General features: G+C 42.2%; 2 protein-coding genes across 3 annotated transcripts; both read left to right on the forward strand.

Annotated features, from left to right (window-relative positions):
- The first annotated feature begins 3,930 nt into the window (after positions 1–3,930).
- On the forward strand, positions 3,931–18,060 carry cav2 (caveolin 2). Its single transcript, XM_073059503.1, has 3 exons — positions 3,931–4,204; positions 4,480–4,667; positions 13,851–18,060. Exons 1-3 carry the CDS (start codon positions 4,049–4,051, stop codon positions 13,999–14,001), a joined length of 495 nt encoding a protein of 164 aa, XP_072915604.1. The 5' UTR covers positions 3,931–4,048; the 3' UTR covers positions 14,002–18,060.
- A 6,374-nt stretch (positions 18,061–24,434) lies between these two features.
- Positions 24,435–59,990, forward strand: LOC140734870 (caveolin-1-like). Of its 2 annotated transcripts, none has more exons than XM_073059504.1 (4): positions 24,435–24,559; positions 25,392–25,453; positions 26,766–26,930; positions 58,075–59,990. In XM_073059504.1, exons 2-4 carry the CDS (start codon positions 25,424–25,426, stop codon positions 58,414–58,416), a joined length of 537 nt encoding a protein of 178 aa, XP_072915605.1. In that variant the 5' UTR covers positions 24,435–24,559; positions 25,392–25,423; the 3' UTR covers positions 58,417–59,990. The 2 variants fall into 2 exon arrangements, with proteins under 2 accessions (XP_072915605.1, XP_072915607.1); XM_073059506.1 differs by lacking the exon at positions 24,435–24,559 and adding an exon at positions 24,863–24,881.
- Positions 59,991–60,948: the final 958 nt, after the last annotated feature.

Genomic DNA, 60,948 nt, shown 5'->3' on the forward strand with positions numbered 1-60,948 from the left:
ATCTGTTTCAATGCAGCCACATAAGCTGAAATGGACTTCCCTTCCTTTTGATTCCACTTATGAAATGAAAAACATTCTGCAATTAACAGTGGTTTTAGTTCTATATGTTGCTGCAATACTTCCACGATATCGGCAAAACTTTGGCTGGTTTCTTTGGGGCAAACATTTAAGCAAACTGTATGCTTTACCAGCTATTACACCAGTCACTCACTTTTCATTGGCAATTTCATTTGTTTCGAAATTCTGTTCAGTTCATTCAGTGTACATCATCCAGTTATCTGTTGTGCAATTGAATGTGTTTATCTTCCTGAGAGAGCCAGACTTTTCAGCTTTCTTTATTTATTTATTATTATTATTACCACACAGGACTCACTGTTTATGAACCTACAAATGTTATCCATTTTTTAACTGGACCTCTTGCAAAGAAAAATGCGCTGCACTTCAACAGGAAATTAGGCATCTTGGGTTCATTTTAAAACTTACTCATTGTCACTGTTATATTTTGTAAGTTAAGAAACTAGTCAAAAGCAGAACAGGGAGCCCAGAATATCTGTGTACTTAATTTCTTTATTTTAGTGAGACGCGTACTTATGGCATTGCAGCGTAATTATTCAATGTCTGCAGTGAGATGCTGAAGATGTTCTATAGGTCAGTTGTTGAGAGCGCCCTCTTCTTTGTGGTGGCGTGTTGGGGAGGAAGCATTAAGAAGAAGGACGCCTCACGTCTTAATAAGCTGGTAAGGAAGGCGGGCTCTGTTGTGGGCAAAGTACTGGAGAGTATAACATCGGTAGCTGAGCGAAGGGTGCTGAGTAGGCTACGGTCAATTATGGAAAACCTGAACATCCTCTACATAGCACCATCCAGAGACAGAGAAGCAGTTTCAGCGACAGGTTACTGTCGATGCAATGCTCCTCAGACAGGATGAAGAGGTCAATACTCCCCAATGCCATTAGGCTTTACAATTCAACTGCCAGGACTTAAGAACTTTTTTTAAAGCTATTATTAATGCTTTTTGAGTTAGTGATTTAGATGCATATCATATTATTACTGAGTTAAGTATTGTATGTAATGAGTTTTTGCTACAACAAGTGTATGGGACATTGGAAAAAATGCTGAATTTCCCCATGGGGATGAATAAAGTATCTATCTATCTATCTATCTATCTATATACCATTCACGTACTTAGTAAAAATTATGTAAACAACAAAGAATGCTTAATCAAACAATATATTCACAACATTACTTAATTATCACTAAATACTGTGGCGGGCATTTGGTCCATGATGACTAACAAGAGAAGCTCGTTTAGCTCAACTGCCCGTTTAGTTGCAAAGAGCGCAAAACAGACCGAGCTTTACGACCCGGGGAGAGAACCGCTCATTCTCTTACAGACAGGCTACATCCCCGGTCACGCACCCCGGTTACAGTCAGAGTGACCCACAAACACACAAGTGAGTGACTGTATAACCTAAGCTAAAATGTGACAATAAACGAACTTGAATATCTCCCACCATAATTCCACGAATTTTAAACAAGAACAAGAAATAGCGCTGGCCACCAGGGATGCTGGTGTGAGCTGTCGATCACGTCCGCTCCCCCGGGTACCACAATACCATACACTTTCCATCTCTCTGTGCGAGTTTCTCGTTAGCAAATTTGGAAATTTTAGTGCTTTGATCTTTTAACTGATACAGTCATATATCAATTCAGTTAAAGGAGTTGGGAAAGGATTTAATTCAATAATAATTCTGAAAGGAACACCAATATCAATGTCAATTTTAATTGGGAATTAACTCCATCTATTCCCTTGCATCAAATTTCAGCAGAAAATAGGAGAGATGTGCATTTCCTTTAAATAGCGAACGCTATTTGGATTTAGAACCAGGAATGGCCATCAAGTGGAAAATAAATTTATTCACATGAACTTCATGCGAATCCATTTGTTCGGCTTCGCAATTAAAGCACATAATTGAATCTGCGACTGGCAGGAATACAGCAGACTCTGGATGCTGCCAATAATTTTCTGTAAATTTAAACAAAGCGTTTCTGCCCGTGCGTCCACCTTAATCTCCTGGGTGTGTGAACAGCTCTTTGAATGTATGTGCATCATTGTGCGTGACTGCGTACAGTGTGTGTGTGTGTGTGTGTGTGTGTGTGTGTGTGTGTGTGTGTGTGTGTGTGTGTGTGTGTGTGTGTGTGTGTGTGTGTGTGTGTGTGTGTGTGTCTGTCTGTCTGTGCATCAGTATGTGTGTCTCGGTTCATGAGCATGTATCTGTGTTATATCTATCCATGTATGTGCGTGTTTCAATGTGTGAGTGTGTGCATGTGACTGTGATTACCTATGTGTTCGAGTGTGTCCGTGTGTATGGGATCTGTGTTCACGGATATCTGTATTTTTCTGTTAAGGACACATCAATGTCTGGAAGCCAAATATATTATCCTGCCCTGTCCACCCGTACTGCCCGTGATAATCAATATCCAAATTAAGTATTGGATAATACTCTCAGCGTCGACACCCATGGCAAAAATCACCAGCACCTCCACAGCATTAGGCTGAGCATTCAATAACCAAGACCTTGAAGCCACAATGATTCCCACCCACCAGTATGTTGTGGAGACATGGACAATCTCAACTAGATGCCTCAAAGCCATGGAGAAATACCACCAGTGCTGCCTTAACAGAAGCCTTCAAATCCACTGACTGGTCAGGGGAACCGAAGCCGGGTCAGCATCACCAGCACTGAGCCAATAATTGTGTCCACTAGGAGGCCACGTCATCCCTATGCCAGACGTTGACTCCCAGAATGAGGACTCCACCCCAAACTCTGCCACGGCAAGGAATTTCCAATACAAAGAATGTTCAAGGGTTACCGGGAGCCTCGATGGTTTCCATTTTACCTGGAAAACAATTTACATAGTTTTTCATTGTCCCCGTATGACAATACAACCTCCTTGTGGATCATGGGAATCCCTGGCCCATGGTCGTATAAAATGGAGAAGGGGTAGCCTGGGTCTTTAAATGAAGAAACTGTACACAAACAAAGCTCAACATCTCAAAAAAAAATCAACTACCCCTTCGGGCACCGACTGCCCCAAATGTGGCAATGTCTGCAGCTTCCAGTAATTTCAGAACTGGAGTACAAAGAGGTCATCTTCCACTCTCACCAAATGGGCCAATTCTACTCCTGTATCTTATAATGTTCCTTGCTGCATTACTTCATATCAATGAGGTCCATAGGTTAGTTAGCATAATTTGTTGACAATGTCAGAGCAGATTGGGAGCAAGGTTTATAAACGTATACAAAGACCTAGATATTATAAGTAGAGGCATAGAGTACAGGAATGAAGATGTTAGTTAAGGTGAACTTCCATAAAAATCCGGTTCGGCCATAAATGGAATGACGTGTCCGCTTCTGAGCACCATAAACTGGCAAATACAGAAAGGCTTTAGAGAAGTGCAAAAGAGACTTATTAAAATGACTCAAGAGAACAGGGCGGAAGGTTAGTTATATAGAAAGATTGCAAAGCTGGGGTTGTTTTCTTTGAAACAGAGCAAGATTATAATAGGCTCAGACTGTAGGTAGAGAGAAACTGTTCCGTTGGTTGATCAAGAGTAGAGGACGGAGAATGAAGATCACCGGTGGAAGTGCATTGAGGAAGAGTTTCTTGACATAGGTGATTAGGGACAGGAAAGCACTGCCAAGGAGTAGTGGAAACAGTTTCAACTGTGTCGTTCAAAGAGGACCTGGACAAACGTGTGTGTTTGTGCCACTTGTATGTGTCCCTTTATGGACGTGTGTGCATGCATGTTTGGGTCACTGGTATGTGTCCCTCTGCGTACGTGTGAGCGGGTGTCGCTGTGTCTGTGTCCAGGCCCTTGCCCGGCGAGCTGACTCGCACCCGCAGCGCTCCGATTCTCTCCGAGTGACTGCACCCAGCGGGCGTGGCTCCGACCTCGAGCCGGCGCGCTCGCCAACCGCGGGCAGACAGCAGGAAGAGTGCGAACAACGGGAGGAAATCCCAGCTGCACGGGAGGTGGTGGGAAATCATGGGCAAGGAGACGGGTCCGGCGGAACGCGGGGTGCAGTTTGAGAGCGACGAGTTTTTAAAATCGACCAAATTGCTAGACGGCCGCGAGGAGGAGCAGCCCGAGGAGAGGGAACACCACAGGCGGGATCCCGGGGGAATCAACACCCATATCAAGGTGAGGCGCTCACCCTCTGTTGCTGGGAATGCCCTGGGAGAGGGGGTATGACTCTTTAGCTGCCCTTGTATAGGACAGCGCAAAGGGTCGAGAGTTAAAGGACGGGCTAAGTGAACTGCGCGTCGTAGAGGGCATCATTTGGCAGAGTCGGGAAAGTTGTCCGGACAACGGTAGCATCGGAATTTGTCTAGGGTTGTCTGCAAATAACCAGCTGACAATACATCTTAATTTTTTTAATTAACGTGCTTGTTTATTCTCTCCTTGTCTCGCCTCAGGTTTCATTTGAAGACGTGATCGCAGAACCTGTTGCGACGCAAAGTTTCGACGGAATCTGGATTTGCAGCCATGCATCGTTTGAAATCAGCAAATTCGTGCTGTACAAAGTGCTCACTCTGTTCCTAGCCATCCCCCTGGCCTTCATTATAGGGATTCTCTTTGCCGTAATAAGTTACATCCACATTTGGTAAGCGGCTGTACCTCAACTCGGATTATCAGGTCTTTCTTTTAAATTCCCTTCCTCGCCTGCTCCGATTGATAACATATCACAAAGTTTATGCAGTGGATAAAACAACATTTTGTTAATCTCAGAGGTAAATCGGATCGTAAGAATGCAGAAAGTCCTTTCCTGTTCAAACAGAAAGGATCCAGTTTGTCAACAAACAAGAAATCAAATTGCCGGCGTTGTTAGAGGGGAAGCATTAACCATGAATTTCCTGCATGGGCACCGCGCCCACACCCATTCTTCCAATCTCAATATTCCTGTTGCTCTAATAAGAATGGGTTGTAATTGTCAATGAGCATGGATGTCTTGCGTCTAACTGAGCAGGCACCACGATGCGTTTACACTGAGTTCCCTCCCAGGCTTTTTCCTTACTTCCACTGAAATTTGTTTACCTCAGTAATAACCAGAAGTACAGGCAGCAAAGAGGGGTCGATGACGGAATGCATGGCAGGCTGAATGTGTCACCTTCTCAAATCACAGTGGTTCATTGAAAAAGAAAGGGAATGACAGGAAAGGCAAGAGGAATTGGAGTCAAATTAACATGGAAAGATAATGGTTCACGGAAGGAAAGTTTGGAATAAAGGTCAAAGGTTCAAAGCAGAGAATAACAGAGAGCAAGGAATAGTCATATATAAAATAACAACGGAAAGTGGACTAGGCCACATGTGGGAAAGGAAACAGAGGTACATGAATCGGAAAGATTCAGAGGAATACTGGGAAAATGAAGGACTAGCTTGGATGAGAATTTTGGTCGGAATAAACAAGTTGGGCTGAAGTGCCTTTTTCAATGCTGTAAGATTCTATGGATCACAGTGAGAAGGAAAACAAAAGTTAAGATTTCACCCAAAAAGAGTGGTCGTTCCCAAAATGCAGCCTGTCTGGCTGCGAATGTCCAGCATTGTGTGTGTTTTGTTTTAGATTTCTGGCATCTCAATTGTTTGCATATTTTTAAAATAATTATGTGTATTTATTTTTAGTTTTAAAATCTCTGCTGCTGGCTTGTTCACAGTAGGAAGGAAGCTCTGCAGTTTAACATTCCCTATTTGGGCTAAAGAGATGGTTGGAATTGCAGGAATATAAATCTTGTTAAAAAGATATGTTGTTACATTTTCTTTCTGCCACATTTGCCACATTTGTCTGTCTACAAATGGAAGCAATGCCATAATGCTCAACACATAGCTGAGGGTTATATGCCATTTCCATGGGGTTATAGCAGATACAAAGTTAAAAAGAACAGGACAAAAGTTGAAAAGGAATTACTTCACCCAAAAAAAATGAATATTTAGAATTCTGTACTTAAGAGGACTATGGCGGCTCAATATATTCCAGTCTGATGGATATTAAGAAATCAAGAATATGTGATTTGTGAAGTGATGTTGTGGTTTCACCTCTCACCCTCCAACTTGTATTTCTTCTTCTCCCCCCCCCCCCCCCATCTTCCTACTCTCGCTTCTTCCCCTTCCTGTCCAGTCCTAATGACCCTAAGTGTCAATTGTTTATTCCTGGAGTTCCCAATTTAATGCTATCCATATGAAAATGATTGGGAACCTGTGGTTTATTCCCTTCCGTAGATGCTGCCTGATCTGCTGAGTTCCTCCAGCATTCTCTGTGTGTTGCTCTGGATTTCCAGCAATTGCAGAATTTTTTTTTGTGTTGTGAGGTAAAAGGTGATCTTATTAAATGATGGAAAAGAGACATGGGCTTCACTGACCTAACACTTCTTTTCTTATAGTCCTGCATCTTCCTTGCTGCAAATTAGTCAACAGATTGTAGACCTGGAGCTGGAGAGCCCATTCCTATTTTTATGGAATTTTATTTTCCATTCCCCCGCTTCTTTGTTTTCCCTTATTCCTCTGACACCCCTTATCCTTCCTCTTTGCCCTCCCCACACTCACAACCTGCCCATTGCTTACACCTTCCTCCCTTTGATTCCCCACCTTCTTCCCTTTATTCCATGGTTGACTGCTGTCTTCTATCGGATTTCTTCTTCACTGCTTTGCCTCCTCCTTCTGTCATTCCCAGCTTCTCATAGTATTCCCTTTTTCTAACCCCCTCCCCTCTCACCTGAATTCACCCACCAGATTTTGCTCCTCCCCTCCCTCACTCTTTTCTTCTGGACTCTGCCCTCTTGCTTTCCAGTCTGATGAATGGTCACGTCCCAAAATATCAACTGTTAAGTCTCCCCCCCCCCCCGCCCCCACAAGATACTCCCTGAACTGCCAAGTTACAGTTCTTCCCATTGTTATGGTCTTGTATTTCTGAGTTAACCTAGAGGCTAACTGAGGTAGGACTGCATTTTAAAATATAGAGAGGGGCACTCCAGATATAGAGGAATGGATTCATGTTCCACCACATCCCATCACCTGACATATGGTCCACTGCCTCCCCTTTCAGTCTTCAAAGAGATTGCACTCCTTGCAATTTCATGCTTCTCCTGGTTCTTCCTCATGTAACCACAGTAGATGCAGCATCTGCCTTTTTACCTCTTCCTTTCATCTAGGAACCCAAATTGGCCTTCTGGGTAAAGCCTTTGAAGAAACCAAACATCTATTCGTTAACACCATTGGTGAACACCTTTGCAGGAACTTCCAACAATGGAAGTTCACACTTTGACCTCCCTCCCTGTGTTCCAATAATGCCCAACATAAGATTGAGGGAATATCATCTCATCTTTTGTCTGAGCATGTTACAGGTCCTGCACAACATAGAATTCAAAAGTTTCAGTAACTTTCTCTCAATCTATAGATGCTGCTGGGTATTTTAGTTTCAGTTGACTATTTCCTTCTTCAGAATTTAAGCTAACTGTTGACTTTACAACTTTGCTCTGGACCCAATCACAAACATTCCTTCCATTTTCTCCATTCCTCCCCCTTTCTGTAGCTTTAAGCATGTTTGTTTTCTCCTTTTTCCAGGGTCACTCACCTGAAGTGCTGACTCTTTTTCTCTCTTCTTATTCTTGTGGATGTCTTTCTTTTTGTAATGTGACTTATGCTCAAGCAATAAAAAAGCAATAAAACAAGATCTTAAAAAAAAGCTCAATGAGAATATGAAAAAATAGCAATGAAGTACCAGCTTTTGACAACAGTATTGCTTTTGACAACAGATTACTTTTAACTTTAAAAGTCTTTCTTTTTAACCTCCAGTTAAGATGGCACTGCCAAGCATGTGTGACAGCTATCTGTTAGTCAAAAAGCTAAGAAATCCCACTAAAAACATCATCAAAAATTCTTTTTCTGGGGTAAATTGCATTAAATTTTCTGTGCAAACAGTGAAGGGGCGAAGTGAGTTCAGGGTTGAGCCAAGATGGTGTGTTGCATTTGGAGTTCTGATACCCATACAGCTGGCCCGAGTGCAAGGTTGGATCACTCTGGGCGACAAAAGGAGAAGTCGGGGCCCGGGCAGTGGAGATTCAGTGCAGGTACAACTGGCCCGGGTATTAGGTTGAATCGCTCTGGGTGTTGAGCTAATTTGAAGAGCTTGAGAGTAGCTGCAGGCTGCATGACAAAATCTGAGCCTGGGGCAAGTCACTAGATGGTGTGATCTAGGCCCAGAACCTTGCGCAGCAGCGGTACCCGGGTCCTAGTGCGAGGTATGATACGATGTTTAGATACTTTAAATGCTGGCACGGATTGGAAGCAAGAACCAATTTCACTTGTCCTCTGTGATCTTCACTCCTCTATCCTGGGTGCAGGAGCCTTTTGCCAGCCTAGATAGTCTGAAAAGGTCATAGGTCAGTATGAGAGGCAATTTCACTTATTCTTCACGATGAGTCATCTCCATGGTGCTGAGGCTATGAAGACTGCCCCAGCTGTTGTGTTGTGCTCCATGCCGGTTAATATGATGAACTGATAAGTGAGGCTTTAGGCCTACTCCAGGGGTCAGATCCGAAGACTCAATTTTGTTTCAGAATGCTGATGATCACTTCAGTTGTTTGCATAATTTGTATTGTTTTTCTTTCTCTTGCGCATTGAGTGTTGGTCTTTTATTTTATTTTTTTAATTGGATTCTTTCAGCTTTCTCAAGGTTGTATAATTTATATATTCATTGATAATAAATGTACAGTACTTGAATATTGAATCTTTCTGAAATGGTACAATTCCAGGAAACACATGTATGAGAGCTGGCTGGTGGCATAGTGGCATCAGCTCTGGACTTTGGAGTGAAGGCTCCCAAATTCAAATCCAGCTGGGTCCCTTGTACACTTTCCATCCGTGCTGGGTTGAGTGTTGAGCTAGCAACTTGGTCTCATAAAAATAAAAAAGCCTGCTAAAAAATGCTGTCAGATAAGAGCTTTCTTCTTCTTCTTCTTCTTCTTCTTCTTCTTCTTCTTCTTCTTCTTCTTCTTCTTCTTCTTCTTCTTCTTCTTCTTCTTCTTCTTCTTCTTCTTCTTCTTCTTCTTCTCTTTAGAATTTAAAGCTCATCTAGTTTTGTAGGGAGAGGTTTGTTTTGGGGTCAAATTAATAACTTTAAAAAAAATCAAGAGGCATTTAGATTTCTTTGTGAGTTATCTATTAACATGATAGAATCCTCAATCCTGTGTATTTAAGTTGTTTCTGAGCTGCAATTATGCAGAAAATGTGATGATAGGTAAAAGTTGTACAAGCATGAATAATTAGGGGCAAATTCTAAATTCTTAAATCTTCTAAAATTTTTTTATCTTATGGATGTTTGCTATACATCCAAATACATTGTCTGTATATTAGGATATTTTCTTAGTGAAAATAAAGGACTTGCATTCAATCGTAGGAATATTTAAGAAATGTATAAATTTGAGTCAGTACTGTAGCACTATAACTTCATCAGTTCTGAAAGGATCATGCTTTGGGTGTCATTCCTCATCAAGGAAATGAAGAGGAAGGATTGGCTGACCAAAAAATAGAAGAGAAAAGAAATAACTCAAGAGCAGTAACTCTCAGAGTCATAGAAAAGCACAGCTCAGAAACAGGCCCTTCTGCCCATCTAGTTCATGCCAAACCATTTGCACTGCCTACTTCCATTGACTTGCATCAGGACCATAGCCCTCCATACACCTACTATCCATGTACTTTTCCAAACTTCTCTTAAACATTGAAATTGAGCTCACATGCACCACTTATGCTGGCAGCTTATTCCACACTCTCACAACCCTGTGAGTAAAGAAGTTTCCTCTCATGTTCCCCTCAAACTTTTTGCCTTTCGCCCTTAACCCATGACCTGTAGTTGCAGAATCATCCAATCTCAGTGGAAAGAGTGCTTGCATTCACCCTATCTATACCCCTCATAATTTTGAATGCCTCTCTCAAATCTCTCCTCAATCTTCTACATTCCAGGAAATAAAGTCCTAACTTATTGAAGCTTTCCCTATAACTCAGGTTCTCATGTCCTGGCAATATCCTTGTAAATTTTCTCTAAACCCTTTCAGCCTTATTTACATCTTTCCTGTTGGTAGGTGACCAAAACTGCACATAATACTCCAAATCAGGTCTCACCAATTCTTACATAACTTCAGCATAACATTCCATCTCCTGTACTCAATACTTAGACTATGGAAGTCAATATGCCAAATGCTTTCCTTACAACCCTATCAACAGTGTCTATAAAAAGTATTCACCTCCCGCCTCCACCTTGGAAGTTTACATGTTTTATTGTTTTACAACATTGAATCACAGTGGATTTAATATAACTTTTTTGTCACTGATCAACAGAAAAAGACTCAAGTCAAAGTGAAAACAGATCTCTACAAAGTGATCTAAATTAACTACATAATAGAAACACAAAATAATTTATTGCATAATTATTTACCCCCATCAAGTCAGTATTTAGTAGATGCACCTTCAGCAGCAATTACAGCCTTGCGTCTGTGTGGATAGGTCTCTATCAGCTTTGCACAGCTGGACCCTGAAATTTTTTCCCCATTCTTCTTCACAAAATTACCCAAGCTCTGTCAGATTGCATGGGGATCATGAGTGAACAGCCCTTTTCAAGTCCAGTCACAAATCCTCAATTGGATTGTGGTCTGGACTTGGACTTGGCCACTCCAGGGCATTAACTTTGCTGTTCTTAAGCCATTCTTGTGTAGCTTTGGCTTTATGCTTGGGGACATTTTCATGCTGGAAAACAAATCTTCTCCCAAGTCACAGTTCTCTTGCTGACTGCATCAAGTTTTCCTCCAGGATTTCACCGTATTTTGCTGCATTCATTTTATCCTCTACCTTCACAAGCCTTCCAGGGCCTGCTGCAGTGAAGCATCCCCACAGCATGATGCACCGCCACCATGCTTTACGGTAGGAATGGTGTGTTTTTGATGATGTGTGTTGTTTGGTTTGCACCAAACATGGTGTTTGTTCTGATGGCCAGAAAGCTCAATTTTGGTTTCATCAGACCATTGAACCTCCTTCCAGCTGACTTCAGGGTCTCCCACATGCCTTCTGGCAAACTCTAGCCAAGATTTCATGTGAGTTTTTTTCAACAGTGGCTTTCTCTTTGCCACTATCCCATAAGCTGCAACTGGTAAAGCACCCGGGCAACAGTTGTTGTCTGTGCAGTCTCTCCCACCTCAGCCACTGAGGCTTGTAACTCCTCATGGTGGTCTCACTCACTCATCCCTTTCTTGCACAGTCATTCAGTTTTCGAGGACGGCCTGCTCTAGGCAGATTTACAGCTGTGATATATTTCTCGATGACTGACTTAACTGCACTCCAGGAGATATTCAGTGTCTTGGAAATTTTCTTGTATCCATCTCCTGACTTGTGCTTTTCAATAAAATTTTCGCAGAGTTGCTTGGAGTGTTCTTTTGTCTGCTTAGTGTAGTTTTTGCCAGGATACTGACTCACCAACAGTTGGATTTTCCTGATAAAGATGTGTTTTTTACTACAATCAATTGATGCACCTTGAAAGCACACAGGTCTCCAAAAGCAGATCTCCATTTAATTAATTATATGACTTCTAAAACCAATTGGCTGCACCAGTGATGATTTGGTGTGTCATATTAAAGGCTTTTGCAATCAATTATTTTCTGTTTTATATTTGAAATTAATTTAGATCACTTTGTAGAGATCTGCTTTCACTTTGACATGAAGGAAACTTTTTCTGTTGATCAGTGTCAAAAGACAAATTAAATCCACTGTGATTCAATATTGTAAAACAATAAAACATGCAACTTCCAAGGGGCGAATACTTTCTATAGGCATTGTACCTGTTTTGCCACTTTCAATGAATTATAAACCTGTCTTCCCAGATCCCTTTGTTCTACAGCATTCCTCAGTGCCCTACCATTCACTGAGTAGGATCTACCTTGACTCGTCCTACCAAACTGCAGCACCTCACACTTGTCTGCATTGAATTCCATCTTCTGTTTATCAGCCCATTTTTCGAGCTGGTCCAGATCCCGCCACTAACCTTGATAGTCTTCCTCACTGTTCACTACACCCCAGATCTTGGTGTCATCTGAAAATCTGCTGATCCAATTTACTACATTATCATCCAGATCACTGAATTGAATTGAACTGAATTGACCATGTTTCTTACAACCTTCACATACATGAGGAGTAAAAATCTTTACATTACTTCTCTGTCTAAATGTACAATGTGCAATCATAGTGATTTATAATAAATAGAACAGTCAATGTAGCATAGAATACACTCAGATCAGCATGAGTTCATCAGCCTGATGGCCTGGTGGAAGTAGCTGTACCGGAGACTGGTGGTCCTGGCTTTTATGCTGTGGTATGGTTTCCCAGATGGTAGCAGCTGGAATAGATTGTGGTTGGGGTGACTCAGGTCCACAATGATCCAACAGGCCCTTTTTACACACCTGTCTTTGTAAATGTCTTGAATCATGGGAAGTTCACAACCACAGATGTGCTAGGCTGTCTGCACCACTCTCTGCAGAGTCCTGCGATTAAGGGAGGTACAGTTCCCATACCAGGCACTGATGTAGCCAGTCAGGATGCTCTCAATTGTGCCCCTGCAGAAAGTTCTTAGGATTTGGGTGCCCATACCAAACCTCCTCAACTGTCTGAGGTGAAAGAAGCACTGTTGTGCCTTTTTTACCACACAGCTGGTGTGTACAGAGCACATGAGGTCCTCGGTGATGTAGATGCCAAGGAACTTAAAGCTGTTCACCCTCTCAGCCCCAGATCCATTGATGTCAATAGGGGTTAACCCGTCTCCATTCCTCCTGTAATCCACAAGCAACTCCTTTGTTTTTGCAACATTGAGGGAGAGGTTATTGATATAGATGACAAACAACAATGGACCCAATCCCCACAGCACTCGACAAGTTACAGGCCTCCAGTCAGAGAGGCAACCATTTACTATCACTCTCTGGTTTCTTCCGCAAAACCAATGTCTAATTCAATTTACTACCCCATCTTGAATGCCGAATGACTGAAGCTTCTTGACCAATCTCCCATCCGGGACCTTGTGTAATGCCTTGCTACATCCCATGTGGGCAGTGCTTTGCCTTCACCAACTTTCCTGGTAACTTCCTCGATAAACTCTATAAGATTTGTTGGGCACTCCCTACCATGCCGATTATGCTTAATTATTCCGTGTTTATCCAAATACTCATATATCCAGTCCCTCAGAATACACTCCAATAACTTTCACACTATTGATGTCAGGCTCACTGGCCTATAATTTCTTGGTTTATATTTAGAGCCTTTCTTAAACAGCAGAACAACAATGGCTATGCATGAATCCTCCGTACCTCACCTGTGGCTAAGTTTGATTTAAATATCTCTGCTAGGGCACTGGCAATTTCTGCACTATCCTCCCACGGGGTCCAAGGGAACACCTTGTCAGGCCCTGGGGATTTATCCACTCCAATTCAGATTGGGTTTTTTTGTTATGAGTGTTGGACAGGTTAAATTGCAATGCAATGGACAACACTTTATGGGAAATCTGCTCAGTTCATTCTGTTCTTTACTAGTTTTATGCATATCTATGTCACTCAGAAAATAAAAATAAGTATAAATAATGCAATTGTTCCCACTTTGTTGCATATCTTAAATAGTAGGGAATTTTTCTGAGCTAGAAAACTGTCGTATTCTTTAGTGAGTGGAAAAGGCATAGCTTGCAACTCTGAGTTTTTCGTTTATTGTCTTTTATCGTTATGAATCTGTGAGATATTTGTGATTAATTAAATCTATATTTTAACTTCAGGTTTCTTATGCCCATTGTGAAGACCTTCATGTTGATTCTACCCTCCATCAAGACAATCTGGAAAAGTGCTATGGACGCGTTTGTTTCTCCTTTGTTTGAGAGTATGGGCCGCTGCTTGTCTGCATTCACTATCCGCTTTGCTCGAGATTAAAGAAGCAAGTAAAAAGAGAGAAGAATCGGGACTCACAAAAAATATTTCCAGACTTGATGAAATAAGTAGCATTGTCTATGCTTAAACTTTTCATTCCAAATGCACTTTCAGAATGTATCTGACATCTTTTTTTAAGTATATACACATTTTGCATAAACTTCATTTAGAAATAGATATATCTATAATTGATATTTTTTTATTATAAGCCAGTATGCATTCTGGTAATAATTAAGGAAGTTTACTCAAAAATGTTGCCATGCAATAATTACATCCTGATTTGTATTTCAACAATTTCATATTAATTAATGCGCAAAGTTGTAAAATTCTGTGGCACAGAATGAGACCATTTGGTCCATCAGGTCTCTGCTACCACTTTGCTGTGCAATTGATCAGCCATATTCCTGCTCGTCTTTCCCTTTGTGTTTTCAAAAGTTCTGATTTCTCTTTTGAATACACTCATTGGTCCTATTTCCACCAATTTGACTGACAGTGGATTCCATATCATAACTTCCTAAGTACAAAAGAAGTCTGTCTTCAAATTCCTTTGTATATTTTGCCCAAAATTTGAAATCTGTCCCTCGCTTCTAGAAACAGTTTTTAACAGGAACAGCTTTTTAAAAAATCCTTTCTGAAGATATTATGAACTTTTCATGTTGTTTGTCACCTCTGGGACTAATCTAGAAAGGTTTATCTGCATCGTGTTGGGCCTTTAGATACTTCCTTAAACTCTAGTGCGGGTTGGAAACAATACTTCAGTTCTGGGGCCAAACCGTTTTTATTATTGAGTTCTCCTTTTGCACTTGCATGTCACCTTATGAATCCCAGTATCCCACATATTCTACCTACTCTTCTACTTTTAAGGAATAATGTCCTTTGACCCCTTCCTGAGTCACTTAATTTATATTGTTTCATTTTGTTCTTTCTGGAAAAGTTGATCACCACCTTTCTCTCTCGAAAGAAAAATCATGTGCTGTGTAACTGCCCATTCAGCCAACTTCTCCGTGGCTTAATTTGCCATCTTCCTCACCGTTGAACATATTTCCAAGCTTTACACCTTCCACAAGTTCAACAATGTTACCCTGCAAGCCCATGTTTAAGCCATTAACGCGTGTAAAATTCCCTTGACCTCAGTACTGACCTCTCTACCATCTTCTAGTTTGAGAAGATTGCATTTAACTACCAGTTCCCTGTTTTTAACCTTTAAGCAAATTTCCTATCCAAGTTGCTTGTGGCCCTTCAGCTGCACAAGGCTTCAGTTTTAATAACCAGCCTTCTGTATGGTATTTTAGCAAATGCCTGCTGGAAATCACTGCATCCCCTTCATTAATCATCTCCATTAGCTCAGCAGGAAAAAAAATTGTTGGGTTAGTTCTCGTTTATCATCTCTAAGTTCTCCATGTGCCTATTTTCTCAGAGACTCAGAGATTAAACTGGCTGATAGTTGCACGGGATGTCCTTATCCTTTTTTTTTAATACAAGGATGTTACATTTGCCATTTTGCAGTTCTCTACCAGGTCCCCATTATCTAGAGAGGGTTGAAAGATTATGACAAACTCTTTTGAAGCCCTTAAACCCCTCCCCATCTCCCTTAATATTATCGGATGCATCCCATCCAGACCTGGTTAATATGTTATCCAGTTTATAGTGGGCTCTTCTAAGACCACATCTGGACTATTATCCAGACATCAGGTCCATCTGGCTATCGAAGGGTATAACTTCTCTTTTTACAAAGATTCAGCAAGTTGATCCCTGGGGTGGTGGAGCAGCAAAGTTGCACATTGAGTCCAACTTGTCTTGAATTTGGAAACATGTGAGGTTACCTATAGGAAGCATACGCCATTACTGCAGGGCACTGAGAGGCCAAACGTGAGGATTTCCTGTGGTCACGGTGTGTAGAGTCAAGGGTGGCACAGTAGCATGGCAGTCAGAGTATTTTTGATTACAGCACCAGCAATACAGGTTCAATTCCACCACTGTCTGTAAAAAGCTTGTCCATCATTCCCTTGGCCAGATGTGCTTCTTCCAGGTGCTCCAGTCTCCTCTCATTTTCAAAGAGGTACAGGTTAGTAGGTTAATTGATCACATGGGTGGCAGGGGCTTGTTGGACTGTATCTAAGTAAATAATATAAACCAAATTTGTAATTGCCAAGCTAAAGGCTCAGTCAGACAGGACAGTGATTGGAAGATGTTCTTCACCGGGGAGTGGGGGGTGAAGAAAACTCTGCTAAAGTTTACTGCTGTATATATTCAAGCAAGAGAGAATCAATTTTAAATTATATTGTATTCTAATATGGGATTAGTGCAAGAAAGTAGTATATTGTAGATGTAAAATATTAGCGTTGTTCTTACTGAATGACAGTGCAGACAGGATTGGTTGAATGACCTCTTCCTGTTTCTACTGCAGGCATAACCAATATTTCTAGTAACTTTCCATTATCAGTTTCACCCCATCATTATGTCTTCAGTCTTCCTGACTATAGTGATTTTGGTGGCATCCTTTTCGTTGGTTAAGACTGCTAAAAATCTGATATTCCATCCTTGCCATCTGGCTTAACAGATCACCTTAATGATCCTGAAATGGCTCCATGCCTTCTCTAAGTACTTGCTTACTACTTATGTGCATATACAAGACTTTCAGTTTGAGACAAGAAAGTTGAAGTCATCATTTCAGAGTTGCAGTCACATTATTTTCAGTCATCTGAAAGCATTGGCAAGTAAAGTGAATAAATTGCATTGCTTATGACCAAACAAGTATTTGTCATTGCAGCAACCCATATTTAAAGGATATGTTTATTTTTAAATATAGTAATATTCAATCATAAAGAATTCTTACATAGAGCATTTTCACAGTATGACTTGGAGTTTCCTAGAAATAATTGATGAAATTAGTGACTGATCTTGCATGTGCAAATCCGCTATCTTTAACAATATTCTCACACTTACTATAAATTCCAGTTAGTCCATAGTTCTTATCCTTTCTGTACAACATTGTTTCCCTGTCTCTTAATGCCTTAAGCTAAAACTGTTCATCTTCATATCATTCCCATTCCTTTTGTAAGGCTCCTCACAGTTTTATGCTTCCTCCAGCAATTCTTGATTCTCCAAGTCTGGCCATTCCATCATTTCTTTTCCAAGCCATTTATGGCAAAACACTCAGTCACCTTTGCATGATTTTAAGAATAGCCTTCTCTGTTTCTTTTTACGGCACCTTTAAAAACCTTACCGCAAGTTAAATCACCTAATTTTCTGTTCTGTGCTTGGAGCCCATTGTTTATCACTTCTTCTGCTGCTTTCCCATAAACTACTTTGTAATGTTTTTCTCATGCTAAGGTTTATTTGAAATCGCGTCATAACTGTTGATTATCAAATACTCATATTTTAATTGCTAGAATATGAATCAATAAGGTGGGTGCCTCGGTACTGTAGCGGCTAGCGCAACACTATTACAGCTCGGGGTGTCGGAGTTCAGGGTTCAGTCCCAGCATCCTCTGTAAGAAGTATCTGTACGTACTCCCTGTGGAATGTGTGGGTTTTCCCCGGCTGCTCCGGTTTCCCCCCACAGTCCAAACATGTACCAGGTAGGTTAATTGGTCATTATAGTTTGTCCTGTAGTGTTGGGGTTAGATCAGGGTTGTCAGGAGTTGCTGGGCAACGTGGCTCAAAGGGGCAGAAGGGCCTATTCCACACCATATCTCTAAATAAAAATAAAATAAATAAATTTCTGATGCGTCTCTTAAATTATTAGATTCTACTTTAACTCACCACTGTGGACATGAATAATTTAATCTCAAAATACATAGATACACATTTTTATATAATGCTGTCTGTTGTGACTTTGGAGCCCAGAGCTGAGTTATTAACATTCAATATTGTGGACTTAATAGCAAAAATTTTTTAGATATATTGTAACTTTTGAAAAGATTGTGCACTGTACTTACGTGATGGAGTCTAACTCTGGTCATATAATATTTGCACACAAGTGCAATGACTACACCTGTGCTTTTGTAGGCTGTGGTACTATAACACAAAATTATAAATAAAAACAATTCAACACCACGATTCTTTTCTCATTTGTTTCATCATTTTACCAAAATTAGCATGAAGCTTAAAACTTGCTGTAATAAGAATTTAAGGAATGCCAAAAAACTCCAATAATTCAACATCCTAGAGCTTTTGTGGTGCTGGATGTTGTCTATTGGATTTTGTTACTAATACACAGTTGCATTTTAGTTCATTTTTTGGTGTTACACGTTATAGGTATATAAGTTTATGAGGATGCGGGAACTGGCACTGCTGTGAGTGGAAAGGGAGCTGATCAGTTGTGGTTGGCAGCTCATCTCGGAGAAGGAAAACTCTGATCTCAAATTTCTGCTGCCTTGCAGCTATACCCACTCATGGGAAAGGCTTTGGGAGTAAATCCTGAGCTAGAGTCCCTAAGGCAGTCCTACATTGACTGGTAACTCCTGCAATGCTGCTGTTGCCAAACTATATCAGTCTCTGCTGTTCCTTTGGGTCATCAGATGCATGGGGAGGGGGAGCTTGCTACATGGGCAACAGTTTGCTCTTCATATTGTACTGCCCTGGCTTGCATATCTAGACAGCTAGGATACAATATCCATAGTCAACCCTGACTGATGCAAGCCTCAGAAAATAGACTTTGAAGTTATTGTTATTTGACAATCAAGAGAATCTGATAGTGCTTGAGATACTACACTATGCCAGTTTGCCTATATAGTGAGCTGATGAATAAGCTGAATACAATTTGTAGCAACAATCAATCAAATTACTGACTATAAACACTATCTTTAAAGCTAAATACTAATTGCAAACCTAAAGCACTAAATAAAGTTGCAACTAAAATACAAGTATAAAACTAAATTTCATATGTAATCTCAATGTTTAATGTTATGAAGTGTCATGCCAAGTTATAATTACATAAATAAATATTAGGTTGATATCTGATGAGGAAGCAATTTGCAAGGGAAAATAAATTGCAGTATCTCTGGTTATCAACACTTAAAGAACTAGTAAAAGTCTCTCTTTAATTACTCTGTCTAGACCCTATATATCAGGCACCTTTTGCCTACCAACCCGATCTGTTGTAAACATTGTAGTTCCAATTTCTCCATTGACTTGCATTGTTCTAATCTCTAATACCCGTAACTATTGTAATCATTCCTGTGTCTTTGTCTGTGCCTGCATATGCTTCCTCATGTTTTTCTTTTCCCTGTTAAGCACAATGTCCCAAAGCAATTAAACTATACTTCAACTGGCAGAATTTCAGGTGGTGATGAGGAGGCACACGGGAGTGAGATAGATCAGCTGGTTGAGTGATGTTGCAGCAACAATCTTGCACTCAACATGAATAAGAACAAGGAATTGATTGTGGACTTCAGGAAGATAAGGCAAGGGAACACAAACAATTCATCATTGAGGGATCAGAGAGAACGGGATGAACAGTTTCAAGTTCCTGGGTGGCAACCTCTCTCAGGAACTGTCCTGGGGCCAACATATTGATGCAATTACAAAGAATGATTTCATTAGGAGTTTGAGGAGAATCAGTACATCACCAAAGACACTCACAACTTCTACAGATGTACTGTCTGATATGGAAGGACTACCGCACAGGATTGGAAAAAGCTTCAGAAAGTTGTAAACTCAACCAGTTCCAACATGGGTACTAGCCTCCCAAGTATTTAGGACACCTTCAAAAGGCGATACCTCAGAAGTGTGGCAGCCATCATTAAGGACCTTCTTCACCTAAGGCATGCCATCTTCTCATTGCTACCATCAAGGAGGAGGTAAAAACCCTGAAGACACACTCAGCCTTTCAGGAACAGCTAACTTCCCTCCACCTTCAGATTTCTGATGGACAATGAATACTTCCTCACTATTTTCGCTCTTCTTCTGCATTATGTATTTAATTCATTTTTATATATACTTCTCAATGTATTTTATAGGTTGTATTACTATGTAGTGAACTGTACTACTGCCACAAAAAAAACGAATTTCATGGCACATGGCATGCTATTAACTCTGATTCTGATTCTAATCTTGCAGCTTTTGAAACCGACTCTATTTCTAAGACGTGGATTTGTATGTTCTTAACACCTTATACATCCTCAGAATGGGCTGAAGTGCTTCATTAAATTAGTCAATATTGTCTTATCTTTAATCCCTTGAGGATGGCCATTGGATCATCATTGATATCTACTATTTTCTGCGAAGTAGCCCTTAAGGTAAAAGAAGTGATCCACTTTTTCTCTCAGGAGGCGGTGTTGTAGAGCGGTGCACCTTGGTAGAGGACATTTATTTAGTGTACACTTAAAGTGAATGAGTAGACCAGCAGCTTGGCATCCACCTGGGCATGTATGCAAGTGCAGTCCGCATCCTTCCAACTCAGTAACTGTCAGGGTGACCTTGGATCCAGCATGAAGGTGTCACAGGTTGATCAGATTTCTGCTTGTCCAGTAGAACTGCTCCACTTCCACAGAAAGCTCACTGGACTGATGAACAACAATGCAGTCAGAGAAACTGAGGATAGTGCTGGGGTGCTGATACAGCCTTGCTTGTCACAATTCTGACCGAGATTAGGCCTGTTGAAGATCCATTGGTTAAGATCATAGCTTGTATGCACACAGCAGACAAACTTCTACAACAAGCAGATGTGGGAAGGAATCTCCATAAGCCCAGTTATTCGACAGCAAAAGCTTATGTGAGGTCTCAAGGGGCCATGTATAATGACCGATAATGCTCCTGTATGAGCTGTTGCAGAGTGAAGGTCATGTCTGTTGTGCAACCAGATCCAAAAGAGTCTCCAAAGCAGCTTCTAGGCTACTGGGAAAAGGTGGTTGGGGAAGAACCTGGCAATGTTTGGCAAGTTAGTTCCCAAACAGATATGGCTCTTTCTGCAGAGCATCATTATTATGACATCTCAGAGTTCTCTGGCATATTTGTGTTAAGGACAGAGTGATCATTAAAGAATTTTTAAACAGTTCTTCTAGCGGGCACTAACTGCCTTAGCTCTTGAGAAGTTCAGGTTGTTCATGGATCTCAGCTCGTTGAGCCCTCAGGAGTTCAAGCCATAGTTAGTCATGATGGCACCGAAGAATCCGAACATGTCACCCTGCAGACTTTCTACCTGGCACCTCTGCTTTAGACTGAGGGTTTTCTGTTGCCCCTCAGCTTACTGTAGGTCTGTGCCTTTTACATTGAGGTGAGACCATAATCCACCCACTCACTATAAACCAGCTCATGCAGACCTTTGTGAGGTATGAGACTATCACCATCTGACACATTACTAACATTGAGAGGAGGTTCAGGAGCCTGGACATTTTAGGAACAGTTTCCTCCCAACCACCATCAGATTCCTGAATGGTCCATGAACCCATAAGCACTCACTTATTACTTCTCCTTTATCTTAATTAGTTTTGTAACTTGCAGTAATTTTTATGTCTTGCACTGTACCACTGCTACAAAACAACCAATTTCACACCACGTCAGTGATAATAAACCTGATTCTGCTTCCTGTATTGCAAAATAAGAAACAATGCACCAGGATCTATAAAAATCTACCCTGATACTGTTTGAATCCAGTCTCATGAGCTTGAGAAAGAGGAAGGCCCAGTACCTGGGAGACTACCCTAGTCCTTCAATTTGGGCCATTTCATTGCAACCTCCGTGAGCTCGGAGCTTCGGTCTATCCTTGCAGATTAAGTGACTGATAGGTGCATCAGGTGCTTGGGTTAGAACAGTTGTAGAGCTAGAGAAGGATACAAAGAAATGGGCAGCTTGGCACACCCAATGATTTAACTGAAGGGTGACAAATTTATACTAAAACCTTTGGGAGACAAGGAATCATTCATTATAAGTCAGTAAGTAAAGTTTAGTGCTGAATAGGTACTGGCAGCAGAAATCTGGATTAATTAAATTTCATCCGGCGTTTAAGGGAATGTGGTCAATAAATATCACAGCAATCGAATCTAAATGTTTAAAAAATTACGGTTGAAAATTTCAGTCCCAAACGGTAAAAGGAAAATGATGTGACAAAGTAGAAGAGATGAACATTGCATTGTTGAGAATCAGTATATTAAAAAAATCTACAGGTGCTGGAATCCTGAAAATAAGTGTTATTTATTCAACGATACAGCACGAGCAAAGTAGGCCCTTCCAGTCCTGCGATCCACGCCACCCCGGCAATCCCACAACCCCAATTAACCCTAACCCAGACATCCCGCATATTGATAGCGGCTCCCTGACGCCCGCAAATTATATACAATATCCCGGAAATCGATTTTTTTGAGAGGGACAGGGAGAGCGAGGGGGAGCATACTGATTGGTTTCTCTTCGTGCTGAGTAGACCTACCAGTTTTCTCTGTGGGCGGGCTTTACTGTCGACCTCCCTCTCTCTTTCATTGTCCGTCAGTTCAGTTTAGTGTCCTACAGCGCCATGGCAGAGTGTTCCAAAAAAAACGTACTTCACCCCCGACTACACTAAAGTGTACCCCTGCCTAATAGAGGTCAAAAATAATGACAGTGTTGCTCGCTGCATTGTTTGCAACAGTGACTTTTCTGTTGCCCATGGTGGGTTAAATGACTGTAAAATACATGTTGAGGTGAGTTTAACAGGTGTCATTCATTCATTAGCATAGCTAATGTTATTTAAACTAGCTGGCTAGCTGCTAAGGAGCTACTCTATTGATGTCCTACGTGATGAGGCCAAACTCCCTGTAGACTTGCTTAAAGTTGTTATAGAATAAAAACACCACTCCATGATAATATAATTACATATTTTAATGTCACATTTTCTGCACATACCCAACTTGGTTTAGAGATTAGACAAAATCACTGAACAAAGTATTACATACACCCTTGGAGATCGACCAGGGGTGGAAGGATATGGGGTTGTGGGGGAGGGTGTGGGGGTGCTACCTCCCTTAGATGAGTTTTTGCAGGGTGGGATGTCTACTAAGCTAATCACGGGACAACTTACAACGACTAATTAACCTTCCCGGTAGGTTTTTGGACTGTGGGAGGAAACTGGATCACCCAGAGGAAACACACGCAAACCAGGGGGAGGACCTGCAGAGGGACCTTGCAGAACGGCTAACGGAGTTGAACACGTACAAACAAGCTGGAGGAACTCAGCAGGTCGGGCAGCATCCATGGAAACGAACAGTCAACTTTTCGGGCCGAGACCCTTCGTCAGGACTGAGGGAGGAGGGGTCAGGGGCCCCTTAAAGAAGGTGGGGGGAGGGTGGAAGGTGCAATGGAGCTGTAATGGTGTCGCGCTAACCCCCGAAATGGTAAAAACACTCACCCCATCTGAGAGGGTCTGTAGAAAGAGAAACAGAAGGTTTCGTGTCGGAGACTCTCTATCAGACTCAATCCTGACCAACTGTGTTGCAGTACATTATGCGGCTGAAGGAAGCATCAAGGTTACTGTGACTCAGCTGGTGGAAGGAGTCTCCGCAGCCCCGGCCGCCTCATGATCTGACCTCACACGCCTGGCCAGGTTACTGAGGAGTTAACCACCTGCCCCTGCACCCTGGGGTGCAGGAGGCCAAATCTGAACGGCGCAGTAAGGAAGCAAACCAGAACATATCCCCGAAACCGTTTCACAACTAGAAAAGCTGGGTTGGGGGTGGAGGGAGGATGAAAAAGGTTTTTTTTAAAAAAAAGTTAAAATACGCATGGTGGCTTATGAACACCTAAATCGTTAAAGTAAAGCACTGTTAATTTAAAAATGGAGGCGTTCTGCCTTCCCTTTTTGCCTCTTATATATTTGCCCTGATGTCGCCATTGAAATGAGTATGCCTTGGATCCAGCGCAGTTTAGGTCTAGAGTGGGATCAGTAAGAAGACTGAAGAATCCTAGCAAGACTCCGGGCGGCTTCCCAGTCTCCAGTAAATCCCGAATTGACGCCGCTCACTGTACATCTGATGAAGTCAGAGGCTCCCCTCTACATTGATGGCTGAGCGCCCTTCATTCCCACCCGAACTGCCGGGAGAAGCCAACACTGTCCGACCGCATTGAGTTAGAGACGGGGAGTGGGCTGGTCTCCGGATTGAGAGAGAAAATGCTTTCCCCACTATTCAGCTGCAGGGGAGGAAGCTCGCCCGGGCTTGAAAACTGACAGCACAGAGGCAGTTGAGGAGTTAAGCCCCGGACTCCGTGAAATGTGCTGCACGGGGTAGAGCATGGGTTTGCAGATAATGTTGTCAAGGCGCAGTGCACGTGTCCACTGTGACAAAGGCTGCGGAGAGGCTGGCGAAGATTAAACCAGCTCGCCTGCAGTCGCGAATCAGTCCAGCGAATCAATGGGCGTAGTGTATCGTCTGTATACCTATGGGGGACGTTTGATTGTATGAATAGAACAGAATATTATTGATATTCCGGATCAGGGCATCCCACCTTTATTCCCTCGTCCATCGTGTTACTTTCCTACAACCGCCCAGCACAGCTCAAAGCCAGCCTTAGCAGTGGAATAGACATGACACTTCTCGCTGATCATTAGACTTGTCTCTACGTCTTTCTGTTTTGCTTGGGTCTTGTTTTCGTAAGTTTTTTTTTCTCTCTTCAATGTCATGTATAATTTATTTATAAACTATATTTTGTGCGTTGTCTGTGCCTATGCGCTTGTGATGCTGCTGCAAGTTAACTTATTTATCTCGACCCCGTACCTCACCGCGCTTGAGCACAATATGACAATAAACTCGACTTCCCACATCGGTGCAAAACCGAGGGCTAAAATAGATTCAAGTAAAGATTTATTTGATTGACGGTGTCATGTCATTAATATAATCCACACGCCACGAGATTCCTGGAGAGATACGGGACGGAAGAAGGCCCTTCGGCCCAATTCGCCCATGCTGACCAAGGTGAGTTTTCCTTCACCTCGCACTATCTCCCCCTAATAATGCTACGTAACTACAAATATGTCCTTCTTGCTGCAAAATGTGTATGTCACTGTTCTGGTGACCGTTCCCTGTCCATTTATCCTTCGTATCGGTCACTACCCTCCCGGAGTTATCTCGCTATCCTACCTACACTAGTTCATGCTGTGCCTCGCACAGACTCTGCTCTTTACTGCTCGTTCATCGCCTCCCGCTTCTCGTACACGTCTCGCTTTATAACATGGGTTGTACTTTACCTTCCCCTCACACCCTTGGCAGCGGATTCGGCCATTGGCCCGTATCCGCAGCCCTGATCCTTTCTATGATTCATTGAAAATGAATGTGCATTTCCCGTTGTGACTGGAAACTTCACGTCGTTTGCACTAAGATTCAAAACTCCAAACACAGCCTCGGGTAACTGGCACCCTTCCACCAAACCCGGCGATCGCTGCGAAGACTATCTTCCTCTCACAGACTCCTCCTTTAACCCCACAGCCTTTCTGAAACACCCAGCTGTCTGGAGAGCTATGTCAAGCGAAAAAATCGGAGAATTCGAGGTAAGACGGGCGAGAAGTTTTGGAGCTAACAGATTTACTTTGCCCCTGCAAATGTAATAAGCGACGGCCGGTTTGCGGGAACCAATTCAGTACAGTTAAAAGGTGGTTGTGCATTTGGCAATTTATGCGCTTTATCAGTGGTGTTCAATAGGGGCCGGTCATCTGTAGATAGCGGGACACAATGCAGAGTTACTCAACATGTAACTCAAAATTGAAATCCTCTAGCTAGAGTTCTCCTCTAAGTCCAGAAACTGTGAGACTGTTAACTTAATCACCTAAAAATGCATGAATTTAATCAGGTTTGCATTTTAATTAGAAACTATTCACGTACCATCTTTCTAAGGATGCAGGAATTTGCCGAGGGTTCACTGTGAAAATATTCGAACACTTGGAACTATTTCCGTTCATTTTAACAACTGAACCCCAACCATATCTTGTTTATTAAGCCTACCCTATTTGGAAATATTATTTGTTCGAAATTGGAACTATTGGGAGGAAAGGGGCATTCGGTGTTTTTGAAATAAAAACTCAAAATGCTGGCAGAACTCAGCAGGCCAGACAGCATCTATGGGAGGAGGTAATAACGACATTTCGGGCCAAAACCCTTCATCAGGAGTTTTTATTTATTTCCAGCATCTGCAGATTCACTCGTGTTGCCGGTCTGTTTGAATGTCCGGAATAAGATGTTCAAAGAATCTACTGAACCGAGCAATGAGTCTGTTGGAATATTTCCCAGCAGACCAGTAACGTCGAGATGGCAATGGGTCCCTGGAGTGGAGGTTTCTCAGCCCGGTGGGCAGGGTGAAGGGAGGTACCCGATCGAGCACACCATAGCCAGCAGCAAATTTCCGAGCAGATTGGTGCAGCTTTCTTCTGACTTCTCGTGGGTGATCTCCCAGCAGATGTCCACAGTGTTTACAGAGGACTCTGCTAGGAGATGTCCTAGGAGATGTTAAGTGTTTACAGAGGTAGGAGATTCCCACGCAGATGTTAGGTGTTTACAGTGGACTCTGGTGGGAGAGTTCCCCATGTTGCTGGAATCACTGAGGGATCTGGTGGGAGATTTCCCGGCGGATGTTCAAGTGTTTGCTGGAATCACTCGATGATAGGTGCTGCCCCCTGGTGCCTGGTCTGCAGTGACGCCGCTACCGCCAGTCGCGTTTTACAGGGGTGTGGTGCGCTGTGACTTTCTCCTTTAAATGCGCTCAGGCATCCAAAAGTTTTTCTTAGGCATCTGACTGCGGGCACTTTCGGCGCGTTATATAGCAACGATTCGAGCTTTTCGTAAAGTAATTGTTGTCACCTTTCTCAGGGACTTTTATATCCGTCGCCAATCCGAGATCACGGGAATATTTACAAACCTAATAACAAAATGGAAGATGAGAAGATGAAAGAGGAGTACGTGCATGATTATCACACCAAAGAGATCGACTTAGTGAACAGAGACCCAAAGCACCTGAACGACGATGTGGTGAAGGTAAGGAACAGGCCGGTTTTAGTTAAGTTGGGGTTTTTGCAAGGATAGAACATATTGCAAGTAGGCAGCGGGGCGACCACTTTCAGTGGAAGTGCAAACTGCCCTCGATGTTATGGTAAACACGGTAATTGCATAGAGTACTTTGCTTGCACTGCTGGTTCCGCGGCTCTAATGAGGGGAGAGTCAGGGAATTGCTGTCACCAGACGATTATTCTTACCGAAGAGTTCCAGACGGTGGAGGAGAAATAAACATGAAGATAGTTGAGTGGCAGTTCATCCGTGAACACCCGTTGATCCCAGGGCGACAAGAGCCAGCGCTTGTCTGCAGTCGTCTCCTGAAACCTCGCGCCCTCCGCGCTGTCCTGAAGGGTCCATGCGGTGAGCCATTGTTGGGGAGACGGGATGATCACCCCCTCGCACTCAAATACCACGAACCCTCTGCAGCTTTAATGCTAGCAGCCAGCCTCAACTGTTCGAAATACATCGCAATCTCCTCACCCTCTTACTCCTCCCCCCCCCACACATTCCGCGATACTCCGCCGTGCACCGCACCCCGCCGAGCTATCCAAACCAGATACCCTGCTCCCACTGCCCAGAGTAGTTATCCTGGTGTCACTGTACCTTAAATCCCACACACCCTGGCCCATGGTTTCAATGCCAAATAGTTAGCTGATAACCTCACCCGTACTCCGCCGTACTTGAATCGCCCTTTCAGCCTAGAACCACTGCACTGGCCACCTGCTCGCTCAATCTTGCCTAAGTTAGCCTGTTTGCCCCCAGCCCTCCTCCAAGGACCCCCCAGTTCACCCCACCCGGAATATGTCCCTGAACTCCAGACGGACTGCACTCAGTCTTTATTGCAGGCTGTCAAAATAAGCCCACACACCCACCTCATTCCACTTGTCACAACCCAGTTTATGCAAAATATCCCACTTCAGCGCATCCTTCCCAAAATACCAGGGCCGAATCCACCAATTCCCCGCCCACTCGACACATCCCCAGAAACTCCAGCCCAACCTGAGTCCACCCTTCTGAACTTACCACAGCCAGCCCCATCCATTCCACCCAAGATTCTCAATTCACCTAGCCTAGCAAAAGCCCTGAATATCGCACCTGTCCCAGATTCATCCACTCTTTTCTGCCCTTGCCAATACCAGCTGTGAGGACACTGTACCCAACCTCATTACCCTTCCAGCTGGCACCACACCCATTCTGCCCATCCCTTTCCCCCAACCTATGCATGGGGTAACTAACAGCAAACCCACACCACTATGCTCCCCTTCTGCCACCAATTCAATACTACTTTGACTAACAAATCCACACTGCCTGGTCCACTCCGCCATCTATTTGGTGTCAGAGCCACTCTGCCCATTCCACACCATTCTTCCCAATCCTGTGTCCAGAGGGTTCAACTGCCCAGTCCACTTTAGTACACCTACCACCCTTATTCATAAAAATTCTAACATACAGGAGGTTAATATCACAGTATACATAAGAATCAACTTTAACAGAATCTGTCCTGAATTTTTTTCTGATTCACGTGCCTTTTATCCAAGGAAACTAACACAAATAGCATTATCATGCAGTACACGGGGAGCTAACTTTGTTTACAGAAAACTATCAGTCATTTTAAACATGGCAAACTGTTTCAGACCAACCTAGAAACACAGAATATAAATCCTTTTTATTTGCCATTATGACATTGCCCACATATCTGATTGACTCAAATAAGAAAGTATTTGATAGTTTATTGTAAAGGAGTATGGTGGACGTTTCAGGCAGAGACCTTTCATCAGGGTCTCTGCCGGAAAAGTTGACTGTTTACTTTTTTCCATTGACGCTGAATGCCCTGCTGAGTTCCTCCAGCATTTTGTGTGTGTTGTTCGGATTCCCAGCATCTGCAGATTTTCTCCTGTTTGTGATATTGTGTATGATTCCCTTTAAACCAATATTTTTTAAAAATTCAGCAGTAATAGATGCTGTGAAATTCATAAGTATTGAATTTGGGTACAGCAACCTTGCCAATAAGTCATATGCACACTTGAATAATTAAATATCAATTATTGCCTTAAAGGGGGCAGCATAAACTTCATAAAGTGTAATTCAAATATGAACAGGTGCAAGGCAACGTCAATATCATAGAGCTGACAGTAACTTTGCTTTATTGCATGTTACTAAGAGAGAAGGACATGGTTCTTTTTCCCTGCTACCTCAAACTTGACGTTTCCGCCATCCCATTCCTGCAAAGGAAAAATGTGCCACCTTAGTTCAGAGGATAGTGGTTTAGTAATTAAATATTCAAAAAACTTTTAAATTAACCATCACAGGACAATTTGCATTGGTAATACACCATTGCATATTGCATAATATTTTCTCTGTGCATTGAAGTGGTGAACAAGTGAATTTCACCAAGTCTATAAAATGCATCTTCAGTTTTACAGATTACAATAAATGGTTATCAAAGTGTTATGTTCTTAAAATGGAAATGTACAGTATCTGTTTTTACATCTGTACATTTTAATTCTCAATCTCTTTGCTGTTACAAGTACAGCTCTCATTTATAGGTCCCACTGATAACCCCTCTACTTTTCATAGATGAAAGAAATGGCTTTTATGTTGTCAGCCATTGGTGAAATCATTTTAAAGATCATAAACTGGAGCAGTTGAAAGGGTTGCCATTTGAAAATGGTCAGAGAGCCAAGTAATCAAGTTACTTTTAAGAAGAAATGCAAATTCATATTAAAAATTATTTGCAAATATGGATCTTGTAAAATAGTTCACAGAAGTAAAAGTAATGGTGTTCTATTAATGCTGGATCTACACTTATTGATATTGTAACAGTGGTAATTGTTTTTTCCTGAATGCACTGCTAAATAGCTCTTACAAAGCTTCAAAAATGCTGTTGAGCCTGCTTTTATTTGTTTATTTGCAATCTTAACATCGCAACAATTAAGCGATATGTTCTTTCATGACATGGTTCAATTTAATGCTAATTGGGATCTTGGGATTTTCATTTTCTTGTGCACTGCCACCTATCTCTGTGTGGACTACCACCAACTGGCGGTAAAACAAAACTGTCTCTCTTCCTGATCTGTTTGACTTGGGCTTTATTTTTAATTCAACTGCCACTAGTTGGGCAGTTTTGTATTCCACAGTAACCATCACAAAAGAGAGCACAGAGAGTCTATCTGAGCGATAATCCTCCAGAATGAATAGATTTATTGTTTCCTCCCCCACCCTGTGAATTATATGGCATTTGAGCACGTGGCTGGAATTGTGCTTCTTTGAGCAAGATTGAAGAGGAGAGATCTGATCTTTCGAAAGCTTATTTCTTGTAACCCCAATGATGCTTGGGTCGATAAATCTGCTGGGTTCTTGCTGCAAGGGGAAAACCTCTACCAATAAAAACCGTACAGTGCAGAGAAAATTAAACTCATTCCAAGTTCTCTGAATAAAATGCTCGATATTGAGAGTTTACATGTGTCCAATCAACTTACACTAGAGCTGAGTAACATCATGGGGATTCCATGCAACATTAATATGACGCCCAAGACTTCCACCTGATGTTTTGATACAGGAGTCATGCCAAGCAAATGAATAAGAATCTAAAGGGGGGAGAAGGTAAGGAAAGCATGTCTATAATCTCAATGTTCTTGATAAAAAAAAATAAGGGAAAGGAAATCCCAAGGATGAACATTAGTCTGAAAATGAATTGCTGAAAATCAGTTTAGTTTTAGACAGAAAAGAGCAGGTCCAATCCAAGTATACAGAGCCATGAAGAGATCTTTAAAGGCAAATCAGAAGAAATATTAATTGTTGGTAATTAGATTAGCAAATGGAATTTAAGACTATCACTAAAAACAATGAAGGAAACACTAGCAGAATTAGCAGGATTTCTAACTGAAAAGTTTGGAAAATTTTTAAAGTAAAAAATTGTACATGTCCACAGATCCCTGAAAGTTGCCTCACAGGTAGATAGGGTAGTTAAGAAAACTTATGGGGGGTTAGCTTTCATAAGTTGAGGGATAGAGTTTAAGAGTCGTGAGGTAATGATGCAGCTCTATAAAACTCCGGTTAGGCCACACGGAGTAGTGTCCAGTTCTGATCGCCTCACTATAGGAAGGATGTGGAAGCTTTGGAAAGGGTACAGAGGAGATTTACCAGGATGCTGCCTGGTTTAAAGAGTATGGATTATGATCAGAGATTAAGGGAGCTAGGGCTTTGCTCTCTGGAGAGAAGGAGGATGAGGGGAGACATGATAGAGGTATACAAGATATTAAGAGGAATAGATAGAGTGGACAGCCAATGCCTCCTCCCCAGGGCACCACTGCTCAATACAAGAGGACGTGGCTTTAAGGTAAGGGGTGGAAAGTTCAAGGGGGTTATTAGAGGAAGGTTTTTACTCAGAGGGTGGTTGGTGCGTAGAATGCACTGCCTGAGTCAGTGGTGGAGGCAGATACACGAGTGAAATTTAAGAGACTACTAGACAGGTATATGGAGGAATTTAAGGTGGAGGGTTATATGGGAGGCAGGATTTAAGGGTCGACACAACATTGTGGGCCGAATAGCCTGTACTGTGCAGTATTGTTCTATGTTCTATAAAAATGGATGACTATTGGAGAAATGTTGAATATTACATTTGTCAAGTCTGCTAATTTAAATTGGTTACCTCTTAGAACTAAGAACAGCGTTAGTAATGTAAGTGTGAGTCAGTTATTCTGCTGCAGGTAGCATACTTATACAGCAGATTTGCACAGACAAAGGAATTACTTCTGCAGCTTGGGATCAAGAGGACTTTTCTGTTTGCTGTGAAAGTCAATAACAGAAGTTCCAGGTATCAGGATCTACTGCTGCATAAAGATCACCAGCAGTCAAGGTCAACAAAAGTGTCTTCAATTGTTATTTCAACTGCATTACTAACTACTGGCGTATGGCCAAGTGGTTAAGGCATTGATCTAATGATCTGAAGGTCACTATTTTGAGCCTCGACTAAGGCAGTGTGTTCTGTCCTTGAGCAAGGCACTTAACCACACATTGCTCTGCCAAGATGTATCAGCACTCGCCCTTCCCTTGGCCAACATCGGTGGTGTGGAGAGGGGAGACCCCCAGCATGGGCAACTGCCAGTCTCCCATTCAACACTGCCCAGGCCTGCACCCTGGAAGCTTTCCAAGGCGTAAATCCATGGTCTCTCGAGACTAATGGATGCCTATTACTAACTACTGTTTTCCCATAATTCACAGAAGCAATTTCTAGCAATCATTCAAACCTAACATTCATATGCCTCATCATGCCCTTGCTCATATAATACTGCCATAAGACACTTGATCACAACTTACTGCAGGTGTACAGTGCCAGCATTTCAACCACAAGAAACATTTCCTTTTTAGACAGTCCGTCTAGATCAAGAGTGGCCTATTACTACTCCAGTTCTGAACCTGTGCACGAATTGTGTTGTTATGAGTGCTGAACAGACCTGATGGAAAATGGGGTGCAGAGTTAACCCCCCCCCCCCCCCCCCGGGAACTATGCTGCTAATAAGAGAGAGAGATGAAGAACAGAGGTAGAGACATCTGCTACAGATAAGAGAGAGAGAGAGAGACAGTTGATTTATGTATTTTGGCTCTTCACTGATTATTTACCTTTTGCTGCAAAGACGTTTCTTTGCTCGTTAACGTTCCTGAGGAGACAGCAGAAGTGGCCTAGTTTGATGCACATAGATGTATTGAGTTGATGGATGGCTGATAACGTGTCCATGGGGATGAAAGACAGGTCTGGGGAGACATCCCTCAGACACACCAGTGGACACTGAAAGAGTGTTGTGCACCCACAGGAAGGTGGGGGCTTAGAGGACCGAATCAGGAGATCAGTCACAAAGCTTACAGTGGGACGGCAGGGCCAGTGGGGGCTTGTGTGTGTGTCCACTCATGCCAGAGTGACGAGTCCACCACGGAAGAACGGTCTAGCTGAGAACGGAGGGGTCATAACCGAATGACCACAACGGTACGACGGAATAAGAAGACAACAGAAGGTTTGCTGGCTGCAGCTGCTCAATCTCTTGCTCACTCTCTCTCTCTCTCCAACAATGCAACACAACAACCAACTACCTCAGCACAAACTCACGAACTGAACTGAACTTTATATTCTTCTATGACAATTTATTTACCCCTAGACCTTGATAGAGTTTGTTTCTTATTATTTATTATTATTCCTACACTTCTGTTTTTATTATTGCTAACCTGTTTTATATGTATATTTGCATTATTGATACTGTATTGCTTAGTTTACTAATAAACACCTTTAGTTACAGTACCACCAGACTCCAATGTATCCTTCCATTGCTGCTGGTCTGTTAACCCAGTTACGGGGTACGTAACAAATTGGGGGCTCGTCCAGGATTTTGATTAGCAAATTGGGGGATCGGTGAATCGGGATAGAAGTTCCTTGTCTGATCTGGTTGTGTGGATAACCAGATGGAAAACCAGCAGAGATGGAGATTGACAAATTTTTAAAAGACCCAACTTCGGGGGCATTAGAGGATGCTAGAAAGGTGGAATTGTTGAGTATTGCAAGACAATTGAATCTCTCGGTGGTGAAACCGGCGATGAGAAAGTTGGAGATACAGAGAGCAATAGCTGCGTATTATGTATCCCAGGAGGTGTTCCCGTCGGAGGCATTGGAGCTGTTCCCTGAGAGGAAACCAACCGAGAGTGAGCTTCAGTTACAGTTGGAAAGATTAATGTTGGCTGAAGAGGATAAGAAAAGGGAGCATGAACTCCGGATAAGGCAGCTGGAGGCAGAGAGAGAGAGGGAGAGAGGAGGCTGAAATGGAGAAGGAAGAAGCTGATAAGTGGAGGGAGGAAAGGGCGAAAGAGAGGCAGTTTGAGCTGGAAAAAAAGAAGTTAAAGGCATCGAGGGGAGGGGACCAGGCAACAGACCCAAACAAGGGGTTTAAGATTGGTCAGGAGATTAAGTTGGTACCCCCATTCGAGGGGATGGATGTCGATAGGTACCTCCTCCATTTTGAGAAAGTTGCTTTGAATCAGAAATGGCCTAAGGAGAAGTGGGCTGTTCTGTTACAGAGTGTACTTAGGGGGAAGGCTCAGCAAGCCTATTCGGCATTGGCTATGGATGAGGCTAAAGATTATGATTGAGTAAAAAGGGCTGTATTGAGGAGTTACGAGTTGGTTCCAGAGGCATACCGGCAGAAGTTCCAGAATTTGAGGAGGCCATGGGACCACACGTATTTAGAGTTTGCCTGTGAGATGCAAATGTATTGGGATCGGTGGTGTGCCTCAAATGGAAATTTTGATAGGCTGCAACAGCTGATGCTCATCCAGCAATTTAAAAGTTGTGTCCCTGAGGGTATGAGGACGTATCTGGACGAGAAGGAGACAGAGGCTCTGTCTGCGACTGCCAAGTTAGCAGACGAGTATGCCTTAACCCACAAGATAAAATTTCCCCCAAATAGAGCTACCAGAGAGGCAGTAGGGACAGTAGAGAAAGCCCACCAGCTAAGGGAGAGAATAAGCCGGGGACTACCGGAAAAGGCAAGGAGGAGGAAAAGCAGGCTGGCAAGAAGTTTCCCAGCTTTACGTGTTATAATTGTGGGAAAGCTGGCCACATAGCATCTAAGTGCTTTGCTTCGAGGAAGGAGACAGGAAAAGGAAAGATGCCAACTCCGACTGGTTGAATTGAGCCGGTCAACAGACCGATGAGGAAGACGAGGTTAGATAGAGCCCAAGAAGGGCATGAGAGGTTTATTTCGGAAGGGATGGTATCAGTGAAGGAAGGAGAAACCCCAGTTACAGTGCGGATCTGGAGAGATACTGGGACTGGTCGGTCATTGATTCTAAGGAAGGTGTTAGACTTTGGTGCTGAGACCGAGACTGGGGAGGTAAATGTGTTAAAAGGTATCGGAAAAGGAACTGAGGCCGTACCTTTGCACAGGATATTTCTGAAATGTGACCTGAAATGGTATCTGGACCAGTCGAAATAGGGGTGAGGTCTGAACTACAGATGGACGGTGTGGACGTCCTACTCGGTAATGATCTTGCAGGTGGGGATGTGTATTCAGCAGTGAAGCTGACGAGCAAGCCTGTAAGTGCTGGGGACACGCCCACAGATTCCAAGATTTATCCCACCTGCGCAATAACTCACAGCATGTTTAGAAAGGCGGCTGAGACAGGAACCAGTTTAAATGAGTCTGGCATTGATTTAGCAGAGAGGTTTTAACCAGCCCTGTACCAGGAGAGGTTAGAGGATGGTAAAACGGAGAATAGTGGGGCTAAGGAAAGTAAGGGAGACGAAGCAGATTTAGTGCTGTCAAGGAACGGGATTTTGAACCTTGCCAATAAGATACCCCTAGGTGGACATTTTGGAGTGCGGAAGGAGGTTATGGAGGCACAGAGCCAAGATGAGAAACAGATGCAGCAGCTAGAAGGTCCAGGGTTGGACACTGGTGATTTATGTAGCTTGAAAGAGCTGGTTGTAGTTGAAGAAGTTGGCTTAACCTGCAAGGTTGAGTTTACTCCGGATGGCAGTTGCTCAGAGAGTAACTGGGAGGATCAGGGGAATTTAGAATTTGAAAAGGGGACTGGTATTGAAAGCCTAGAAGAGGCAGGTGGCCCGTTTGCCTGTGTTCAGTTTGTGAAGGTACCTGTGGATGCACAGGATACTGAACCTAGTGTTGAAGCTCAGGGAAAGTCTGAGGGGTCTGACTTGGTTGAAAAGGAATGCAGTCCTTTTGGGTCAGATGGAATTGGTTCAGTGAAGAAAGGGTTAACCCTGGCACCGGGAGAAAGTGAGGATTCTCAGTCACTTGTGTTAAAAATTAGCGATGAGATGAAAGCTGGTGAGATGGATATTATTGAAGATATTGAGGGAAAAAATGTTCCTAGACTTTTGAATAAAGTAAATTTAAAGTCGGGTTTGGTTCCAGGACTGTTGATCAAAGTGAAGGGACCGTTAACTAAACAATGGTTTGTTAACAAGGTGCCTGTGAATCAATTACAGTTTGTTTTGAAATTTAAGGATAAACAACTTGATGTTGTTCAAGTATGTGATTTGGAGAGGCAGAACTTGAAGTGTTTTTTTGACCAAGAGGGATCACCTGCAGGTGTTAAACTGGAAACTGTTATGAACCCCGTAACTGGGTCACTTACCAGCAAATATAAAGAGGTCCGTTGAAGTCTGATGATACTATTTTTAACAGTATTTATTCATAAAAATACACAAAAATAATATCAATGCAAATATACAGATAATATACGTCGTCAATACTAAATCTAAAAGTGCAGGTATAATAATAATCAATAAGAAATATGCTCTATTGTTGTCTAGGGGATAATGTATTTTCCGATGGCAATATAAAGTTCACTCAGTTCATGCAGGCTGCAGCCTTTGGGAACCGCTGGGTTTGCAATGGTTGGAGAGAGAGAGAGATTTTGAGAAACTTGCCGGCTTTCCTTTTATGATTTCGATCCATCAGAGTCTCGTTGGTGTGGCCGTTCACTTGTGGCCTCTCCTTTAGCTAAGCCATTCTTCCGTGGCGAGCCCGCCAATCCCAGGCAAGGGAAGGACGCACACGAGCCCCCACCAGCTGTCGCTATTAAACGCTGTCACGGGATTTCTAGCGTTTCTCCTGGTGCGTCTAAAGGGGTTGTTCCCCAGACCCTCTTTTATCATTATTCACGGGGTCTCAGATGTCAATCAGGTTGGGATGATGCAATCCCTCAACAAGCCCACTCTGGTCGTCCCCTGAGGGGCTTCAATGAATAGTACAGTACTCAATACACAATTCCGTCTCCAAGAGACAATGGCCGTTATCAGTGGCTTTGTTTCGCTGAGGCCAGGAGACATTCCAAACCTTGTGGATTCTGTGTGTCTCTCTCTCATTTCCTGGGTCCCAGACCCGAATTAATAGCGATCTTGCGATTCTCAAAAAGGAGGGGGCGACTTTGTACCCTTCGGCTCCTCAGAGTTGCGGCACATTCATAACAAAACTAATAGAATTAAAGATCCTGAAGATAAAATTAATGACTTGCTTAAAATTAATGAGTGGTTTGGAAGTTCAGCAAATGGGCTTAGTTTGGAAAACATTGGTGATAAGCTAGCTCCTGTGCAGGGAGTCTGTGAAGGCCTATTCCAAGCTGGTAAGCCTGCTAACCACGTGAGAGCTAAGTGGAAAAGAGGCAAGGGTTGAACAAATGCCACTTTGAATAACAGGATCTGGTTTTGCGGGAATTTGCCTTTTTTTTTAGACGAAGCTTGTGAAAGATAAAGACAATATCATAGTAGATTGACTGAATGTTAAGTTTATAAGTAAAATAGAGATTAGTATTTGCACAAACGTCTGTAATGTACTACATTATAATCACACATGTATTGGTTCACACTTTGTAATATACACGTAAGCTAAGAATTATTGCACTGTAGAAAAAGAATTACTGGCACTTATACTGGTGTTACAGCATTTTGAGGTCTACATTTGTTCGGCACAGAGACCATTGATAGTTTACACTGATCATAACCCCGTGGTATTTTTGACTAGCATGAAGAGCAAAAATAGGCAGTTATTAAGTTAGAGTCTGTTGTTACAAGAAATCGATATTAAAATACAACATGTAAAGGGGACTGACAATGTAATTGCTGATTGTTTATTCAGGTGTTAATTTGAATGTATGTCTGTGTTACTCTTGTAGTTAATGACCATTTCTGTACTATATTAGACTCTGTAGTGTGCTTTACTAGTTAATTTTCACCCTGGTGAAAATTCCTGGAAGGATGGGGGTGTTATGAGTGCTGAACAGACCTGATGAAAATGGGATCCAGGGTTAACCCCCGCCACCCCCCCCCCCCCCCCGGGAACTATGCTGCTAATGAGAGAGAAAGATGAAGAACAGAGGTAGAGACATCTGCTACAGATAAGAGAGAGAGAGAGACAGTTGATTTATGTATTTTGGCTCTTCACTGATTACTTACCTTTCGCTGCAAGGACGTTTCTTTGCTCGTTAACATTCCTGAGGAGACAGCAGGAGTGGCCTAGTTTGATGCACATAGATGTATTGAGTTGATGGATGGCTGATACCCCATCCATGGGGATGAAAGACAGGTCTGGGGAGACACCCCTCAGACACACCAGTGGACACTGGAAGAGTGTTGTGCACCCACAGGAAGGTGGGGGCTTCGAGGACCGAATCAGGAGATCAGTCACAAAGCTCACAGTGGGACGGCAGGGCCGGTCATGCCAGAGTGACGAGTCCACCACGGAAGAACGGTCTAGCTGAGAACGGAGGGGTCATAACCGAATGACCACAACGGTACGACGGAATAAGAGGACAACAGAAGGTTTGCTGGCTGCAGCTGCTCAATCTCTTGCTCACTCTCTCTCTCTCTCCAACAATGCAACACAACAACCAACTATCTCAGCACAAACTCACGAACTGAACTGAACTTTATATTCTTCTATGACAATTCATTTACCCCTAGACCTTGATAGAGCTTGTTTCTTATTATTTATTATTATTCCTACACTACTGTTTTTATTATTGCTAACCTGTTTTATATGTATATTTGCATTATTGATACTGTATTGCTTAGTTTACTAATAAACACCTTTAGTTACAGTACCACCAGACTCCAACGTATCCTTCCATTGTGTTAACGTGGTGAGACCATGCTACCATGAGCTCATGGTCCAAAGACAGGGAGTCCAAGGCAATTGGGAGCCAGGCTGTACATTCAGTAATGTAACATTGCAATGGAGGGAAAAAGCATAGCTGAATCTAATTGGAACCAAGTACAATACCTCTTCAATGGTTATAAACATGTGTCATGGGTATTGCCTCCATTATGTTTTAAGCAAGGAAGTTCATTATTCATATTAATGCTAATCCAGCCATCAATAGAAACATAGCAAATCCCACCTTTATCTGTTGCCCTACACGTGTTGTAAAATGCTCGGCACTCCTGATGTCCCAATTGTGTCAAAGTGAAGGCAGGTATACACACTCACTATTGACAAGCTGCAACATTTTCTCTCCCAGTGTCATAAACAAATTTAGACAAAAACAACTTTCAGATGTATAATCCTATCACTTTATTCCATTGTTCTGAGAATATTGCCCATGTCTCCATGTCCAGCTAGTCCAGTGCTCTTGTGGCCACCATCCTAATTTACATCCTCCAGAAATTTAACCATCTGGTGTTCAAACAACAACCAGACCTGTTACATGAAGCTCACTAATAAAACTTCTGTTCTATAAACTATCACAGTTGGTGTTAGTTAACCACCAAGGGTATATCAGAGCAAACACGAGGAAATCTGCAGATGCTGGAAATTCAAACAACACACACAAAATGCTGGTGGAACACAGCAGGCCAGGCAGCATCTATAAGGAGAAGCACTGTCAACGTTTTGGGCCGAGACCCTTCGTCAGGGTATATCAGAATCAGGTTTACTATCATTGAAATATGTAGTGAAATGTGTTATTTTGCTGCAGCAAATCAGTGCAATATACATATACACACATACAGGGGATTCCAGTTAACTTGGGCATCCGCTTTTTTGCGACAGCTCTTAAAGAACAAATACAAATCCAGAAAATAGTCAGAATTCCTTTCATTTATCTGGGACATTATGCTGCATAATTGGGTCAAGACACATGCCAAACACTTTCTAGCTAGTGTCAATCGCATGCACGTCATGTGGTCATTAGAGCAAACTCTGTTTAAATAACGTCACGTGTTCAGAAAGCAAAGATTTGTGTCACTGATAGTTGATGAATAACAAACAGGAAGACAATTCAGAACTATTTTGCTCACTGTGATTTCAAGCATGCATACCTGGGAATGCCAGAAACGGTTGTGGGTGGAAATGAAATTGTTTCACTACTTCAAGTTAGGAACTATAAAGAATTTGAAGGTATCAACAATTAATGAATTCCAGATAAGTATTAGTAACTAATACACAGTTTTATAGTACAGTAGCTGTTTTGATAATGTTCTAATTTGTTGTGTATTTCATTTAAATACTGTACATAGTTTCTTTCTCAGTTAAATAGGAGTTTATATTTTAATACCTATTTAACTATTTCCATGAAACTTCGGCTAATTGGGCAACTGTTTAAATGGGCCACAATTTACTAGTCCTGGTGTGTCCTAATTAACTAGAATTTTGTGTGTGTGTGTGTGTGTGTGTGTGTGTGTGTGTGTGTGTGTGTGTGTGTGTGTGTGTGTGTGTGTGTGTGTGTGTGTGTGTGTGTGTGTGTGTGTGTGTGTGTGTGTGTGTTCTGGTGCAGTTACTTAACCCTGTGCAGAATCAGAATCAGGTTTAATAACACTGGCATCTGTCACGAAATTTGTCATTCGTGGCAGAAGTACATTGTCATACATAATAAAAGCAAACAATACATTATATAAATACACACACACACACACACACACACACACACACACACACACACACACACACACACACACACACACACACACACACACACACACACACACACACACACACACACACACACCATTCAGAAATCTGATGGCAGAGGGGAAGAGGTTGTTCCTAAAACATCGAGTGTATGTCTTCAGGCTCCTGTATGTCCTCTCCAATGCTAATAATGAGAAGAGGGCATGGTCTGCATGGTCAGGTTCCTTAATGAAGAATGCCACTCTTTTGAGGCAACTCATTTGAGGATATCCTCAATGGTGGGGAGGCTAGAGCCCATAATGCAGCTGTCTAGGTTGACAACCCTCTGCCACTTTTTCTGATCCCGTGCAATGGCCCCTTCATACCAGACGATGTTGCGCTCATTTAGAACACTCTCCACAGTACATCTGTAGAAATTTACTGGAGTCTTTGGTGACATATCAAATCTCCTTAAACGCCGAATGAAATATAGCCGCTCTGCTAAATATGGCATGCGGATAAGAGACAGCAGTCAGAAGGACAGCCAGAAGCAGAGGTTCTAGCTTCCTCCTCCTGTCTGCCGCTGTTCACTATGTGGTTGGTGGCAAAGACGATGCTCCCGATTATTGTTGAGATTGTGTGGTATGGAGCTCTATTGGATGGCACCCACGCTACCAAGTACTAAAGGGCTCTTTCAGTGCTTCAGACTTTGTTTCAATGCATTCATTGATTTAGCAAACCAATGGCCTGCTACATCACAGCTTCATAATTATTATGGTGTTCACTGTATGCATGTGCATAGATTGTGAGTAATATTGTCACTGGACAGCCCTTATCTCCCAGTAAATAGCCTTTTACATATCATGGTGACTTAAATGCAGGTGGCATGCTGCACTGTTTCAGAGCAGGTTCATGAATGCCAGCCATTGACCAGCATGGCACAACATGTAGGAAGCACTCCTATAGGATTTAAAAGGAGTGAAATCCATTACCAATTTCAGCTTGTGTGGAGTTGGCTCGTGTTCATTAATGAGCAGTATTGTGCCTGTACTCAATGGCACTCAGCCACCAGAGGGAACGGAATATCCTCAACAAGCCATGTAATCTCTGTCTGCTTCCCTCTGTCAAGATTAAATGAAACATAATGTCCGGTGTAAAGGTGAGGGACAGAACACACTGCCTACTTGCATAGGGACAGAGCAAGAGATAGGATCCACTCAATCTGACTGCCAATCTGTTCCGTCTCACCTTACAATGAGACACAGCCAATTTGACTACCTTGTGCACTACCAAGTGCACAGGTGATGACCTTCTTGTAGAACCGCTGCCGAGCTGTCAGTGCAGTCACATTATATTCTGGGGGAATGCCTTCTACTACATCCATGTCTGGGTCAAAGCAATAAAGCCAAATCCAAGTTTTTATTAATCTTCCTTGCATTCTGAAGCTTTAATAAATTAAAGAACTTTATAATCAGTAAGTACTTAGGATCACTGACACAGCCAAATAAGAATCAAATTAGAAGCTACTCTGACAATAGTTAATGATTCCCTTAAATATTTTGTTGGGTGGTTCTTCTGCTGTAAAGTGCATTCAGCTGCTAAGAATGTTTGAAGTGGCAGCACAACCATTGTACGCTGAGCAACATATCGTCACCAAAGAGGCAGCCAACACAAATCTCCATAAGTGTAGGCGTGTATCAAATGCCATTTGGGAGCTAATTCTCATGTCCTGTCCATAAATAGATGTGGCAGGAGTGGATTTCTTTTAGTCCATGATTTTATTTTAGTAGCATCTGAAAAATTATCAACTGAAAATATTCCTGAGTCCCCACATTATAGTAATTTTGCATTGACTGAGCCAGGGCTCATTGGAGTTCAGAAGAATGAGAACCCATCTCACTGAAGAGTATAAAATTCTGACTCTGTAATGGTCTGAATCTATTTGCACTGAGATGAAGAGAAACTTCTTTCTCCGGAAGTTGGTGAAGTGGTGGAATTCTCTACCACAGAAAGCTGTGGAGGCCAAATCACTGAATATACATCAGAATGAAATAGAAAGAAAGAAGACATCATGGGTTATGGAGAGAGAGTGAAACGATGAGGCCGTGACCATTTAAAGTAATGGAGCAGGTTAGAAGCACAAATAGCCAACTCGTGTTTCCATTTTTATACATTTTATGTTTCTTAGGGTTTCACTGTTGGTGGAAAGTTCTTTGCTGTCTGCTTTAGCTAAACCATGGAAATTTTTACAGGCTACCATATACAGAAAATATTTTCACTATTAACTATTACTGGAAAATAATGGATGGTGAATATTGCTTTGTTATAATTTGTAAATAGTACAAATCTATAATAACATCAATAAAATGCTGAGATTCATGTATTAGTATTAAAGAGAAGGAAATGATTACATTTTAGTGTTTTCATATCTGACCTCACTGTAATAATCCTGTAGAACGTATCAGTAACATTTGACCTCAGAATGTCAGATAATGTGAACATTTATATAGGCCCATAACACCATAAAACATAGAGCAAAGTTAAGCCATTCAGCCTATCCAGTCTGTTCTGACCTCATTGAAGTTGGGCTAACAGGCCTATAATTCCATTGCCTTTTGCCTCCCTCACTACTTAAAAAGAGTGGAGTGACATTCACAATTTTCCAGTCCTCTGGAACTATTCATTATCTCAGGATTCTTGTACAATGACTATTAATGTCTCCACAATTTCTTCAGCTACCTCTTTATGAACCATGGGGTGCTGTCCATCTGGTCCAGGTAATTTATTTACCTACCTTCAGACCTTTCAGCTTCTACAAACCTTATCCTTAGTAATAGCGACTACACTTATTACTGCCCCCTGAATCTCTTGGATTTCATGTTGATGGTTTTCTTCCGCAGAGAAGACTGATGTAAGATACTTATTCAGTTCATACATCCTTTGTTTGTTCCCCACTACTAACCCTCCAGCATTATTTCCAGTGGTCCAATATCTATACTTGCCTCTCCTTTACTCTTTTATAATAGAAAATACCTTTAGGTATCCTCTTTTACATTATTGTCTAGCTAACCTTTATATTTCCTTATTGCTTTCTTTTTGTTGTAATCTGTTGGTTTGTAGAAGCTTCCCAATCCTCTAGATTTCTTCTAAGTTTTGCTATATTCTATGTCCTCTCTTTTTCTTTTATGCTTCCCTTGTCAGCCACGGTTGCCTCATCCTCCCTTTAAAATGCTTCTTCTTCATTGGCGTGAACCAATTCTGTGTCTTCCAAGTGTTACAAAGGTGAAGCAACTCACAGCGACAACCAAAAGACAGCAGCTTGTGGAACTGCAGTGAACTTTATATTTCCATCGGACAATACATTATCCCCTAGACAACAATAGAGCTTATTTCCTATTGATTATTATTATACCCGCACTTTTAGGTTTAGTATTGACGACGTATATTATCTGTATATTTGCATTGATATTATTTTTCTGTATTTTTACTAATAAATACTGTTAAAAATAGTATCATCAGACTTCAACGGACGTCTCTATCTTTGCTGGTAAGTCACCCAGTTACGGGGTTCATAACAACGTGGGGCCTCGTCTCGAGATTTGATACCAAATTGGAGGGCCAGTAAATCAGGCTTTTAAGTCCAAACTTGGTTCTGGTTGCGCGGGTAACCAGACAGGAAGCCAGCAAAGATGGATGTAGACGAATTTATAAAAAACCCGACTCTGGAGGCGCTAGAGGCTGCCACAAAGTCAGAATTGATAAATATTGCGAAAGGACTAAATCTCGCAGAGGTAAGGTTGTCAATGAAAAAGCGGGAGGTGCAGAGGGCCATAACTCAGTATTACATTGTGAAGAATGTGTTTTCGGCTGAGGTATTGGAATATATCCCTGAAAAGGTACCAGCTAGTGGGACAGCTCAGTTAGAGTTGGAGAAATTGAGGCTGGACGCGGAACAGAGGAAAAGGGAGTATGAGCTCCAGCTAAAGGAGTTAGAGGTGAAAAGGGAGCAGGAAAGAGCTGAAAAGCAGAGGGAGCATGAAATTGTTAAAACAGCTGGAAGCAGCTGAAAAGGAGAAGGAAAGAGCCGAAAAGGAGAAGGAAAGAGCCGAAAAAGAGAAGGAAAGAGCTGAAAAGGAGAGGGAGTGTGAGGAGAAGGAGAAACAGAGGAAACATGAGCTGGACATGGAGAAGTTCAGGCAAGAGTGAAGAGCTCAAGGGCCAGACCGAGAGGAGCGGTTTAATGTTAGTAGGGAGTTTAGGTTAGTACCTCTGTTCGAGGAGCCGGATGTTGATAGTTATTTCTTGCATTTTGAAAAGGTGGCAGTGAATCAGAAGTGGCCCAGAGATCAGTGGGTGGCGCTGTTACAAAGTGTGTTAAAAGGGAAGGCACAACGGGCGTATGTGGTGTTATCTATGGAGGAGGAGGAGTCTGAGAATTATGAGGAAGTAAAAGAGGCCATTCTTCGGGCCCACGAATTGGTACCTGAGGCCTATAGACAAAAGTTCAGAAATTTAAAGAAAGGGTGGAATCAGACGTATGCAGAGTTTGCCTATGAGAAGGGTGTGCTCTTGGATCGCTGGTGTGCAGCAGAAATGGTGGAAGAGGATTTTCGGCGTTTAAGGGAGTTAATTCTGATTGAGGAATTTAAAGGTTGTGTTTCGGATGATATCCGGATGTATTTGAACGAGAAGCCGAATAAGTCCATATCCGAATTTGCTAGGTTCGCAGATGAATATGCCCTAACCCACAAGACAAAGTTTTCCTCAAATAAGAGTTACCAGAAAGACCATAGGAACGGTAGAGAAAGCCCGCTGGCTAAGGGAGAAACTAAGCCGGGAGCTAGTGGTAAAAATAAGGAGGACGAAAGGCAAGACGGCAGGAGGAGTCCTGGTTTGACCTGTTTTAGTTGTGGAAAGGTGGGTCATATTGCATCTAAGTGCTTTGCTCCGAGGAAGGAGACAGGAAAAGGGAAAGCAGCAGTACCTACAGGCTGTATTGAGTCGATCAGCAAATCGACGAGAGAGCCCCAGGTAGATAGAATACAAGAGGGGTGTGAGAAATTTATTTCAGAAGGAACCATGTCTGTGAAAGAGGGAGACACACCAGTTCCAGTGCGGATCTGAAGAGACACTGGAGCTGAGCAGTCATTGATTCACAGTAAGGTACTAGATTTTGGTCCTGAGACTGGAGAGGTAGCTTTGAGAGGCATAGGAAAAGGGACAGAAGCTGTGCCTTTGCATAGGATCATTATAAATTGTGAGCTGGTATCTGGGCCAGTTGAAATAGGGGTGCGATCAGAATTTCCAAGAACTGACGTAGACATCCTTCTGGGTAACGATTTAGCTGGTGGTGAAGTTTGGTCAGCCATGGAGCTGACGAGCCAGCCTGTAAGTGTCGAGGACCCGCCCCTAGGTTCCAAGATCTATCCCGCATGCGCGATCACTCGCAGCATGTCGAGAAAGACAGCTGAGAACGAGACCAGTTTAAATGAGTCCTGTGTGGATTTGGCTGAGATGTTTTTACTGACCCTGTACCAATAGGGGTCAGAGGGTGGTAAAACGGAGAATAGGGAGGTGAAAGAGAGTAAGGGAGAGGAGGTAGACCTACCCTTAGCCAGGAGGAAATTTATGGAGGCACGGAGTAAAAATGAGAAACAGATAAGACTGTTAGAAGGTCCAGGGTTGGACATGGATGATCTGTCTGGCTTGACAGAACTGTTTGAAGAAGTTGAAAATTTTAAAGGTGTTCCCGATAATGAAATGAGGGCAGTCCTAGATGAAAAGGATGCCGTTACGTTGAAGGAGTCTGCTGGGTTAGCAGATGAGGTTGTTTCAGCCTACAGGGTTGAGTTTACTCCAGAAGGGAATTGCCCAGAGAGTAACTGGGAGGATCAGGGGAACATAGAATTTGAAAAGGGGATGGGTATTGAAAGCCTGGAAGAGGCAGATGTCCCATTTGAGTGTGTTCAAGATGTGGATGCACGTGGTACTGAACCTAGTAATGAAACTCAGGAAAAATCTGAGGTATTTGATTCAGTTAAAAAGGAATGCAGTCCTTGTGGGTCAGATGGACTTGGTTCAGTGAAGAAAGGGTTAACCTTGGTACTAGTGGGAAGTGAGAATTCCCAGTTGTTTGTGTTCGAAGGTGTGTTAGAAGTTAGTGAGGAGATAAAAGGTGGTGATGTGGGTATTATTATTGAAGGGAAAGGGAAAAGTGTAGTTCTTAAATTGAATGAAGAAAATTTAAAGTCTGGATTGGTGTCAGAAGCAGTAACCAGGCTGAAGGAACAATGGCTTGTTAACACGGTGCCTGCGAATCAATTATAGTTTGATTTGGAATGTAAAGTTGCCCCACCCGCTAATGTTATTCAAGGGTGTGCTGCAAAGAGGCAGAGTTTGAAATGTTGTTTGGACAAAGAGGGATCGCTTGCAGATATTAAACTGAAAACTAATAGAATGAAGGGTCCTGAAGATAAAACTAACGACTTGCTTAAAAATAAAGAATTGTGTGGACGTTCAGAAAATGGGCTACGTTTGGAAAACATTGTTGATAAAATAACTCCTATGAAAGAAGCATGCAAAAGCCTATTCCACACTGGTGCACAAGCTAACCACATGGGAGTTAACTGGAAAAGGGGCGAGGGTTGACGGGATGCCACTTTAAATAAAAGGATTCGGTTTTAAGGGATTTCAACAAAGCATGTAAATAATAAAGACAACACCATGGAAGATTGACTGTTAAGTTTGAAAGTAAAATAAAGATTAGTAGTTGCATGAAATTTTGTAATATACATGAAAGCTAAGATCACAACTCTTTAGTTTTGTTTTGCTGAAGAAAAGGAATAAAAATAGGTGGTTATTAAATTGGAGTCTGATGCTACAAGAATTTATTAAGGTACAAGATATTAAGATATTAAAGGAAGTGACAATATAACCGCCAACTGTTTAGATGCTGAATTGAATGCATAACTGTATTACTCTGTAGTGAAAAAAAAACTCTTTTGTATTGTGTTAGATTCTGAAATCCTGTAAGACTCTGTATTAATTAATTTTTACCTGTGGTAAAAATCCTTAGAAGGAAGGGGGTGTTACGAAGGTGAAGCAACTCTGAGGGGCCGAAGGGTACAAAGTCACCCCCTCCTTTTTGAGAATCGCAAGATCGCTATTATTTCAGGTCTGGGACCCAGGAAATGAGAGAGATACACGTCATGAGAGAGGGAGATGCAGAATACACAAGGTTTGGAATGTCTCCTGACATCAGCAGAACGGAACCACTGTTAACAGCCATTGTCTCTTGGAGAAGGAATTGTGTATTGAGTACTGTACTATTCATTGAAACCCCTCAGGGCCAACCAGAGTGGTCTGGTTGAGGGATTGCGTCATCCCAACCTGATTGACATCTGAGACCCCGTGAGTAAGGATAAAAGAGGGGTCTGGGGAACACCCCTTTAGACACACCAGGAGAAACGCTAGAAATCCCATGATAGCGTTTTATAGCGAAAGCCGGTGAGAGCTCGTGTGTGTCCTCCCTTGCCGGGGTGGCGGGCTCATCACAGAAGAACGGTTTAGCTAAAGGAGAGGTCACACTTGAACGGCCATGACAATGAGACACCTGACGGGTCAAAATCATAAAGGAAAGCCGGCAAGTTTTTCTCTTTCTCTCTCTCTCTCCAACAATTGCAACACAGCGACAACCAAAAGACAGCAGCTTGTGGAACTGCAGTGAACTTTATATTTCCATCAGACAATACATTATCCCCTAGACAACGATAGAGCTTATTTCTTATTGATTATTATTATACCCACACTTTTATGTTTAGTATTGATGATGTATATTATCTGTATATTTGCATTGATATTATTTTTGTGTATTTTTACTAATAAATACTGTTAAAAATAGTATCATCAGACTTCAACGGACGTCTCTATCTTTGCTGGTAAGTCACCCAGTTACGGGGTTCGTATCACAAGTTACTCGCAGAAAGTCCAGCCATTGTTGTTCTACCATCATCTCTGCTAGAGTCTCCTTTCATTCAATTTTGGCATCTGCTCTCTCTTGCTTCTAGTTACTTTTACTGTACTGTAATACCGATACATCATACTTTAACTTCTCCTTCTCAAGCTGCAGGGTGAATCCTATTATATTATGATTACTACCTCCTAAGGGTTTCTTTACCTTAAGCTCCCTAATCAAATCTGATTCATTACACAACACCCAATCTAGAATTGCCTTACCTTTTTGGTTTTATATTTTAATTTTGTTCCCAGCTGCTCAAATTCCCTCAACAGACCCTCATTCCTTGTTCTTCTCACATTGCTGGACCATGACAACTGAATCTTCACCCCACTGCCCCACCCACCAATTCCGAATTACTCTGCAGGTCAAATGATACGTCCCAAACCCAGATACCAGGCAGACAACACAGCGTTCAGGAATACTGATCCTTGTGACAGAGTATTGTGTGTATTCTCCAGACTATACTATCTTCATTTACAGCTACATTTCTCTTAATCTCTACCCAACTTCAATGGCTCCCTGAACCTCGGTGCCACGCTTTAGTTGCTCATCATTTCTACAGCTCCCTGTCTTATTTCACAGGGAATAACAATCTCAGGCCAGTTGGACAAGTTCAAGGCAGCACCATCTTTTGAATTCTCCCACCTGCCTGTAGCATCATTGGGACATCTTTGGGAGATGCACTGAGGTCGTATGTGTAGCAATTCGTCTCCCATGTCACCACATTGCTTTCCACTCTAACACTATCATCATACATTCTCAGCCTAACATTACGTGTCGTTGGTTACCACAAGATTAGAAACAGCAACGACTAATATCATTAAAGCAAAATTTAAGTTTCTGCTCAAAGCCTACAAAGTTACATCAGAAAATTTCATACTGGTAATTTAACTCATGATTTTAAGTTTGTCACAAGATGTGGGTAGAAGATTATAAAGGTACAGGTATATGGTTTAAGATGGCGCCGGAATCTGGCAACTCTGAGCGTGCTGTCCTGAGCAAACTACCCTCTACACTATCCTATACCCGAGAAACCCTTCTAAACCTCCAATTTGCTACATCTAGCAAGATCAACAACACCCTGGCAAAGCTACTGACCCAGCTGGAGATCATCAACGTGCCAGAATTGCTTCTTCAACTCCGGACCGCACCTGGACCCGATCAGTGCGGCCTGGTCTGTTGGTGGCCATCCACAGCTGCTGGTAGTGAGGCTTTCGCCGCCGACCTCGGAAATCGAGCCCGGGGCTCGGCTGGAGCGGAGGCCGCCCCACTACTTTCAAATTTCTTAGTATCTTTCTCTTCAGTTAGTCCTGACAAAGGGTCTCGGCCCGAAACGTCGCTAGTGCTTCTCCCTATAGATGCTGCCTGGCCTGCTGTGTTCCACCAGCATTTTGTGTGTGTTGTCTGAATTACCAGCATCTGCAGATTTCCTCGTGTTTGCTCAGTTCACGAACTTGTTTCAGCCGGCAGCCCTCCAGGATTAAGTGTCGGCTTGGGGGCCAGACCCGATCGACAGCCCGGGCCCCCAGGCAGTTGGAAGTGGCAGCGGAGCCTCCCCCATCTCTCGGCCCGACCTGGAGCGCCCGACGATGCGACCTGCCGATCAATCCCCGCGGGATGCATCCACCAAACTCAAAAGAGCTGCCAACAACACACTGCATCGATGGAAACCTGGAAAGATGCACTATTTACCAAGGAAGCATGGGAAGAGAGCTGGGCTGCTGGTCAGATTGAAGCGGAGGGTCTTTAGGATCCCTCTGCCCACCATCCTACCAGCTAATGTGCAAGCGATAGAGAACAAGGTGGATGATCTTAAAGGGAAACTCACCTACTGCAGGAAGATGCAGAACTGCTGTGTATTCTGTTTCACAGAGACCTGGCTCTCCCCTGCCACCCCTGACTGTGCCATCCGACCAAAGGGTTTTTCAATCCATCAGATGGACCGCACGGTGTCTTTGGGCAAGACGAAGGGAGGTGGTGTCTGCCTACTGATCAACACTGTGTGGTGCTCGGACACAGTGGCACTGACAAGCTCCTGCAGTCCGGACCTGGAACATCTGTCGGTGAAGTGTCGTCCCTATTATCTGCCACGGGAATTCACCTCGGTCATACTGACAGTGGTCTACATTCCCCCGCAGCCGGACGTGGAGTGTGCTGTGAATACACTGTATGCCAACATCAGTGAACTTGAGACCAGGTATCCGGAGGCTTTGCTCATTACAGCTGGGGACTTTAACCAGGCCAACCTCAGAAAAGTGCTGCCAAGGTTATACCAACATGTCTCCTGCTCCACTAGAGGCCCTAATATACTTGACCACTGCTACACAGCAGTCAATGATGCCTACCGTTCCGTCCCACGACCTCACTTCGGAAAATCGGACCATGAGGCCGTACTCCTCCTCCCGGCTTACAAACAGAAACTGAAGCGGGAGGTCACGGTGTCAAAAGTGGTGTCGCATTGGACAGAGGAAACGGATGAGGTCCTCTGTGACTGCTTTGAATCGGTGGACTGGTTAGTGTTCAAGGACTCGGCAGCTAACCTCCATGAGTATGCCTCAGCTGTCATGGACTTTACCGTGTGTCTCGCAAGATGATCCGGGTATTCCCTAACCGGAAACATTGGTTGAATTATGAGGTCCAGCCCCTTTTGAAGGCTAGAGCTGCAGCTTTTAGGTCCGGAGATACCAGTCGCTACACGGAATCCAGGCACGAACTCAGGAAAGCCATTAAGGGCGCCAAAAGGCACTATTGAACCCAGGCTAACAAGAGGGATGCCAGTAAACTATGGCAGGGTCTAAATGAGATCACTGGGCGCAAAGAAAAGGCTGGGAATGTCAATAACTGTAGTGCTTCTGTTCCTGACAAACTTAATGTATTCTACGCAAGATTCGAACAGAAGAGGAGCGTCCCACCCCCTCCGGATGAACCAGACCTGGTGGCATCGAGATTCATCGTCACCAAGGAAGACATTAGAAGAGCCTTCCTGAAGATAAATCCAAGGAAGGTGACGGGCCCAGACGGCGTCCTGGGACGGGTTCTCCGGGTCTGTGCAAGCGAGCTAGCTGCAGTGTTTGCTGACATCTTCAACTGCTCCCTACTTCAGTCTAAGATCCCCTCATGTTTTAAGAAGGCAATCCCGGTGCCGAAGAAAAGCAAGGTGGCATGCCTGAATGACAATCGACCTGTGGCTCTGACATCAATGGCAATGAAGTGCTTCGAATGATTGGTTATGGCACACATCAACCACAGCCTACCGGTCAATCTCAACGCTTTGCAATTCGCCTACCGGAGCAACAGGTCAACAGCAGATGCCATCTCTCTGGCACTACATTCCTCCTTAGAACACCTGGAGAATAAAGACACATATGTAAGGCTCCTTTTCATTGACTACAGCTCTGCTTTTAATACCATCATTCCAAATAAACTGATTTCTAAGCTCTGGAACCTGGGTCTTAGCACTCAGATCTGCAGCTGGATCTTCAACTTCCTCACAGACAGGACCCAGGCTGTAAAAATAGGAGACAAGCTCTCCTCTACAATCACTCTGAGCACTGGTGCCCAGGCTGTGTACTCAGCCCCCTGCTGTACTCACTGTACACCCATGATTGTGTAGCCATCGAAGTTTCCATCGGACTCAATATATAAGTTTGCTGATGACACCACAATTGTAGGCCGTATCTTGGGTAATGATGAGTCTGAGTACAGAGAGGAAATTAAGAACCTGGTGGCATGGTGCAAAGACAATAACCAATCCCTCAACGTCAGCAAGACGAAGGAATTGGTTGTTGACTTCAGAAGGAGTAGCAGACCACACGACCCTATCTACATCTGTGGTGCGCAGGTGGAACAGGTCAAAAGCTTTAAGTTCCTCGGTGTAAATATCACAATTGACCTGACTTGGTCTAACCAAGCAGAGTCCATTGCCAAGAAGGCCCACCAGCACCTTTACTTCCTGAGAAAGCTGAAGAAATTTGGCCTGTCCCCTAAAACCCTCACTAATTTTTATAGATGTACCGTAGAAAGCATTCTTCTAGGGTGCATCACAACCTGGTATGGAAGTTGTCCTGTCCAAGACCGGAAGAAGCTGCAGAAGATAATGAACATAGCCCAGCACATCACACAAACCAATCTTCCATCCTTGGACTCACTTTACACCGCACACTGTCGGAGCAGTGCTGCCAGGATAATCAAGGACACGACCAACCCAGCCAACACACTTTTTGTTCCTCTTCCCTCCGGCAGAAGGCTCAGGAGCTTGAAGATTCGTACGGCCAGATTTGGGAACAGCTTTCCAAATGTGATAAGACTGCTGAATGGATCCTGACCCGGATCTGGGCCATACCTTCCAAATATCCGGACCTAACTTGCACTACCTTACTTTCCCTTTTCTATTTTCTAATTATGATTTATAATTTAAATTTTTTATTATATTTATGTGGATTTGTACTTAAGGGAGCATGAAGCGCAGAATCAAATATCGCTGTGATGATTGTACGCTCTAGTATCAAATGTTTTGTGACAATAAAGTAAAGTAAAGTACAGTGCCAAGGTAACTGTATTTTGTTATTGCTCGCAGTTCAATTCCCCAAGTTCCCCCAAGTCCCCTGAGTTAGTAATTATGTGCACAGGTGAATAGCATCAGGCTGGACAGTTCTGCTCACAACAGAGCACAATGTTGCATAGTACTATAAAGCTGATTCTATTCTTGAGACAAAGTAGAGTAAAATGTGTATTTTTGCCTGTTACATACAAGGCTCACAGTGCACAACGGTGTTCATAAAGGATCTGAGAAAATTTTGGTCAAAGATCCAATCAAGATAGTCTTCAAGTTGACAACTATCATTCATGTTTGGCATGTGAAACATCCCTTGAGCTAGGCCGGACTGTAATGTTAAGGCACATTGGCACCAAGTGAGTTGATTGGTTGCATCCAAAATTGCCTTGGTAATGGGAGGCAGAGGATAGAGAGGGAAGGGTGTTTTTCAGATTGGAAGTCTATGACCAGTGGTATGCTGCAGGGATCGCCAAATCTGCAGATCTGGGTATTTTATTTGTGATGAAGTGTAATAACAAATAGGATGTGAATATAGATGATATGACTCACGTTAGTGGATGACTTTGAAGTTATGTATAGCAGGATGTACATCAGATGGTGAGTTGTACAATGTGTTTGTAAAAGGAACATAGAATATACTGCATAGTGGTACAACACAGTAAGGGCCCTTTGGCCTACGATGTTATGCTAACCAATATAAATCTACCCTAAGATCAATCTAGCACTTCCCATAACCCTTCATCTTTCTAGCATTCATGTGCCTTTTAAATGTCCCTTTTGTATCCATCTTTATCATCAACCCTGGCAGTGTGTCCCAGGCACCTTCCACTCTCTGTGCAAAAGAAAACCTACGTTTCAAATATCCACTAAACTTTCCTCCACTCATCTAAAACAGGATGTCTTCTGGTATTAGCCGTCACCACCCTGGGAAAAAGAAAATTAATCACGACCAGTGTGTGGTGATGAATTTTGAGAAGTCAAGTAGTGGTGGGACGACCACAGGTTGAGCATTGATGATTGCTGGCAAATAGGGTGGGGGGCACAGGGTTTCATGTCCAATGTTCTCTGAAAGTAGCAACGAGAAAGATAGGATGGCAAAGAAGGTGCATGTTTGCCTTCACAGGTCAAGGCACAAAACCTTGAGAACATGTACCACCAGGCTCAAGGAGAGATTCTGTCCCACTCTTATCAGAATCTTGAATTGACCTCTCATATGCAAAATGATCAACTCTAGACCTCCTAACCATTGCAACTTTTACACATTATTTGTCTACCAGCACTGTACTTCCTCTGTAGTGCAATAATAGATAAGCTATTAATGTGATAGTGTTGGAGATTGCCAGGATATTAGGCTATTTGGCCCATTGAGTCTGCTCCACCATTTCTGCATGGCTGACTCATTTTTACTTTCAGCCCCAGTCTCCTGCCTCCCCCCCACCACCCAATGTATCCCTTCATGCCCTGACTAATCAAGAATCTATCAACCTCTGCCTTAAATATTCATAAAGACCTGGTCTCCACAGCTGCCTGTGGCAATTAATTCCACAGATTCACTACTCTCTGGCTAAAGAACTTCCTCCTCATCCCTGTTCTAAAAGGACACCCCTCTATTCTGAGGCTGTGTCCTCTGACCATAGATTCTCCCACCATAGGAAACATCCTTCCTACATCCACTCTATCAAGGCCTTTCACCATTCAATAGGTTTTAATTAGGTCACCCCTCATTCTTCTGAATTCCAGTGAGTGCAGGCCCACAACCATCAAACGCTCTTCATATGAAAACCCATTTAATCCTGCAATCATTTTTATGAACCTCCATTGAACTCTCTCCAGTTTCAGCAGAACTTTTCTAAAATAAGGGGCCCAAAACTGCTCACAATTGTCCAAATAAGGTCTCATTAGTGCTTTATAAAGTCTCAACATTACATACTAGCTTTTATATTCTAGTCCTCTTGAAATGAATGTTAACATTGCATTTGCCTTCCTCACCACAGACTCAACTTACAAATTACCCTTTATGGAATCTTGCACAAGGGCTGCCAAAACCCTTTATGCTTCAAATTTTTGTATTTTCATTTAGAAAATAGTCAATCCTTTATTTCTTCTACCAAAGTGCATGACCATGCAGTTCCTGACATTGTATTCCATCTGCAGCTTATTTGTCCATTCTCTTAATCTGTCTAAGTCTTTCTGTAGCCTCTCTATTCCTCAAAACTACCTGCCCATTCCATCATGACATATAGCATAAAAAGAATCAATCCCAACACAGACCCCTGTGGAACACTACAAGTCACCAACAGCCAAACAGAAAAGGCTCCCTATAGTCCCACTCTTTGCCTCCTGCCAATCAACCACTGCTTTCTCCATGTTTGAATCTTTCCTGTAATACCATGGACTTGCAGCTTGTTAAGCAGCATCATGTGTGGCACCTTGTCAAAGGCTTTCTGAAAATCCAAGAGCACCTCATCAATCAAATATCCTTTGTCTATTCTGCTTGTTGTTTCTTTAAAGAATTGCAACTGATTTGTCAGGTAAGGTTTTCCCTTGTGGAAACCATGCTGACTACGGACTATTTTATCACGTGCCTCCAAGTACCCTGAAACCACATCCTTAACAATTGACTCCAACATCTTCTCAACCACTGAGGTCAGACTAACTGGCCTATAATTTCCTTTCTTCTGCCTCTCTCCCTTCTTGAAGTGTGGAGTGACATTTGCAATTTTCCAGTCTTCAGGAACCATTACAGAACCATCTATTCCAGGTGACTTCTCTATCTTCAGACCTTTCAGTTTCTCATGAACCTTCTCCGTAGTAGTGGTAACTTTACACAGTTCACGACCCTTGACATCTGGAACTTCCACTATACTGCTAGTAACTTCCACAGTGAAGAATGATTCAAAATACTTATTCAGTTCGTCCATCATTTCCTTGTACCCTTTACTACTTCATTTCCCAGCGGTCCTATATCCACTCCCACCTCTCTTTTACACTTCACATATTTGAGGAAACTTTTGGTAGCTTCTTTAATATTAATGACTGGCTCACTTTCATATTCTATTTTTTACCTTCTTAATGACTTTTTATTTACTTCTATTGGTATTTAAAAGCTTTCCAATGCTCTAACTTCCCACTAAGTTTTGCTCTATTATATGCCCTCTCTTTGACTTTTATGTTGGTTTTGACTTACCTTGTTAGCCTTGGTTGTGTCATCTTGCCTTTAGAGTATTTCTTCCTCTTTGAAATGTATATATCCCGTGCCTTCCAAAATGCTTCCAGAAGTTCCAGCCACTGCTGATCTGCCATCGTCTCTGCCTGTGTTCTCCTTCAATCAATTCTGGCTAACTCATCTTTCATGCCTCTATAATTTCCTTTACTCCACTGTAATACTGATACATCTGACTTTAGCTTCTCCTTCTCACATTTCAGAGTGAATTCAGTCACCTTATGATCACTTCCCTGAAGGGTTCTTTTATCTTAAGCTCTCTGATCAATTCTGGTTCACTGCACAACACCCAATCCAGAAAAGATGATCCCCTAGTGGGTTCAACACGAGCTGCTCCAGAAAACCATCTCGTAAGCATCCCCTTCTTGGAATCTCACACCAACCTGATTTCCCCAATATACCTGCTTATTGAAATCCTCCTTGATGACTGTAACATTTTAATAGATTTGAGGAGGCTGCTGTTGACAGAGTAGTTGCTAACTGGAACATTTTGCCAGAGGCGGTGTTGGGATCAGATACAATTTGCTCTATTATATGCCCTGTCTTTGACTTTTATGTTGGTTTTGAATTCCCTTGTTAGCCTTGGTTGTGTCATCTTGATAGGTCTGATTAAGAGACATTTAAACAGGTGCTTAAGTAGGCAAGGCACAGAAGAATATAGATCCATAGCATTAGTGGAAATGTGCAAAACTATAAGTATTGACATAGACAGTCCATCATTTTCCTCCAGTACAGGACTTTATTTTTGCATTGTACAGATCTGTATCTGAATATCAATTAGCTTAATGAATGCATGGGTACATATATCTACCTGCCTCAAGGCTTCTTGTTATGGTTGTGTGTTAATTCATTAGCTTGTCACAGAGATACTTTGCAACAATAAAATGCAGCAGTGTTATAAGTTCTCAAAAAAAAGGGTACAGGCATTATCTTGAAAAAAAACCTGCCTGGTTGTTTCTGCCACCCCTGTGCAAAATTAATAGATAACTGGATACCATATCTTATTTGTAGATGCCTTGAATGGTCTATTTTTTAATATATAGTACCACCCTGAAATCATTCTCACTTTTGACTACTTACTGGAAAATAATGAGTATGGTTCATGTGGTGTTGTTTCAGTTGGAAATATTATATTTCATTACCAATCTCTAAAATGCACAGCTGCCAAGTATTATTTTTTAAATATAGAAATAACAACACTTGCATGGTGTTTTACATCCTCCCTCAATACAATTATCAATGCTGATAGAATATATCTGGTGAATTTGGCAGCAGAACTGACATTGCACTTTGGATGATGTGAGCATTTATGTCAAGCTTGAATAACTACTTCCACAGTTTCCACATTTTCAGTCATTTACAATTACTGAACCAGTTCCTTTACCCTGTTTTGGCTAGGAGAGGGTGTCATGAGGATAAAATAACTCCTTTGTCTGTGGTTGCAGAGATGCTCAATGCAATGAATTCACAATTCATTTTTGATGGCATGAAGCCCAGGGCTAAAAGCATAACCAAAAGAAATAGGATGTTTTGCAAATAAGCACAGATGTAGCAGAGCAAAAAGATTGGATATTAAATTAGATTTGGAATTGCAGAGCAAAAAGATTGGATATTAAAGGGTAAAAAAAACTTTAGAATTTTCAATGGAAGTCAGCTGAATAGAGGAAGCCAACATACAATGCAATGGGGAAGAGCAAGACAACAGGAGGAGAGTGGGGTTATTGCAACCAAGTGTGCTGAGTAACATTGGCTTGCTGTTCCACCTGCATGAGGAAAATGAGACCTGATGTGTTGGTGAATACAGCATATTGAGATTTCATAGAGACGGCAGATAAAGTTGTTCAGCATCATGCCTGCCCAAAACATTTTGATTTTTAAAGCAAATAGAGTTTACTACTAAAGTTAATCATAATGGTTTTGTATTTCCCCTGACATAGGTGGATTTTGAAGAAGTGATCGCCGAACCGGAGGGAACTCACAGCTTCGATGGAATTTGGAAGGCCAGCTTTACCGTCTTCACAGTGACTAAATATTGGTGTTACCGGCTTCTCTCTGGGATCTTTGGCATACCATTGGCAATTGTATGGGGAATTTACTTTGCCATCTTATCGTTCATCCACATTTGGGCAGTGGTGCCCTGCATTAAGAGCTACATGATTGAGATCCAGTGCATCAGCAGGGTCTATTCGATCTGCATTCACACCTTCTGTGACCCTTTCTATGAAGCCCTGGGAAAAATGTTCGGCAATATTCGGGTGTCAATGCAGAAGGAAGTGTAAACAGGAAAATGTTGAAAGAAGTGATTGGTCAATTGATCACATCGCTTCCTACCAAATGGAAGCTCTGTTTCTTTATCACAGAAACATGTTGGTGCCTTTTCTAATAGCACTGATATAAGAAAAAATATGGTTGCATGCTCTTTCATTACTTATCCCTGGCATGTTCTGTTACCCTTTTATGTAATTGCATTTTAACACTGATCTAAGCTTAACGACTACATTCCTTTACTGCTAAACACCATATGACAGGTTTTGTAAACAAAATGAGTCATTGCCTTTCTTTAGCAATTAGCCCTCCCGCTATTTCATTGTGCTGTTTCCCATGAAACCAGAGGCTGATTCACAGTACTGTACTAGGACGGTAAGGATAAAGGATTAAACACTGAGCATAGGATCTTAATATTTAAAGTAAAAATATGAACTATTTTGCAGTGAGATTATAATCATACCATTTTTAAAACTGCTATGCAACAAATAAATTGTATTTCTCAGTTTAATCTCTCCTGCAATTATCAGGATTTATAGAAACATTAAAATTTAAATATGATTTACGCATTTAGAGTGTCAGTCTGGAGAAAGAATGACTGACCCCCATCTAAGTGCTGGTTAAATAGTTCATTATATTAGGAAACTAAATTACCGTGTATGAAGTATGTTATGTCTTGATGCCAAGAGGATTGACTCCTTCTCTCCACCACTGTCTAAACTATGCAATGTTCATTTTTTTGGTAAGCATTTAAACTCTTTGTGAACCTTGTGCATGTCTGGTATTAAACTCTCTAACATGCACCAAAACGTCAGGAGGACAATGGCAAAACAGTGTTGCTGTGTGCTTTGTGCTTGCAACATTTGAGAAATAGTGTGAAATGAAAATACTTGCTGCACTGTAAGATAGCCATGTTAAATTGCTGAATGTAACTCAGATTTTCTATATTGTACATTGCAACATATCAATCAGCTTTATACAATATGCAACCCAGAGGGAGGTAATATCCAGAATTTTCCTGCTTAGACAATTGCAGCAGAGGTCAAAGGCCAGAACCATAACATGCTACTGAAGCACTGTCATGGGCAGAGGCACCTGTGGACATCTAGTTCTGTGCTGCATCCTCCACCTCTTTTAAACTTTAAAACACACTGAGAGCCTTGATACTCTTTCATACCAATTTCTATTGTCACTTTATACATGTCTAACTGAAGGTTAAAGGAATTGTTATAACTGCTGTTTTAAAGAATTACTGATGGAAAATTCTTTTTAAGGGTTGTGTATATAGTTAAAATATAGATTAAAGTCACCAGCAAAATACAAGAAATGAAACAGATTTTTAGATATTTGCAAAAGCTATTTTATACAGGTGCATTCATATCACTTATTAACCATAAAGTATATAAAATTTAGCTTTTATTTTTTACTACCACTTTGAACTGTATTGCAAATTATTTGAACCCATGGTCAATTTCTTCCAAGTGTTATTAAAGCTTGCTGTTGCAGAAGTTGTTCAAGCATTCAAGATATTTTAGCATGTAAGAGCTGAAACAATTTGAAAAAAATAAAGAATCAAATGTTTATACAAGTTGCCAATGAGTTTGAGTTACATCCTGAAATGTAATCTTCACCTTAATAATGAAGCTTCCTCTAGTATAAAGGGAACAAATTTCAAATTTGAAAGTAAATTTATTATCAAAGTACATGCAATATGTCACCATATACTATGCTGAGATTCACTGAAGGTATAATTTAATTCATAACCAGGAAGAGATCATTTGAACATAACACTTGGGGTTAATGGCTGGAGTCTTCATACTAACATTAGCTCAATGCTTTTTGCAGTATATAGCATTATAGATATATAATATAGTACCTCATCTGCAATAAGAGCACTTACATTTTCTATAGCACAATTATTCAAATCAAAAAATTACATTGTCCTTAATCAATACAGTTTCCCTAATGCTCAGTTCTCCCAGGTCCTCATCCTCTCAGCAATAAAAGTTAGATAGCTGTGGAATAGGGCAGCATGATAGCGTAGTGGTTAGCACAACGCTTTACAATAACAGCAACCCAGGTTCAATTCAAGCCACTGCCTGTAAGGAGTTATGTTTGTGCTCCCCGTGACCGCTTGGGTTTCCGCTGGGGTGCTCCGGTTTCATCCCACAGTTGGTAGGTGAATTGGTCACTGTAAATTGTCCCTTGATTAGGTTGTGGTTAAATCGGGGGTTGTTGGCTGGCACAGCTCAAAAGACCAGTAGGTCCTGTTCCATATTGCAACTCAATAAATGAATATTTTCTAATAGTTAAAAATAGATATGATGTGGATTTTAAGAATGTGCTAAGAAATGCCCTTTGTCAGAAATACCTGAATAATTTAAACAACTGACCAACTGATAATTAAATCCAGTCACTATTTCCACCAGATCTCCTGGCAGCCTGCTCCAGTCACCTACCATTCTAGGTAGAAAAAACACTTTGCCCTGAATATCTAATTTAATCTCTCCCCAACCCCCCACTTTAAAGGCATATTCTTAGGTATT

Source organism: Hemitrygon akajei, chromosome 10 (assembly GCF_048418815.1).
Source record: "Hemitrygon akajei chromosome 10, sHemAka1.3, whole genome shotgun sequence".
Lineage (NCBI taxonomy): Eukaryota > Metazoa > Chordata > Chondrichthyes > Myliobatiformes > Dasyatidae > Hemitrygon > Hemitrygon akajei.

Bases quoted from the DNA above. Each gene is read 5' to 3' on its own strand.
- LOC140734870 (XM_073059504.1), top strand. From the start codon at position 25,424: ATGTCAAGCGAAAAAATCGGAGAATTCGAG. The intron at 25,454-26,765 runs GTAAGACGGGCG...CACCTTTCTCAG, and splicing joins AAAAAATCGGAGAATTCGAG to GGACTTTTATATCCGTCGCC. The intron at 26,931-58,074 runs GTAAGGAACAGG...CCCCTGACATAG, and splicing joins TGAACGACGATGTGGTGAAG to GTGGATTTTGAAGAAGTGAT.
- cav2 (XM_073059503.1), top strand. From the start codon at position 4,049: ATGGGCAAGGAGACGGGTCCGGCGGAACGCGGGGTGCAGTTTGAGAGC. The intron at 4,205-4,479 runs GTGAGGCGCTCA...GTCTCGCCTCAG, and splicing joins GAATCAACACCCATATCAAG to GTTTCATTTGAAGACGTGAT. The intron at 4,668-13,850 runs GTAAGCGGCTGT...TTTTAACTTCAG, and splicing joins ATAAGTTACATCCACATTTG to GTTTCTTATGCCCATTGTGA.